The sequence below is a fragment of the Puntigrus tetrazona genome, chromosome 12 (assembly GCF_018831695.1).
Source record: "Puntigrus tetrazona isolate hp1 chromosome 12, ASM1883169v1, whole genome shotgun sequence".
NCBI lineage: Eukaryota > Metazoa > Chordata > Actinopteri > Cypriniformes > Cyprinidae > Puntigrus > Puntigrus tetrazona.
In genome coordinates this window covers 10,042,726-10,112,332 of record NC_056710.1, presented here as the reverse complement: position 1 = coordinate 10,112,332, position 69,607 = coordinate 10,042,726, and the positions used below count along the sequence as shown (strand labels likewise).

The 69,607-nt window shown below is 36.5% G+C and overlaps 1 long non-coding RNA gene across 1 annotated transcript; it reads right to left on the bottom strand.

Annotated features, from left to right (window-relative positions):
- Window positions 1–13,391: 13,391 nt before the first annotated feature.
- Window positions 13,392–33,675, bottom strand: LOC122355662. The gene is made up of 3 exons (XR_006252232.1): window positions 33,571–33,675; window positions 14,354–14,488; window positions 13,392–13,537 (listed from the first exon to the last, which is right to left on the bottom strand). It is a non-coding gene; the product is annotated as an uncharacterized LOC122355662 (long non-coding RNA).
- Window positions 33,676–69,607: the final 35,932 nt, after the last annotated feature.

Here is a 69,607-nt window from a genome sequence, read left to right as displayed (position 1 = left end):
CAATTTATGGTGATAGTAATTCATCACATCAAAGCAATTCCATCTGAAATGCATTTAGGCTAGAGTGGGGAAACTGACGCAATGGTTCATGGTGCTGAGAGAGCAGAAAACCAGGTCAAAAAATAAAAACAGCAGTGTCTTGAAATGACTGTGATTTACGATAAAATGTATAAAGACAAAGTCCTAAAATTCTACGTTAGGTACTGACCAAATTGCAATGAGAAGTTCACGCCACAGAGCACTAAAACATATGAGAGTAAAAATAAAATAAAATAAAAATAAAGAATTAAAAATAAAATTAAATAAAACCGAGCATCTCTGGTCCCATTGTAAATACCAAAATACTATGAACACTTACTTAATTGGTAGCACTGGTGCTTATCTCTTTTCTCTTGCCTGACTGATGCCCAGTCTTCAAAGGAGTCTTTTCTACCCTCAGTATGTGCACACGAAACCAATCTGGCCCTTGGGCAAAGGTTCAATCAAATACTTCTTAAACTTACGTGGAGAATTTACTTGAGGCCATAAAAGCCATGTGCAAAGCACAGACAATACATTTCCCTCAAGGGTATAGCACATATGTGGCCTCCCTTTCTGCCCGCTTGCTTGCATGCGGCTTGATCATTTAAAAGCAAGGCAGAAGAAATCTTTACTAACAATGGAAGACAATTACAAGCTAAGCTAACACTTTAGTTAGTTAGCGCCGCAGCTAATGAGTTATATGTTTTTCTAAACCATTCTCAGCAAGCTCGACCATTTCAAAACTAAACCAGCTAGTGAAAAGCTGTACAACTATGGGAGTTCTCCACTCTCAGACCGAAAAAGTAAAGGGTTACAGTCGCCTTACTTGGATTAAGGCGCATTGCCTTGATGGCCAGAAGATACGTCACATCGGTTTACTCTTTTAATATGAAGACGCAAAAAAACTGAATAAACAAAGCGATTCAATACATTCAAACCAAAATAGTCTGTGCCATTAGTCGAAAAGCCACACAAAGGCCAGCGCTGAAGGAGAGCAAGAGAAAAGATGAGAAAGAGGCAGATAATCAGATGGGAAAAGGTCGAGGAGAGGTAGAGGGATTAGAAGAGAAGAGGAGGCCACAGGGAAGAGGAGGAGAAGCTGGATCAGAAAAGCAGCCCTCCACACATGACATCTGTATAACAAATTTTTCCACTTGGGTTTGCCTTTTCTCCATCCAAAACTTCTGTGCTTGAAGGTAGAGTGACGGTAAGTGTGTGTGTTTGTGTCTGGATGTGGGAGGAAAGGACATATGAAGGCCAGAAGCGAGAGCTAACCCTGCACCTTGGGCTACCGCCAAATAACCACTGTCATATTCCTTTAATAAGATTTCTATATTATGCCCAGTTGAGAGGTGTGTGACTCGTGTGGAAGAACAATGAGAAAGAAAAATAGCACGAACATAAGTTGCTAATAAAAGACTACGACTACCACAGGAACCTGAGATTATCAGATTAACAGATTATCGACCAACTGTTGTAGTCCTTATTTAGCAACACTTGTTTAAAAACATTTATTTCAGACAGAAAAGTAGATTTCATTATATATGTACATTTATGTTGGATGCACAATATCTTAATATTTTTGCAGTTAAATACTGACTTTATATATTGTCTATAAACTGTATATTGTCACAGACTAGTACTTTACTTGCTCTGAAATACTATTTAATTCTGTTGCTTATGTGTTGTTTGGCTTGTAAAAAAGACAGAAATATATTATATAGGGGAAAGGTTAAACTGCACTTTTTGGAGAGCTCAGGACAGGTTGCCTAAAGAGTCAGCGGAGGCCGCTGATCCGCACTATCCCAGACGGGGTCTGAGTCCACATGTGGGGTGACGGCCTGAAAGCAGTGGGGCCCAGGGAGCAAAGACAAGCTGTGGTTGATTTAGGATTTTGAGCTCAAGCCAACATTCCTAAGGGGAAGAGAGTGAACGAGAGAGAAAAAAAAACCCAGACAGAGCAAAGAAATAAAAGAAAAAGAGGGAGGAAGAAGACAGAATATGAATGCATATGTGCACATATTTAGACAGTTATGTGTCAGCGAGTGAGAAAAGGTGAGTCTGGATTTAATGTGGAGCAACGCTGATTCTGGAAACCATTAAATTCCCCTTGGACTACATGTTACGTTTGTTTTATAGCAAAAAGCAGATAACTCCAAAAGGTCATTTTTTGGCAAAAGCAGATAACTCCATATTTCACATTTTAGATATAAAAAAAACCACTCTTTTTAATCTTGAAAAATGCAAATGTAGATGCCTGACAACGGTTTTTGTTGATGTGATCATTGACTGTATGGATGTGAAACACACAATACACTTTTCCCTCACCTTTGTAACAAGCTGCTTTTGTGAGGTTCATTTTAATTGCCTTTTAAACCCTGAAGGCGATATCACAGATTCATCAAGCTCATTGAAAATTATCCGTCCTCCATCACTTTTAGTCAGCTTTTACGAAATTTCTCACAGCTAGCACGACTTTTGAAAGTAAAAGTAGTCTTATCACCTGACCAGAATGCAGCATGCCGATTTGCTAAAATGGACTTCTCGGCTTCTGTTCAAAAACAACAAAGGCTTGTCGGCATCTGCAGTAAACGTGAAATCGCGATGCCATTAAAGTAGACAATAACGGCTTTTCGACAAAACATGTTTGAGTTCAAATTCATTTTAAAATGTTACATTTGTAAATTGTAAGCCAGTAACAGCACCATAGTTGCTAGTACAAATTCATTTTAGCCTTAACTGAATGACAGCTGGAACACCTCTATTTTACCTTCCACTGTTCTGTGCGGCTTTGTAAAAGGATCCTACCACAAGTGATCCATAAAGAGGTTCTCGAAGTTGCTCTCAGAGATCTCATTTAAAAAGAATCAAGGATAATACGCTACTGAGAACATTCTCAGAAAACCATTTACTTCTTTTTCTCTTTGCATGGGTAGGTCGTACTCATGGATCTGCTTCAGCAGCCCTGTATCAGGCTCTTACAAGAGCTTATGAGAAATTGAATACTGGTCTAACAAGAATGTAATAGTTCCCAGGCTCTGAGTAGCTCTCTTGGCTGACAGTTTGACATGAGTTTGCATATTCAGCATGGCGAGAACGCTCCACAATCCTAACATTGCAGAAATGTTCTGGGCCCATAAACCTGACATACCCGGGTAAAAGAAATAACCTACTTGGTGGAGTGAACAAGGCCTTCCATTGCCATCACTTTCAATAAAGAGAGCAAAACTGCATTAGCGACATGCACCGTAGGCTCCATGCAAGTCTGATCATCCACCCTTCAACACCAGGAGCTTATTAAAATGTATGTCTTAAATTTACACACGGACCACATATTTACATACATACATTTATATACACAGAGAGAGAGAGAGAGAGAGAGAGAGAGAGAGAGAGAGAGAGAGAGAGACAGAGAGAGAGAGAGAGAGAGAAGGCTTGAAGGATATACAATGGATCATATTTGTTTTAAAACACTTTAACACTTTGATTATGCGGTGGCGATTATCAGAGTTTGCATGCAGGGTATTTCAATGTTCTGCTCATTTCATTTTTTTGATAAAACATTTAAAAATCTTCTCATGAACTGCTGCAGTAATTTGCATGACATTTTGCATGCATGCCCTCTGGGCTTGTATCTCGAGTAAATGCACTGACAAATGCTCGAAAACAGCAGTTACTCTGTGATGCTTTTGTAAGACTGCATTTGATTTTCACATTTTATCCCTTTTGCTACTTCAGTAAGTATTTGTTTTCGGCTGAAATAACAAGATGCATTAGCAGACCAGTCAAATTTCAGTCAATACATTTTCTGTGTAGAAATTCGAACTGAACAATGCATTTCTTTATAAATTGAAGTTTTGTTTGTTGTAAAGTCTTATATGGCAATGAAATACAACAAACCTGCATAATTCTAAAATATATGAAAAATTGTAAAATAATACATTATTTAATATTAAATAAAAAATGTGTACTGGTGTAGAAACAATTTTTCAAAATATTATTTCTAATCAATTTCGTTACTTGATTAGAAAAAGCCTTGGCATACAACACTAGATTGAGTTGTTGAATTGAAGTATTTTCTGGTGAATTTTTCTACTTCAATTTTATTTAGCTTTTTTGAAAAAATCATTCACACTTTTTCAGGATACAATAAGTTTGATCTTAATTTATTTAGTGTTTAATGCAACGGCCTTTGTAAACCAATGATCCAGTGCTTCCTTGCCTTCCGCAGACCGGTGTACATATAATTCCAATTCATAAATTAAAACATGAATCATTAATGAAGAAAAAACACTTGAAGTAATATTTGGTAGAACTCCAGTGGGACGAGGCTTTGTGGTGTGTCTTGACATGCAAATGAATCTGAAGTCAGCAAAAAATGAATGTATTTATAGGAACCGGGATTCTTGTAAAGATGGTAAAGTGAGTAGAAGCGGATAGTATAGATAGTGGGGAGAGGATAAAAGTGAGAGATAAGAGAATATGAGATGAGACAACGAAGTGTCAGAGGCAAGGGGATGTGGTTGTGATGAAATACAGGAGTGACAGGAAAGGAAGTGTGACAGAGCCCTTAAAGGTTCCTGTTATGTATTTGCATGTTTGTGAGTGGCATACTTGGCATTATCCAGAAAGTGAATAAGCAATTCTTAGCTTCCCTCACATTCCATCGTAACACAAGAGGCATTATAGTAACATGAAAAGTGAAAGAAGCAGAACTGAAAATAACAACGCATGATGGAAAGGCGTTTATAAGACATCCTATACATTTGCATAGCAGTAGTAACGTTATTGAAACGCATGCTGCTCTATTGAGAAGCAAAATGTAACATTTTCTTTTAGCATAACGCCTAAAAGCAGAAAAAGAACAGCAATGAACAAGAAGATTTGGAGCAGGGCAGACAAGAATAAATAAGTAAGCTTATCGGCCTCTCTTCTTTCCTCTCAGCCCTCTTTTTCTAAACCGTTTCTTTCATAACAATGGAGAAAGTTGTTAATCGTTTCCTAATCGCTTAAAATCAACACTATAAGCACATGATGAATGGATGAGGTCTAAGACTTTACATCACTATATGTGGCTCCACCTAAAATATACATCAGCCCACAGACACTCACACACACATATGGTGGGAACGGTAAAATATTCCTGATTAAAGTCAGTGAAGTGCATTTAAGAAAAACAGACCATACGTTGTGACTGGCAGGAGTCTGTTAGGCTCATGACAAGAAAAGTAATTGTAAAGTTAATCTCTTTCTCGATTTTTAGCGAATGCATGAAACTGTCTTTAAATAAAGCTAAGCATGTATATTTCATGAAAGAGTTGAGGTCTTTGTTGCAACACAATGGCCATTTATATGGCTAGATGCACAGCTCAGATGTTTGGTCTGTAAATGAGAGAAAAACCGCAGTCTCTCTAATAAAACAATGAGTGCCATTTATTGTAAATGCGGCCATTCTTTGACTGCATAAACGTCACTTTTTATAAGATGCTTATATACATTAATACTATGTGGTAAAGCTAACTTGCTTATCGGAAATACTCTGAGGCAATGCCTACAACATGAGATCAGAGGAAAACAAAGAATTTGCATTTCAATACCAAATTGCCTAGTATAATAGAAATAATGAGTATTACACTATTAAGTGGCTACTAAAATAAATGGTCCAACTTTTGTGTACATTACATGTTTTTACACTGTACTTTTAAAAATGACACGTGCTTTTAGAATTACACTGTTGACCCATCCCTTTCACCTTAACCCACCAAACCTGCCCCCCCAACCTTACCCGTATCCAACCTTTAAAAAGCGGCATTAGTGTTTTGTATTAGAATAAGAGACATAACAAGAACACAGTACTTATGTTTTGATGCAAGTACCTTTACAGTAGTTAAGGCCACCTAATATAAAGTGTGACCAAATAAATAAATAGCTGTTATGTTTTGATCTGAACAAAAACAATATGCTGTTCAATGTTCAGTGGATCCTCTCCAAAGGGAGCCAGGAGATCTTGAGAAGAGGCTAATTGTTGAATAAAGTCATTATACAACTATTCTTGTAGCTTTGTAGCAAATACAGTAGAATCCCTGATGCTACATGGATTATTTTACAGATGTCCTTGCTACATTTCTGGACCCTAGACTGATCATGTTGATCTTGAAGCACGCTCAATCCACCGCTATCATTAAACACACACACACACACACACACACACACACATATACATACATACATATATATATATATACACACACACACACACACACTGTTAGAAGGTTGCAATAAATATCGCATGTACATAAACACAGGTTATTTTTAAGTAGTTTTACTGGTATACTAGGCTATTTAAATCCAAGCTATCAGTCAGGCAACCTTGAAATATTCCAACTGCTGACTGGTAGAGAGTAAACACCTGAAAAAGATCTGTTGAATAAGAACAGGTTGTTCGTGATCAATGTCTGGCAGAGCTCCAGTACGTGTAGATTTCACCGTCAGATCAAACTGCACAACAAACACACACCTCGATGCGACGCTCAGTCCACCGCTGTCATTACACGTTCAACGAGCGACAAAGATCCAGCCTATTTTGGACAACTGTCCAGAAGCAATTATTGCATGTTTCAAAAATAGACATTGATATTCATATAAAAGTAGTGATGGTACTTTTTGTTATAGAAACATAAAAAAGCATACTTTAATCAAATGTATTTAAAATCTAATAAAATATATGAAATATATTTTTAATAAGTAGCTTACATGATGGCATACTTTTTGTTAGTAGCTAGTACAGATAACTGCTTTTCCAAAAAGAATCGTTTGACGGCAGTTGAAATTAAACTCAATGAGTGCTTGATAAACAGCAGCTCGAAGCTGAACTTGATGCTTTTTTTTTTTTTTTTTAGCACAAAAGCCAGAAAGTGAGGAGAGCATAGAAAAAGCACTGACAGTCTCAATTAAATCTAATTTTGGTCAGCAGGTCTGCCTGCTGTTGTGTTTTATTGGATTCTATTGAATCAAAATCAAAGGGAGAAATCACGATGAGATGAATGCAGAGATACAGCTTATTGAATGTAAGCAATTTCATCAGGAAATTTATAACAGAAACAAGTTCCTATATGCCTCCACATGTCACTGGTGGGTAATGCACCAGTTGTGTACTGCTTCCGTTCTGTCCGTCTCCATTAGTCCAGAGTGCAACATACACAAGTGGCTTTTGGCTGCGGTCTTTATCATTGGCGTTGGTCATGATTTTCAAAATGTAACATTGTACTCATTATCGAAATTACCGGAAGATGAGAAATAACTCATTTAAATGGGTTATGGAGCTATGTTTATATTCCAATATGCTGTCTCAATTCAGCTGTTCATTCATGCTAATTCCCATCATTGGAGGTAATGCAGTCACACTGGAAGAACCGTGTAAGAGTTAAATGTAATTCATAGAGCATGCAAAGGCCATTTAACCTGCTCCAGAGAGCTAATGGATGCCCATCCTGTTCTGAAAGAAAAAGCATCAGAGCCTTTTAATCAATATTGCATCCTGCCTTTGTCCATTCAATGGTCTTCTCTGTCAAAACAGCTGAACTCGTTTTCTAAGACACTTTAAAGCATTCTGGACAAACCAACTAGACACTTCAGAATTGAAGAGACACAGTATATGCAATAATGATACACAAAAGACAGCCCACCAAAAAGCTGAAATTATAGTTTGAAACACTTATTGCTTGTCCAATGAGACATACATAAATACACACACACACACACAACACACACACACACACAGTAGTGTGCGAAGGTTTTAGGCAGGTATGAAAAAAAAATGCTGTAAACAAAGAATTCTTTCTGCAAAATTGGAAGTGGTAAGCATATACTTTCATAAATGAACAAAATGCAGTAAATGAACAAAAGAAAAAGCAAAATCAAATCAACATTTGGTGTTACCACCCTTTGCCTTCAAAAACAGCAGCAATTCTTCTAGGTACACCTGTCCACAGTTTTTGAAGGAACTTGGCTGGTAGGTTGTTCCAAACATCTTGGAGAACTAACCACAGATCTTCTGTGGATGTATGCTTTCTCACACTCTTTTTTCTCTTCATGTAATCCCAGACACACTAGATGATGTTGAGATCAGGGCTCAGGGTTGAGATGGGGGCCATTCCATCACTTCCTGTACTTCTTGTTCTTCTTTAAGCTGAAGATGGATTCTTAAAAATGACTTTGGCTGTATGTTTGGGGTCTTTGTTCTGCTGCAGAGATAAATTTGGGGCCAATCATACGCCTCCCTGATGGTACTGCATGATGGATAAGTATCTCCCTGCATTTCTCAGCATTAAGAACACCATTAATCCTGACCAAATCTCCAACTTCATTTTGCAGAAACGCAGCTCAAGACGTTCAAGGAACCTCCACCATTTTTTCACTGTTGTCTGCAAACACTCATTATTGTACCGTTCTGCAGCCCTTTGATGAACAAACTGCCTTCTGCTACAGTCACATATTTCAAATTTTGACTCATCAGTCCAGAGCACCTGCTGCTATTTTTCTGCACTCCAGTTCCTATGTTTTCGTGCATACTTGAGTCGTTTGGCCTTGTTCCCACGTCAGAGGTATAGCTTTTGGCTCCAACTCTTCCATGAAGACCACTTCTGGCCAGACTTCTCTGGACAGTAGATGGGTGTATCTGGGTCCCACTGGTTTCTGCCAGTTCTGAGGTGATGGCACTGCTGGACATCAGCATTTAGGAAAGAAATAAACTTGATGTGTCTTTCATCTGCTGCACTAAGTTTCCTTGGCCGACCGCTGCATCTACGATCCTCAATGTTGACGTTTCTTTTGTGCTTCTTCAAAAGAGCTTGAACAGCACATCTTGAAACCCCAGCCTGCTTTGAAATCTTTGTCTGGGAGAAACCTTGTTGATGCCGTATAACCTTGTGTCTTGTTGCTGTGCTCAGTCTTGCCATGACATGAAACTGTTTTTCACAAACTCACCTTGGTAGCAGAGTTTGGCATTCCTCACCAGTTTTAAGCCTCCTACACAGCTGTTTCTGTTTCAGTTCATGACTGGGTATCAACCTACGTGTGACATTGATGATCATTAGAACTTGTTTGGTATAACTGGTTGATCATACACCTACAAATATCTTACAAAATGCCTGACTTTGTGCAAGTGTACCTATAAAGAATTGATGCTGGTGTGAGGGGCAAAGGTAGTAACATCAAATATTGATTTGATTTAGATTTTTTTTTTACTCACTCACTTTGCATTTTTAATAAACTGACAAAAATATCCAATCACGTATTTAGGTGTTAGCATGGATCAACTAAGCACGGTGTCATTAAAACTTCAAATATATTTTTTTGCCTGCTATGAATAAATGAGATATGGGATGATCGTGTGTTCTAGAGAAATGATCAAAATCATTTTCATGTTAAAACAGAAAAACCCATTGAATGTCTAAATGTTAAATAGAAAATAAAGCAGTAAAGACATTACAATTCTAAAAGTAAATTTATGCCTCACATTACAACAAGCAATGAAAAATAGATATTATATACTGTATATAACAGCGCATTAAATTCTGCATGATTTGAAGGTCAGTCTAAATGTAAAAATATGAGCAATTTACAGTAAATGCATAATTAAATACTGTCAATATTGACAAATCTTTAATATCCATAAATCACCACAAAACTATCAGTGGCTGTAAATTATCAAACCAATATACCTTTCAAAATATTTTCAATGCATGGAAAACCTTGCATATTAGGGCCAAAAAGACAAATAAATAAATAATCCCCACTACCAAAGTCACCAAGATCATTATCCAGACAACTGAGAGAGCCAACTGGGAAAGGAGGATATATATACATATATATATATATATATACACACATATATATATATACATATATACATATACAAGTCAATTCGATTCAAGTCACTTTCTCTCACTAGTAATTGGCTGATGTCTTTTCCGTGCAGGATGCTTCCGGAGGTGTCACTATACTGTGAACCACTTCCTTCTGATATGAAATAAAACACACACATCCCAGGGGAAAAGGACAAAATGCCAGGAGGGCTCCACAGGAGATCTCTCCATGACAACATCATCACCCAGGAAGCTGTTCCGCCCACATCCAACACTTCCACAGCGAGAGACAGCAAAGAAGGAATGTTTACACAGAGGGAGTAAAAAAGTGTAGCTATCATAAACAGGGTGTTGGTGGCTAAATATTTTTCACTAGTACAATAACACACAAAACACAATGTTAGTGAATGATCTTTCAATTCATTAAATTCTTTTATTCAAAAATGTAATACTGTAAAATGTGTTTATACACTGTTATAAATGTGTTTATATATTAATGTAAATAATAATTTATTATAAAATATAATTATAAAATATGCTATGCTAAGAAAAAATTCTAAAAAATGCATTGATTATTTACAAAAATATTTTCCCTGGATAAATAGGATGTGAGATGAACATGGATAAAACATTAAAATGTAGATTGGAACTGAATCAAATAACATAATATATGTGTGTGTGTGTGTGTGTGTGTGTGTAACAACTATTAAATAAATTATAAACTAAATTCTAAATAAATTCTACAAAATATATTCTTATATAGACTATATTTTAAAAATATCTTTAATCTGAAAAAAAAAAAAATTGCATAGTCAGTGTGGGGAATCAAATAAGTCTGTGAATCAAGGTATTCCAATAAACAGAATAATTCAAATTAAACAGACTTTTTGTCTGTTTCAGCTGATTATTATCTCAGTAATACAAAAATAATACCAAAATGATAGATTTAAAATGTTTTGCTATGCAATGCTATTCACTAGCAAAAGCAGCTTGGTTCTGAAAAAGCGACGCGCTTTGAAAAGTTACTAGCATTGCTGTGATTAATTACTCACTAGTCTCAGCACAGAAGGCGCCAGCATTTGCTGAAAGTCTGATGCATATCATTGCGCTTATCTGGAAACACTTCAGGAGTTTCAAAGTCTTCATCGGATTGGTTAAATTCTACATGATTTCTGGCAGACGTGTCTGTCGCGGTCTTTAACGTTTCACCTGAATCAACTAAACACTGGATTTTCAAAAGTATGTGAAATATATAAAATTCATGGCATAGACTCACGCCGGTGTCTAATCGTGGCGCCATTTCCGCGTTAATGACGCTGAATGAAATGAACTTAACTGGCTGTTTGACATGTTTCATGGTCGGACATGCCAGCCAATGAGCGCTACCATGTATTCCAGACCTTCAGCCGTCAGTCTGAAGGTCTGGCTACGAGACTAACTACTCACTGACTCCCTCTAGCAAACAGAGTCAAGGATTTCTTTATGCTAAAGCCTACAATACCACGCCGTCAAAACTGCAGTGAAGTAAATCAAAACATCAAATATATTTTTTTACATTCGCTATGGTTAATCTGCAAGACCGCTTCAGCTACCTTTCAAACACAAAACGTCTAAAATACAGATATGAAAACTACAGAACCCAAAGCCAAACACAAAAGACATTCATCACACCTTCAGTATCTCACTTCCTCTCTCAGGAACCCAAACTGTGCTAATTCCTATGCTACCACAATGAAAAATAAACTGAGAGAAGGGACAATATTTTTTGTCCGCTCTCCAAAAGGAATTACTATTGCATTATAGCGGACTTCTCAACAGTTGCTTAATGTATTTTTTTAAGCCACAACAGGGAAATATTGCCAGGATAAATCACTGAATCACCTTAGCCTACAAATATATTATAATTAAACACAATCCAGCTCTCAGATTCTCACAGCTACAGGGAACGATCTAATATTTCCATCTGCTGCCATCTGCATTATACAGTGACATCAATTTAATTTGAATGTGACTATCATTTCCTAATCAAACTGAATGATGTCTTCCCGGTCCTAGCCCACCTCCTTTTGTCCCACAATGCTCATGTTCCTGCTCTGGGCCTCCTCTCGCATAGCTACTAATGAGCCCTCTAATCAGCAAATGGGTTCTTCAGAAGGAGCTCTCATTAAAATCTGAGAAAAAAATGAAATGACAGTGGCACAAAATGCTATGCTCATGTGAGGCTTTCAGCATTTAATAGAGGGCGTTTTAAATGTCAGAAAGTTCTACTCTTGGCCTTCACGATGAAATAAAAACAATTTCAAAGTGAGTACTTAAATACCCATTATGTTAAATTAAGTTCTCACATCATGTCGAAGGATCGTAGCGATGCTGAATGAATGGTGGAATTATGAAGGTGCTTCACAACGGACAGAAGCGCAGCCAGAGCCCACTGTTCCAGGACTGAGAAGTTGATCACAATCCATGGAAGTATTGTGTAGCGTTTGGCAACTTCACTGCTGACTTCAGCGATTCAAAAGAACACACGTTTCTGCTCAGATTCCCAAAGATCTGAAAAACCGCAAATGTAAAGAAATAAAACAGATGCTGAGATTAGGGCGGGCGACATAGCTGACAAACTTTTATCTCAATAATTTTTTCAGCCTATTGGCATCATTCTGCCATTCTACCATACTACCATTCAAAGTTATTTTTAAAGAAATTATTTAGATTCATTACAAAAAGTAACAGTATGACCTTATGTTAATGTTAACATATGTAATAAAATCTGCTCTTTTCCATTCATCAAGAATATTGAAAACGTTATTATTCATATATTTGCTCAGATGTTTCTTATTTTAATCAAGCTGTTGTAACCACATGTGATACTTTTTCTGTAATTCTTTGATCAAAGAAAAGAACGGCATTCATTCAAAATAAATGTATTGAAAGTCTTTACTATCACTTTTTATTAATTGCCTTGCTGAATAAAAGTATTACATTCTTTTTATTTTAAAAGGAAATAAAATAAATGACTGACTCCAATCTAATAAACACTGTTCTTTTTAACTTTAACTTTATTGTTTATTAGAACCTTAAAAAAAAGTATTATGGATCCCAAAAAATATTAGACTGAAGTAATAATGCTGAACAATTCAGATTTTCATCACAGGAATTACATTTTATTAAAATACAATACTGTTATGTTAAAATGCAATAACATTTTTTTAATTATTAATGTAATTATTATTTATTAATTTTGATTAGATACAGCATTGATGAGCATAAGAAATGTTTTTAAAAACAAATATTAAAAATCTTTCTGATCCCAAACTTTTACAAAAAGAGACTATTACAACTCCGACTTGAGTCTCTCATAATCATATCATTATACCAAAGGACAATTATTGCTAAAATTTGAAAAACTGTCCATCTCTTCTGTTTACACTCATATATTACCCTTTTCCTTACTTAAAAACCTCTTGGGAAAGTGTGCAAATTTCTTTCTGAGAGACTTCTTTAGCTCAATCCCAATGTTTGAGAGAGCACAGCCCACTTTCTTCAGCAAGCCCCAACTGAAGAGATGGCCAGAGGGAGCTTGTGCGAGCTCAAGCTGTAATATTTCTGCAGACAGCTGCAGGGCTTCTGTCTGATGTTGAACAGACACCGAACTGTATAAAAAGAAAGTGAATCCTCACCTGTAGCAGTACAAAAACTCAAATGTGATTTGATGCACTATAAAACCCCACTTCCTATGCGAAACTGAACTGACATGGACATTTGGATACTTTTAAGAAACACTGACAGCGGAAAAGGTGACTTGTAGCTACATGAAGGATATTTGTGTTCAAAAGTATGCATGCTGATATTATAGCTGTACTGTACATGCTAAATATTTATTTTTATTTATTTATTATATTGAATGCCAGCTATTATTAAAATGTAATTAATATAATTAAATTTTGTTGAATGATTAGTCTCAAATCTCCTATAAGATTAAAAAGAGCATTGATAGACTCAAAGGTTATGGAGTAACTTGATATGTGTGATTTGTTCCTTCAGGGCTTTGTGTAGCAATATTTTAATGCGTTGCATAATATTTCATTCAATCACCAAACACTCTTCAGCTTGTTTATATCATTACTAGCTATTTAAGATAATGTAGCTTTGAGTTAGCTTCTAGTTATGATCAAGCAAGATAGCGGCTTGTTCTTCCCGCTTCTTCCCTACTCTTCTGGTTGAACACCGTGAATTCGAAAAGCAGATATAAAGAAAAAAAAAATCATATAAAGTCAAATCAATCTGACATTTAAGCCTAACAAAAAAAAGCCCACAACAAACCAAAACAGAACATATCGAGCTGTTTTCATCTCAACACGTATAAACAGATAATCCCAGCAATGCTATCATTTTCTATGTAAGCTCCAGATGATAGGATCATGAGATCAAAAGACCCTGAATATAAGAAGAAGCGCTGTGTCTCTTACCTTTGCCTGAAAGTGCCTGTCTTCCAGTGATTCAATCTCTCCTATTTACACCTTAGAATGAAGAGGATGCATCTTGAAAGCAGAAGCCGGTCTAGAGGCAGAATGGACCGTACACATCCGATAGGAGAATTTGTTCTTGGGAGGAAAAAGACAGTGCAGATTAGCACTCAGTAACTATGTTCACAAGACATCGAGGCAAGTCATTGGGTCAAAGTTGACCAATTACAGGCTTCATGTGACCAGCTTATACCTCTAAAAGGCTTACGAACATAATCCTGTGGCTAAGTGAGGTTACACCTAAAGCCATGCCTAGCCAAAGGAGCTGAAGTAAATACAGAACTCTGTCATGAAAGTGCCATGTTCAAATAACATCTGCACCGATTTTAAGGTGCAGTCACATTTAGTGTTCTGTGAAATCCAGTCATTTTAAGGAATCTATGCAGCCATGCATTTCAAGCTAAAGATTTCCCCGTGCAGATATTACATTTGCCCGAAGGCCAGCAGAAAGCTACTTGGTTTGAAAATGAGTTCTTTGTGAGCTGTATGTTCATACATCCCTACACTGTTGACAATAGATAATGGACCTTTTTGCTTGAAAATTTTCATATTAAATGATGGCAGAGGTGACGTATATGTATATATATGTGTGTGTGTGTGTGTCTTGGCAGACATTCAAAAATTATTGGAGAGGCAATTTTACTATGCTTAAGAGGTTTTATTACCATTTTGACACCACTGTAAACCTCTTTCAGATCAGGAGTGACCAGAGGTGTGACATGTGTTTGAATTACATTTGCAGTTAATGGCTCATGCAGTGGGCCAGTAAAATATAAACGAGCTCAGGTTTGCTACATAAAATCTCTAAATACATCATCTATGTACTTAGATTCCATCTTTCATCTATAGTTGTTCTTAAAAAAAAAAAAAAAAAAAAAAAAAAAAAACACACAGACACATTTTACCACCAATTTTTGTTTTGTCCACATTTAAGTATGTGTTTTTTCATTAAGGATGTCTAAATCTATTGAATTCATAAAACATTACATCTATTAGCATGTTAAAAATACTAGTTAATATGTTTTTTATTTGAAATATATTTTCTTGAATTTTCTAGTACAAATATATTCTCCAAAAAGATAGTAATGAAAATGAATGCACGCAATTTAAAAACATTATTATGTTTTGTAATGAAATAAAAGAAATCCTTTATTTCTTGTCAAACACTGAAATATTAAAACACTGAAATCACTACGGTACTGTGTGATAAACTCTTTAAACAACAATAATACATTTGAACATGAAACATTTTATTAAGTTATTAGTACTTTAAGCAGCAGTAAACGTGGATTTAATAAAAACTCATATACAATTGCTTTTATTTGAATCATTTATTAAATCACTGTGTCTTCCACTGAGCCTGTGCCAAATTTATGTGAAAAGATTTGTCCCTTTGTACATTTCCAGCTGGATTTCATCAGTTTCCATTAAGAAAGGTTACAATTCAGGAGCCCAAATCTGATGGCATTTAAACCTGCTGATGTTCTCGTCTGGCGAGGAAGAAAAGGTCATCCCTGGCGACCGATTAAGACAGAAGCTGGATGACAGACGCCACATGCACGGATGAGAGACGAATAACATTAAGCTAGACCACCAGTGATGACAAAGAGCGACGCTGAAACTGAAGACCCGGGCCGAAACGATATCTTGTGAACTTTCACTTTTGATCTTGTCACTGAATATCAAGTGTTACTGTATATCTCTGAGAGCATACTGTGACGTGGGTGTCAATGTACAATGAATCAATAAAGGTGTATAGAAAATGACGGCAAAGATCTGCAGCTCGTTAAGCATGGCCATTTGCATCTCAATGGTCCTATATCAGACGGTCTGAAACAATGATGGAGTGCAGGGGACAAAAAGGCATCTTTGCATTTAGTTTTAGTTACCTACTGTATGTTGCAAGGTGAAGGGGGAGCTCTCAATTACTGTCAGTTGAGAAGGGACTGCTGTGTATCAAGTTAAACTATGTAGGTCACTTGAATGCGTGCTAGATCCCCATACTGACACAGGACACCTTTATTGGAACCCCATCTATGTGTTTTTCTTTACTGCAAAGTGCTACAGTGAAGTTTTCATTAAAAAGCAAAAAGGCTCTAACACATTAGTCAATTGACGCCTGGCACAAGTTCTCCTACACCCTATCCAATAACCTTTAGCATATGAATAATGAAGTTCCTCCTGTGTTGAAACCACATGTTTTATATGGATGAGAATTTTATTGAAGACAGCAGCGACAGTACAATCCAACAAACTGATTTGCCAAAGGGGTTCAAGTTGACTCTGAAGGAAACAAAGGAGTTTGAGAGATCCTAAAAACACATACAGTTTGATAATTAGGACCAGCAAGTTTAAACTAATACTAATTTATGACTCTGCTTCAGTCTCAAGTCTCATATCAGAGTTTTTCGCTGTTCATACCCAAACGATTCTTCACCGACAATGAGCCAATGGCGTTTAATGAAATACAGAAATACCCCCGGTACACAAGTGGCGCTGCGAAACTTTTATGCTTCTGACACTCGCTGTTAAGCACAGAAGATGAAAGGGTGCCAGAAGACTCGCTTTGTCACACAGAATTGTCCGTAAACCATTCACGACGCTTCCCTGTTAACCGGCAAAAAAACGTGGACATTTCGAGCAGAAGCTCCAGCTTCTTTATTTTCAGAAACCAACGAGACGAGCAGCTCTACATTCATCTTGCTTCTGTGCATCTTCTTCGCCTTCTTTACTTCCGCGGTTTCGACCGCTTTGTGCTTGAGCGCCACCAAGTCGCTTCGCAGCTCCAGACGATGAACAAAAATAAATCAAATTGCCGCAGCCATTTTTTAAAGTGGCACGTCAAACCAAAAAATAATTTTTTTTAAATCATGCTTTATGTTATATGTTTTACACTTTGGCGTATTACACTCATTTTTGAGCCCTTTGTTTAGTCACAAGGCGCTAAACTCAGCTTTCTGCTACCATGGGCCACAAATCATGACTCAAAGAAAGTCCTAAGATTAGGCTAGGGTATGAATTTGATTCTGATTGGCAAGCTGTCAATTTGATTCATTTTAAATGTACAAAAATATAATAACTGCTGCTATTCAGAATTATGATTCATACTTGAGTGGGGAGGTACATATACAAAGTGTAAATGAGAGCACTGAACAATTCTGACCATGTAGCATGTAGGCAGTGGCAGCTCCTGACCATAAATTTAGGTGGGGCAGATTATGGTTTGTTGCGCTGGTTTATAATAAACTCGAAAATATATAGTCTTTACATTCCAAATCACTGAACACATGCACACACACTATGATCTATGGAAGCATATGAACAGCAAAATTCATTTTGAAAAGTATTATGAAAAATAAAATTAATGGAATATGTAAATGGCATGTATTCTGTATTAAAAACTGACATTTTCCCATAAATGTGCAACATTTAATTTTACAATGAAAAATTCTGTTGTACGCTTATATTTGGCATTTTCTACGTCCGCTTTGATTTGTAGATTAAAAACATATTTTAAAGCTTTATAAGTGTTTGTATTACCCAAATTGATTAGATATGTTTAACATGTTCAAGCAAAACTGTAAAAAAAAATAATAATTTTGCTACCCATATGCTTCCAAAGAGATCTAATGTCCTTGCGCTACTCAGTATGTGGGCTAATGTTGATTGACAGCACAGGCTTAAAATACACACACACACGGAGTGCTTAATGTTGTCTCTGAATGTTGATTTAGTATGTTACAAGTTGGAAAAATGTATTTGAGGAAACGACTATCATGTCTCATCTCAAAACAAACACTTTCATTTATTTAAAATGCTACTCCACGTAGGAAAAACAGTTTCTCATCTAGTGCATCCATGCATTACACCAAAAGGAGTAGACTTAGAAAGGTTATGCGCTCAACTAAGTAATACAAACAAAGTATACTTGGGGTTTTAGTATCATTTTTACACGCCTGACTTGGCAAACTTGTGATTAGTTTTAATGTGCCCTGCCTACTTTATGACTTAAATTAAAAAAAAAAATTCAGAATGCTAAAAACATTTACAGTTTATTATTTATTCAGTTGAGGTAAAAACAAAATACCATTTAAATATGAATCCTGCATCGTTCTGCATTTCTGTCAATGTATGGAATAGACATATATTACATTTATACTAACACGCATGACACTTTCAGCCTCTGCCACCTCAATATATAAGTACATGAAGGTCTGAACGTGATCTCTAATACTGCTCTGAGAATCAGTTCATGAGCATTTTATTATTCCTTTTAGAGTAAAACTCAAACTCATCATATCATACAAATATCATCCATCATATCATAGAAACTGTATCACAGTCTAAATAAAAGTTAGGTTTAATTTAAAGAAAACCTTGATATAAATATTATTTAATGTAACGATAGTACTAATAACAATAAAATAATTTTTTAAAAGAAATATTTACTACAAAAATATAATTACTTTTGAAAAATGTACATTCACAATACATTATTTCTACAAAAGAAATATATACTTTTTTTTTCTAAAAACCTATTAATTAGAGATGCATTTAATTATTAATATTCAAACAATTATTAAAATAGATTCTACTTGAAATTAATTTGTAAAATTCTATTTTAAAAAACCTACTTTATAAGGCCTTAAAAATTTAGTTTCATAAGTTTCATGATTTCACTTAATTAGACACAATTTTGATGAATTAAATTTTCACTTAACTATTCAAATAGATTCTAGAAACACAAAAAAAAAAAAAGATCTGGAAAAATTTAAAAAGGAAAAATTGGGATTGGGAAGGGGGAATTGGGAAAAAATTAAATGAAATGTCATAGGGCCTTAAGCCTCACACAGAACATAGTATCTTGCTCACCCGCCCACTGGTGTATGGACGTTCATCCAATTCCCATGCTAATCCCAAGTAAGCCTTCTTCACTGTGTCCAGCAAGGGATAAATAAAATATCAGATATTGCCACCACCCAAAAAAAAAGAAAAAGAAAAACAAGCTCAACTGTGGAAATAAAGCCATCTGAGCCATTCCTCTAAGCTGAGCCCAGATTCACACAACAGCCTCCAGAGGAACGGCTTAAAGCCAATGCTGCATTATGCTAAGAGGCAACAGGAGAGGGTTCACATACAGCCTATTCCCAGGCTCCAGGTGATACTGTGTGGTCTTAAGTGTGAGAAATGGCCAGTGAAAGCAGAACACCCTGCCTCATGGAAAAACTGCTTTACTTGCTCATAGAAAAGAGATTTTCTGCCTTTTATTGACAGTGAAGGGTCAGTAAAAAGTTAAAGCTCATATGCTCCTTCTACCAGAACAAAGTCGAGAAGAAAAAAATAACAGAACAGATATTTGGAGGCCTGTGAATGAAAGACTAGCACCACATCATGTGTAAAGGGATCAGGCAATAAAAATAGTTTTCCATGTAAATTGCAAACAAACAACATTACACTGTGAGGTTTACTACTGGCTTACAGCTCATGTGGGAATCACATTAGCCCCACCCACCTCGGAAATCCTATTGGTTTAGAATTCTGCTTTACATAACTGAACTTTTAAAAGAAATTCATCACATGCGCATTAAATGGATTCTCTGCAGTATAGGAGTACAGTCAGAACGAGAGCTGATAAAAGCATAGAAATTATTTTAATAATCAAACGATAGCCCGGCCCATTATTCATTATTAAAGTGAAAAGCAATAAACAAATTAATCATTAAGATGTTTTTAACGCTAAACTCATGTCTCTTTTCCATAACATTGAAATAACTAGTCTCGCCTGAATCAGAAGTGAAGTATGCACGCATCAAACACTGTTTATAAGCAGAAAGTCCATAACAGTTCTAAATAAATATGTTGTTGGGTTTTGATGTGAGAGCGCATGAATTATGCCACGGATTTCAGACTGGTATTTTGTCACAAAGTCGTGGATTATGGTTAAAGCCACCTTAATAATGGGATTGTTTCGCTTTTGCGGATTACTTGTGGATTAGCGTGATGATTTTAACGGGGCGTTTGGAGTACGATATCTGACGGCACCCATCCACTGTAAAGGATTCACTGGTGAGCGAATGGGACGTGAATACAACATTTGTTCAAATCTGTACTGGTTGCCATCTATATCTTGGACGGACTGAGGGCGTAGTACACATTCGACAAATGCTCATCACAAGTTGTAAAAATTGTATATACTGATGTTGAATAGAAGCTGAAATAAAACTATTTTAATACCAGTTAAACAGCTTCTAAACCACCCCGTGATATAAACTCTCTTTCACACAAACTGTCAATAACACTCGGATTCACTAGCTGCACACAAATGTGCATAAATATGTGTTCTATTTGGAAGCTGACACAGATGGTCAGCCCAGAATGTATTGATTGACAAATGAGCAAATAAACTGGCAGCCGCTTTATGGCTGTTAGGAAAATGTGTCTGCTGGATTGGAGCTCCACATGTAAAATCTCACAAGCAATTCATATCAGAACTGGTGGGTCACGACTCAAAAATAGGTCAGACGACACAGAAAAAAAAAAACTAAAACAACAATATTAAACTGCAACTAGCCACACAACTGCATAGTTAGGACAGAAAAATGAATAGACTGTCAACGCTTTAAATGAGAAGTTTCATATCTTTTGTTGTTGAAGCCAAGGTTGCAGGCCAGTCAATTAATAACATTCATAGAACTCAAATTAATTAGGCTATTTGATGAGGCAAAAGGATTAGCCAGACGACAACGACAAAATGTAAGGTACAAGAAAATATGACCTTAAATTACATGAAATAACATTAGCATTGATTAATGTGGTTTGTGTCCGACTACAATTTAAAATACTGGCTGCTTTTGGTGATACTGAACACATAACTCTGGTTAGCTGTGGAAAATGACTTTAGTTAACATTTTTGTGTGGTGATCGAATAAAGAATCAATTCAAAACAGATTTTACCTCAACTCTATCCTAGTGAAAATAAATATACTAAAAAAAGCATTAACATATCTAAATGCTTAATAAAATACCCTGCAATGAATTATGATTCATTGTTCAATGGTGCAGAATTCCCAACCAGAGATGGACTGAATTATATTTGGTTGTGAAGTGGAACAACAAGTATAATTAAAAGTATATTTTAAAGACGTAAAGCAAATAAGTCATCATCGATAGTGACATTAAAGCACACTTTTAGGTTTAATATTATGAAATGTGTGTACAGCAGTGAAGTAGTACACCAAATAATTTGTAATTATAATTTTCATACTATTAATACTTAGTCTGAAATATAATGTATATATATATACATATACATATATATATATACATATATATATATATACATATATATATATACATATACATATACATATATATACATATATATACATATATATACATATACATATATATATATATATATATATATATATATATATATAACTTTTTTTTACTAGAGTGGTACCAAATCATTTTGGTAATACTAAAACTTGGACAAAATCAATCAATCAATCAATCAATCAGCTTTTGCCAAAATTGCTTTGGATAGCCAAAACCACTGAAAAAAAGTCCCAATTAAACATTTTGACCACGCCAGCATCTATTTCTCCACATGCTAAATTTGTTCCACTAAAAGAACTTTACTTTAATAAATTTAATGAAAGACCACGCTAACATTAATTCATTTAGTTTTTTGGTGTTAAAAATTCAGTGCATCACTATTTAACACGCCCCAAGCTATGATACAGGGTGATCGCATAACCATTTTATGACAGAAACTTTCAAATAATGTCACCTCAAAATACACAACGCCACCAATCTTGAAGTTAATACGCCCACAAAATCACCAAAAATATCTTGCAACTACCTGATAAATCAACAAGCTCTTGTATTACTACACAACTGCTTTTCTCTTTAGTAATGCTCCTTTTTTTGTCAAAGTTATATTCTGTTTATTTCTGATTGATCGAATAGCCTCAAGACAAAATAAAAACCAATAGAGTAAGCTTTCACACACAGAGGGAGAAAGAGAGAAAAAACACAATCTCACCGATGTGGAGATTGATCTGCTGGGGTGAAAGCCAAAATGGGGCCCAGTCCGCATGCTGTCAAATAGCTCTCCTGTCTCAACTCTGTACAGCAGCCAGAGAGCGAGGCAGCTAGCGTTTGACACCTTTTTCATTTTCAGATAAAGCATTGCTTCTCAAAGGCATGACCTATTTTTTCCCCTTTACTTTTACCACTTGTTAAAGTCAGATGAGCAAGCCTCTGGCTTTCAGGCAGACATACCAAGCTGCCTGCTGCAGATGTTTGCTCCAGAAACGCAGCAAGGAACTTATGACGGCTATAAATGGATGACTCTCACCACCGTGCCATCAAGTCATTATGAGATTTCTATATGCTTCTCTTTACATTTTCTGTGGCCTGATTTTCTTGATGTGATACCTGGGAAGCCACAATTTGCCACACAGTGTCTTTTGATGTCAAACTCTGAAATTATTCTGCTCTGATGACCACAAGAAGGCAATAACCTAAAGCTCCGGCCATTATTACAGACGAGTCTTACATCAGTAACATTCATGACACAGTCCAAGGCTCCTCTTATCTTATTAAACACAGGTTTGAGTTTAAACTGGTCATGGATGGCTGATCTGCATGTGATGGGCCACCACATACCTCAGCCAGGTGGGGCGTGGGCAGGGGCATTCTGAAAGCCCATGACTTCATTTAGAACCAAACTGAGATATAAATGAAGACATTAACCTCCCAGCTGATGATGGCAAGTTAGAAACCAAAATATTAGGGCCCTAGGATTTCTGCAATACTGAAATGCATCTGGAATCACGGAATCCAATCATAAAAGCAGCATTTAGTGTTTAACGTGGTTTGTAAGTGAATGTGTGCTAATTTTTAGATGGACAAATGTGTAAAGTAGGTCAGCGCATTGAAATCAAAATGTGATACAGAAAGTGTCTGTGAATATTAAGCTACAAATTTAAACATGAATCATGCAAACCTACAGGGTCTTCACACCAACCTGTCAAGTAAAGTTTATTATAATCAAATTCAAATTCAAACTTTATTTGTCACATACACATACATGGTAAATTTACATGCAGGAAATGTTTTTTACCACCGGGCCCAGCATCAAAATCAAAATAGAAAACAGAATTTAAATATATAAATATAAAATATAAAAACAAATATGTATAAAATATGTATAAAAAGAAGTGCAAAGTAAAGTATAAAAATAAAGTAAAGTGTAGAATATAAAATGTAAAGTGTAAAATGTAAAGTGGTTAAAGGGAATGTAACTAACAACTTGAAGAAACATTAATAGAAATATTACTTAATGATAGTAGCTACTGCTACTATTACTAAAAATATGACCAAAACATTTTTTAAAAATGAATAGGCCTATTTACTAGAAAAATATTTTATTTTAGCATAAAATAAAACATGTTCCACATGTGGGTCGCGAAACATAATTTTTTCCTTAATAAATCACTGTTTAATAGTAAATTGTTTATTATATAAATTAAAACTAAATATGCTTTTTAATAATAAAATTTAATGTAATGGAAAAATGGAATCTAGAAATATTAAATGAAAAAATGGAATTTGAAAAAAAAAAATAATAATAATAATACAGATTGGGGAAACATTCCCACATTCAATGCAAACTGAACCACTCCGACACTGAAAACATCATATCATGAAATGTTTACCTGTAATGTAACAGTGCTGTGTTTCATCTCTGAAACACACAGAGAGTATAATTTAATTAAATCCATAATCACATCTGCAAGTCATCTTGGTTTCATTTCTCGATAAATCACGCTGCTCGAGAATAGTGCTTGCGATTCACAAACTAGTATGAAACCAATCCATCTTGAATGATCAATGAAGCATAATTTAGATTACATGCTCCCGGTCACACTTACTTTGCTCCATTTCTCCACTCTGCTTGTCACAAAATAAGTCACCTACGTGAGGAAGCTCGCATTCTTCACGTGTCTTGCCGTTTAAAGTTTTGGTGATAAATCCAGAGGGATAAATGCTTCAGTAACACAGTGGAACTGGCGCCTCGTCGTTACCCTAGTTACGGTAGTAAACAGCTGCCACTAGTACTCACAGAGGAACTCACGGAGATGACGCAAACGCATTGCCGCTCAGACTGAAAATGCAATGAAAGAGAACTGTGGGGAAGGGAAGAAGCACGGAATCGAACTTGAGTTCGGAACAAGCAACTGAATCGAGTGTGAAAAGAACCTAAAAACAAAGTGTTTATGTGGTGTCTTATGGGGGGGGGTGGATACAGCTGCTTCAGGTTTCACTGGTTCAGGGTCATTCGGCGAGGGGTCTCCACGCCAGGCCCTCTCCCTCCTCACTTGCTCATGAATCACAGCCCACTACAACACAACTGTTGGCCTTGTCCAAATCCATTCCATGCCACTTTGTGGTCAAGCTTCTTTAACTCAGAAATGCACTCTCCAGTCAATTTCAAGTATAATTTTCCTATAGAAAGTAGATAATAATCATGGCTCGAGCATATTAAAATAAGTATTATTTTCCATGCTCAGAAATGACTATGAATCAGTGCCGTCAAAAAATGAATCACATTTAATCGTATCCAAAATAAAACTTTTTAACAAATATATACATTATACACAGATATGTAAAGTATATATAAATACAAACACATGCATGTATATATTTAATAGAAATATATTGTTTTTACACGTATATATGATTTTTTTTAATATTCAGTTTGATTATTGCTGATGCCTCTAGTAATAAGGTGTCAGATTTTAATTTATAACCTATTTAGGGTAGTTAAATAAAACTATCCAGAAGGTTCAGATACACATTTAACCCAACCCAACTTTTGCAGTTTAAAAGTAATAGTAAAGACGTTCTAATTAGTTAATTCTATTTTTATTCATGAAATATTCTGAATTAAAAAAATAAAACAAAATTATGGTACCACAGTTTTCACAGAAATACTAAGAATCAGAATTAAAAAGGCAGTTTAACCTACACATAAATAAACTGCAATTTGAATACATTAAAATAGAGAACAGTCATTTTAAATTGGAATAATATTTCACAACATTACTGTTTTAATGTATTTTGTTGTTGTTGTTGTTGTTTGTAAATAAATTAAGCCTTGGTGAAAAAGAGAGAGTCTAACCAACATTCGAACACTAGTGCAATTGTTTTTTTGTAGTATAGCACAGGCAGTTACTAATATATTTGGTTACTTGGATGTACAGTAAGAGAGGAAATTATACTAGTTACTCTGAACTAGTCAGTCAAGTTTAGTACTAAAGTTAGAAATAAAGAGTACATGACATAATCTTCACACACAAGAGTGGTGATGACAGCACACTTAGTCCCACAGAACTTACTTTAACAAGACCCTGCTCCAGAACACCTCTTGTTCCCTACAGTATCTGTTGAAGTTAATGTGGCTTGACCATCGGCAGTGTTCCAGAGATAAAACATGCTGAACGTTGCAAAGTGAGGCCGTAACCTACAGCATCATTACATCCTCTGATATCCCAGTGCAGCTTTCGGCTGAATTCATACCGAAAGCCAGAACAAGAAGGACACAAACATTTCTCTATATATAACAACTACAAAAAAAAATAAAATCAAAATAAAACTTGCCTGAAAGTTTGTTAAAAACCCTTAAATAGACAGACAGGTTATTCCAAAAGACAGACCGACAGACTAGTCAAAACAGACAGAAAGACAGTCAGAAATGACAGACAGATTAGTCAGAACAGGCACAGAACACACCGACAGACAAAGTGTTGCTAAGCAGTTGCTAGGTTGTTGTAGGCGTTGCCATTCTGTCTCACAAACACACCACACAGGAGGAGTACATTAATGTCAAAATTGTGAATTGTCATCCTCCATGGTTGAAACAACATACCTTCCAAATCAGCAATATGAACTTAAAATAAATAAATAAATAAAAGTATTCAGACTGTTTGAGTTTTATTAAAATTATGATACTCTTCCATTTGAATTTTGACCTGAGCAGATAAATGGTCGTGTTGTGCCATGGTTCAAAACCCATGTCAAGTTATTCAGGAAAATAATATCACAATAAACCTTTTTTTTTTTTTTTTTTTTTTTAAATCAAGCCCTACTTCCATTTTACATTCACGTTTATTTTAAGCTAGATATTTTAAAGTGCACAAATCAGCATTTATTATTTGAATTTTTATTTGAACAAAATACCTACAAAAGCAACTTGCTCTGCGACGTATTTATTTTTCCACTTTGTGAAGGCTCAACTCCAATCACGTCGTCTCAAAACTACTACGATTACGCAACATGTGAGTCTTGTAATGCTTAGGCTTAAACAGTCTTTCAAAATGTTTGCTACTTTGTTTGCAGTAAGCCACAGCAGGCAAGCAATGGGGGCAAAAAAAAACAGGTGTTCAGGATGAGATAAAGATCTGGACAAAGCTGATGATAGTAAACTCAAGGCAGTATAGAAGTATTAGCGGCAGCATCAACAAAACAGACCAGTTGTGAAGTTGAGTTTCGTTCCCCTCTATCCCGGGCCCCCAATGCTCTATCTCCATGTGTAATCTGATGATGTGATCTCAAACCTTCTTCATTATGGAATCTCACGTCAGTTTCAACCCCTTTCCTTTTCTCACAACATATCACACAATTTCTGCAGGTGCGGTAAACTGCAAAGATCAGTCCTCAGCTCTCTGCTGGAAGCTGCATGCAGTTTGTTACTTTGAGACTCCATGAGTCAATAACTCCAGAGCATAGCAAAAAAATGCTGCATTGTTCAAATTAAAATTAAATCAAGTTATTTGCCCACGCTTGTTTGCACTGTAATGAGCCAAATGAGTTCCTAACTAATGTTTAAAGGGATAGTTCCAGCTTCCTTTTTTCTGTGAAATCTCAATGGACAATGGGAGTCAACGCTTTTCCAAATATTTATTTTTTATGCTGTGCAAAAGCAAATGGCACAATTGTCATTTGTGGTGAACTATTTATTTGAAGAAACAGCGATTCTGACGGGTCAAAGCTTCTTTTCAACAGCAATTCCACCGAAACCACCACTTTCCTTTTCATTGCATGACACAACACAGATACATCAATCTTTGAAAACTCATTCACAAACCTCCTGTGAGATAAAGAACTTTTTCTTTGAGAGAAGCCAGAAATGTGACCATAAACAGGAGTTGCATCCAACTGTGACAATGCGCTGTAAATTAATGGAAGACATATTGGCTTGTGGCGGAGAGCTGTCGGTTTCCTACAGCTGTACAGCACAAAAAAAAACTCTATTCACTGTGTTTTCAGCATTATTTCTTCCTGTAAACTGTTGAACACAATAAACTATACAAGCAGCAAACAGCACGGGCTGACATACAAGTTCAGAATAGCCCAAAGTATGATTCTGCTGAAAATCAAGCTGCTCTTTTAGGATTAAAATAAATGACGACAGCTTCTTTCTGGGTTTGTATACGCGGGTATTTAGTGGTAAAAATAGGCATCTGGTGTAACTAATGGTCTAACTATCAAAGACGTAATAAAAAAAAAAATGATCAAGAGGTGTGGCACAACAGCGTTGCCAAACCTTCAGCTCCTGGAAACTGTCCAAGTGTGAATGTTTATATAAAAAGACCTCTTAAAAGTAGGATTTCTTCCTCGCGGTAACAGTTTCATAGTGAAATCGGATCAAGATTATTTCAATGACACAGACCTCACAGGATTATGTCCACACAACCAACAATATAATATATAATTGATATATAAAACATAAAAGATGAATATCTGAAACACATGCAGTGCAAATAATGTTTTTTAATATTAATAACCACAAAATAATATGTTTTTAGTATTGAACATCATTGTTAACCCTTAACTATAAGTGCTTTTGATTTTTTTGCCAACTGACCTGTCATCCATTTTAGTGTACACTATCTATAGAAGTTATACATTACCCAAGATGACTCAAAATGGAGGTGATGACGAATGCATTTTTCTGCTGTTAAATCATCAATACATCTGACTTGCAGTTTTCAGAAACGGTGTATTCCTTTTTTACACACACACACACACACACACACACACACACTCAAAACTCAAAACAAACATCGCTAAAGCAACCGAAACTGAAAACAAGCTTTGTGCAATCCCCATTCATAAACTCCATGCAACACATACTGTTGCGAGACTGGATTTTTCAGATCTGTGATAATCTCTTAACTGTGATCAAGGTTGGTTTAAACAGCGTGCTCAGAAACAAGGTAGCACTTTTGATTCGACACAAAGTCAGAGCGTGAGTTTTTAAACAGGTTTGGGATATATTCATCTTTTACGCTCACATGAAATGCATTAGTTATATCACTCATGATCTTTTTATGCCTTCAAGTCTCGAAACGGTGGATGCTAACAAGTGGATACAAAAACTACGAAATCTGACCAAACGCATTAACTTTACTTTTACAGCGACTTTTAACAAACATTTAAATAAACACAAAAAGTGGTGATGATGTTACAATCATGTGACCTTGTAGTACACTGGTTCAGTATCTTGATAAACACAACGCGTCAAAAAACTGATTATTTTCTATAGTCCAAAACCCAACGGAAATATCCCTTAGGCTTTTGTCAGGGGAACCATGTTGACCTGCAAAATTACTTCAACCCTCTAAGGATCTGTAAGACATAAAAGTGATACAACAATTCTCATTTTTCATCCTAAAGAAGTTGGAAATGTTTGTTGTCCCTGTGACTATCATCAGCTACAGCTACTATAAAAACCATGCTATCTCGTACACACAATGAGAGGAATTGGGCTAGAGGTAAACATTTTTATCTATACTGCGGCGGTACTATCTATTAACACATTCAGCTCTCGACAGCTACAAATAGTCTGGCACACACTACACTTCATCATATGCTGCTTTCAAACATAAAAGATTTACAGATAAATCGTATCTCCAATTCCCAACTTTCGACGATAAACCCTGTATGTACCTATATAGTCGATAAAAATGGTTCCTTGCACCATTTCCATCGAAAAAATGTAAAAAGTAAAGCACATTCCAAGCTAAAAGAGCAACAGGGAGGAAGCCACTGAGACCAGATTAAAAGGCTGTCTGAGATTTAGGGTTGTTAATTAGCGTGAAGTGTGGCTTAAAAAAAAACCGCCTCTCAAGCCTCTGTTCTCATAAAGGCCAGTATATACTTTAGTCTCGCACGCCTGCCGCCCATTGCGGTTGTGTTTGTGTGGGGTGAAGGGGATGGGTTTTGCGTGGAGCTGTTTAAAAAGTCCAGATCTGAACCGAAGTCCCTGGTCCTCACTGACACGGAAACCACATGAACAGACCAATAACAGAAACCGAAGACAAAAAAGATCAAATACAGTCGGGAGTTGGCCAGCAAGAAGAAGACAATGAAAGCCAGAGAGAGAGCGTTTTTGTGTATAACAAACCGACGGAAGATATCAAACAGACCTATGCGAGTCAGCGTGTGTGTATCTGTGTGCGCACAGGTCCGTTTGCTTGTGTGGGCCGCGTTATCTCAAAGGGGCCAGGGCAGCGGTGGGTGACGTTCGCGGGGCGATCATACTGAGCTGTGATAAATTCGTGTTCCACGGGACAGCGGTTGTGCTTATCAGAACTGAAGCCGTGTTGCCCTCCGCAAACGTTTTAGACCAAAGTCGAAGTTCAGTTTCGGCATCTGCCACTACGCATCTGCTGTGAACGCAGCCAAAGAAAGAGGTTAACACACGTTACGTGTAGCACAGCTATGAATTATGTAACAGATGACACGCAGGAAAAAACAAGCCTATGTTATGGCTAAAAACAGTGATTATCTCTAAAAAGAAATGCAGGAATTGTACAGGACCGCTTTTAATGCTACGGTGCATAAAATTAAATGCTGTGCTAAACATAATTGAGCTCATCCGACACATTTTCGTGTTTTTTCAAAGGCATTTGAGCCTCATTCTGAAATTCTAAGGATACATACCAGCACCTGGACTACTAGTTTGCACCCAGAGGCCTCAGCAGAATTACAAGGTGGCCTCAAGATGACATAAAACGTATTAAAATACGACAAAATATGCTTTAAAAGTAAGCCAATGCTTTTAAGGAGTTTTTAGGAACTCTATAATTATTTTAGCTACTTGTTTAAATTTATGGACACTGAATTCTTTGTCGATTAGGAGGAGGAAGGGAGCTATGACTATTGCTGTGGACAATGGGAAGGCTTGGGGTCAAAACGCTGAGATCCATTGTCCTCGACTAATAGTGGTGTACAATTTATCTCTCAATGACTGCATCCAAAGATTGCATGTTTCCTTACACGACAGATGAAAGTAGTGTGTGAAAAGTGTATTCAAAAAACAGTAGGTAAAGAGTACCCGAATAAACTTATGAACACTTTACTATCCCATGAGGCCCCAAGAATTGTCAATGAATGATAAATGATTATAAACATTATTAAAATGAATAGCCTATGCAGGCCTATGGATGACAGTCAATTATAATATTTCAGTTTATTTACATCATTTTATATATATATATATATATATATATATATATATATTATTTATTTTTTTTTTTTTTTTATTTATTTTTTTTTTTATTAACTTGGTTTTATTATCCTTGATGTAGTATTATTCTTAAGTAAAAACCATGGTGAACTAATTTTTCACCATGTTTCCAAATTCTCTACCCCAGGTCCAAAAGAAATGTAAAGAATATATAAACTGAAAACATTAAACACTTTTCTGATTTGTTATTTTTTTAAAAAAAGTGAGATACTGTCATGGATGTTTACAGAAGTCACTTTTTAAATGCATAATAATCGTCAAACTGTAATTATTGCTCAGACAATAATTGTACAACCAAAATCTATAATCATTGCATGCCTACTTTTATGGCAAATTTAAATCAGTTTAAATGTCTTTAAACAACGAATGTTCTTTTTTGGGTAAACTGCTCCTTTAAAGCGATAACCGAGCATCTGATGATACACTTTCCTAAAACATATACGATACTACAGCGAAAAGGCAAGGTATTGTCTTGTAGGGCAAATGTTATTTAGTACAGTAAATTGCTGCAATCTAAGGTAAAACATTTCACAGCATTTTCACAAAAATAATAAAATCCCGTGCGATAACGTTGGTTGATGTTTTACAAAATGTACTTATCAGCTTTCTAGTATGTGTGCTTTAGATAAAACCGCATGACACATACAGTACAGGGTGAGAGACAGCACGCCGTGATAAACTACAGGTCACAGCCTCAACACGTGCACTCTGCTACTTACACTACAAATTATTTTACACCAGAATGCACAAACACAAATGACAAGGCTAAGGCTCGAGCTTTGTGTTTTTCAATGTGCAAAAGCTTCACCATCTTACATAATGATATAGTGAAAATCAGCCGACTGAGGTATAAAACCCGATGACTAATCTAGGCTTGGCGTGTTGTTGCAACAATATACAAATCAAAATAATCAGGACAACTGATACGTGATGCAAAGGATTAAAACCCCTTTAAGTGCCTGACGAGTTTATAGAAGTGGCCGCAAGCTAACCCGTGCTCATATTGCAAAACCCATCATTGTTAGACTGACAAACCTCAAGACCATTTCAATTACCCAGCATGCTTTTTGAGCGTCTGCTCTAGCACCATATTGACTGGGATAACAACTTCTGCTGCAAAGCCTTAACTTAAGGTCACTGCTCATTTTCACTGGGCGTTTGGCAATGTTGACCTATATAGCAAGAGGCCACGGTATAGCGGGCTGCTAGGAGAGGGGCCAGGGAAGGTCACTTCCTCCCCATTAAAAACTCATCAGAGCCTGACACAACAAGCCAAGCTGCTGTTGGACAATGACTGCAAATCATCCCTGCGTAGCTTTATTACTCAAATCTACCTAGATACGATCACTAAGCACAAGTGACTAATTGACAACAGCCTAACAACATCCACATAAAGAAATCTTGTGTGTGTGTGTGTGTGTGTGTGTGTGTGTGATACTGTATATCAAAAGACGTAATTGTAATGCATCAACAGTGGTTTGCTTTGACTCCCTAAAATCTTCCATTGTGCATGTATTAAAATATCAGACGTCCACCCACATGCTGAAAAATGAAAGCGATCAGTTAATGCTTAAATAGCTGTATAATGAATATGCCTTTACGCCGTTAAAAGCAACTGACACAGTTCAAAAAGTAATTACTAGATTAGTTACTGAAAACAAGCCGCATTGATATGAATCACTTTGAACGCAATTAAATTTCACTTTGAATTATGTGCTTAAATTACGGAAATTGCATTAATTTACAAAAATAAAAAAAATCTTTATATTAAATTGCAGTTCAGCATATGGAAAATGGGAAACTGTCTATATAATTAAATTAAGCTCTCATGTTAGCAGTCTTGGAAAAAGTTAAAAAAGAATTTAAAATGTTAAATAGGTCAAAGTTCACACTGCAAAACTGCACTGTTTACACCTGACATTTTCACTTTTGAAATGCTTATCCACGGTCAAACTATTTAAAATATAAATTAAATTAAATTAACTAAAGTAGCCTACTGTAGATGTCCCATAACCGGTTTACTGTTCACACAAACTCTTTCCACAGGGAACACAACAAAGCACAAACTTATATTTTTATCAGGACAGATCCTTCACTTTCTTAACTTACCTGTTGGTACCGTCTCTTCTGTGCACGTGTTTTCAGGTGAAAAAAGAGCACCTGAAGTGAACCCATCAACACAAAACGCATGCCAGGTTCGGTACAGTAGTGTGTGTGTGTGTGTGTACAGCAAGCTCATACTGTACCAATAGAATGGGGATACAATGTGTCTATCTGTACAGTATGTGCCTGCTACAAACTAGGCCCTACATACAGCAAGACACTCTCCGCGCCGGCAACCTGTGCAATGTCAGCCGCACTAACACGCTAAAGCCCGCGTGTACTAAAGTCCGTAGTGCCTTGCAGCGAAGAGCGATGGGAATGAATCGTTTTAGCTTTAGGACCGCTGACCTGTCAAAGCACGCAGCTAGCGTACGCTGGAATTAGCTTCGTACGGCAGAAGAACACGAGCGAACGTTGCATAAGCGCGAGAGCGGCACGTAAACGCGCGACTCACCGTGCGGACGTTTGGCGGGTTTCAGGGAGACCGCGGGGATCCTGCGAGTCGCGGATAAGTGAAAACGTCCTGCTTCGCGTATCCAAGTGCAAGCGTGGAGACACTGAGTGCACACAGCGAGCCGATACCACCGCGGCGTGCCTTCAAACTACTGTTTCCTCCTCCGAAAGTCCTCCGGTCGCTCTTTGGGACGTGCACTGGGCTCTCGGTGGTGGGTTTTCCCCTTAGTTTGAAGGGGAGAAAAGTCCTCTGCCTTGCCCGTGCTGCCACGACAGGGATTTGAAATGAAGAGAAATACTACGATCGCTCCTCCCTCCCCGGTCCCACTCATGTACAGTACCACAGGGAGCGTATAAAACAATTTAATAAAACGATCTACCGCTCTCTACAGGACTAACACTGTAAAATACTTACATGACTTCACTCTCTCTCTCTCTATCTTCAGGCTGCTGTCATGTGAGGCGAATGACAGCGCGGGAAGCGTCTATCGGTGCCCGTGATCGTTTACGGTTCAGCGCCACGTTTCTGAATTAGAGGAGCACGCAGCGTTTTTGCTAATTAAAAAGTGCGCATACGGTATCGTTTAAATAATGTAAACTCACACGAGACTTACTCAGCTTATAGAAAAAAGCTATTTATTGATACGCGGAGCGGGTCGCCTCCTGAGGAGATCACATGACCAGACATGTCGTACAATTTTTTTATACTAATAATTAGAGCAAAAATAATTTGTTTACTTTAGCTCTTCCGGACCACGCTTAATGAACCTTACTTAAACCAATACAGCAACATGATAGGCTACCCTATAATCTAGAATTTAGTTACAGAGCAGGTGTGCACTTCAAACACTTTATGCATTTTAGGTGTTCGTATGTAAAATGGCATTTTGCGGATCTGAAAAGGCAAACGTACAACAGCGGTTTTCAGTTGGGTTTTTGAAAAGAGTAGCTAACATTATCGTCTCGGGCCAAAAAACAATGTTGTTATCTGTACGCAAAACTTTCCAAAAACAACGAAAAAGCATTTCCATTTTTAGTAGAGCACTGTCATGTGAACGTACCCCTTGAGTGAATGGTTACTTTTATACACCTGATGAAGCGTTAAAATGAAACATCCAAAGTAGCAGTCCCTGTTGGAGTAATGCAACAACAGAACCACAGCGGCGCACCTGTCTTTTGACACGCAGGTTTTTTGAGACGCAAAGTGGTGAGCACGAAAATACCCTCAAAGACACTGCAGAGGACTGAACATATTAAAAGGAACATGAACGCTTTTGACGAAAAGTTCAGCATAATGCAGAAGTAGATTACCTTCATTCATCCAAGATGATAGGTGTCAGAGTAGAGCGAAGAACAACTTGCGCTAATGGGAGAAACTGACGTAAAGAAAAACGTGCACTTGCTGTGGAGTAAAATCTTCTCGATCTTGCTAAGTAATACTCAGGAGGCAAAGTTCCACAAGTCATAATTACAAGAAGATAAGAAGGTCGAGATGCCTGCTGAATATCCGCCCATCTCACTCATGCGGCTCACATTTTCGCGCTCTTATGATCTTAAACTCTCTAACTTCTTTCACTAACATCGTTATACCTTATAAGAGCGGTAGACTGTCATTTAACCCTGCATCAAACCATGTAGCCTAACAAAAGTGATTATCGCCTCATTACTTTGCGTCACATGACCATGTTTGTAGGCTATGCAGAAGAGCAATTTAGCATTAATACAAATGCCAACCGTGAGCAACTTTAGCTAAAATCTTGTTCATTCCTGTCTTCCACAGTCATGTAGGTCACGAGGCCTTCAAAACACATCTGGCTTTTATAATCAAACTACTGCCACATTTTCTTTTCTATAGGATAAACAAAATATTTCATCAAACCTTGAAACGCCCTAAAAATGAATGAATTATTATTTTGTCATTTACTCACCTACATGTTTTTCTGAAACTGTATGACTTTCTTTATTTTGAAGCACTGCTTTTTTCCCCCATACAATAAAATCACATTGGACACCATTGACATTTGACTATTGAGGGTATATGGACAAAAAACCAAGACTTATTTTGTATTTCAGAAGAAAGAAACTGATACATACACAGGTCACTTTTTACTGGCAGCAATGTATTAATTGTCCCAACATTGTAAAAGCTTTATTAATTATAGTAATGTCAAATGAAACATCCGACATGTCAATATTTCAAACATGATTTTTAGCGTGTGTGTATATATATATAGTATATTGCAGAGATTTTCTTGGAAATGTATAATCAGCTTTTCGATAAGAATGTGATATTGATTTGAATCTCACTAAAAAGACCCAAGACCCACTATTTTGCACCACGGGAAATATTTTTACATTACACTGTTCCATTAAAAGTTGTTCTGCTAAATCTTAGAATGGGTTATAAAGATGATACATATTTGAACTTTCTCATATATGGATAAATAAACCTAGATAAATGTTCTCAACTCCTTAAACGTAGAATTTAGTTGCATTCTAATTAGGTCTGCTCAAATTTAAAACAGAATGAGACGTTTAAGCAAATAAGCGAAGGACAAATGGACTAATTAGAGGCATGAATATTCATGAGTAGGAAAAACACCATAAGCAAACAAACCCTGAGCAAACAATACGTCTTCAGGACCGCAACAGACATCAAGCTCGAAAAATGCTGAAAAAAAGCAACGGCTCAGGCACTGAGAAAAAAAAAAGCTCACTCTCGTACTGAATCCAAATTAAAGACTCATCTTTAACCATCTTTAGGCTGTGCATGTCTCTGCATAAATAACAAAAGAATTTTCAATTTGGACACTGATATTTGAACTGTTGCTTATTTTACTTTTTGGCCTAAAAAAAGCTAGAAGGAGATCAATTGCAGATAACAATCTTCTGCTCAGAATGTCTAGAGTCCAATTTCCAATACACATTTGCTCTATTACCTTTAGCTATCAAACGCCTAAGTGACTTTGGTTGGCCAAAACGCCACATAATATAACATTAATATGAAAATAGTCTTTACTTTACACATATATCAAAGCTAATAAAGCTAACAAGTTCTGCTATATTTCCTACAAATCCATTATTTTGACCATTCGCTTTCCGTGAAAATAAACTGGTAAATCGGTTTGAAATAAGACTTAAATATAAAAAGTAGTAAGTGATAACATTAGAATTTAATTAGCTCACAATTAAAGTTCATGATGATTTTCTAAAAAAACAAGTTCTCTTATTTGAAAGTGCTTAGAAATATATATATACGCTTGTGCTTGAGACGCTGTTGAAATTGAGCCCACATATAATGATTCAAGAAACGTCTCATCCCGAATTCAGTTCTTCCACACACCAGCAAGCATAACGTACAAAATCCCTCTGATCTCAGTGGGGTGCTAAACCATAGATAACATATAAAGTTGGCGATGATAGGAAGTTGAGTGCCAACATATGATGAAGGATTGTCAATGCAAATTTTGTGCAGTGTTCTTTAAGACCTACCGCAAACACGTGTCATGTACAGTGTTATGTTTCTGTCATCAAATCATTATCATAACTGATGTTCAAAATATTTTGAACACACTGCAGTAACAGTGTCCCAAACAGATCTTTAATGAGTGCTCGGTTTTCTTTTCTTTTTTTTGTGATGTAATGATTCTTGAGGCTGAATCCTTTTAAAGTCAAGCTCTCTAGACAAAGTACAATTTTGCCTTGAGCAAGTATGCAATATTTGATCATTTTGTCATTTAGATTTTAAATCAGTTGAAAAATAAAGAAAAGTAATCACGGTAGACCAAATGGCTAGGGTCGGGCGGTGAAAGGAATGCAATAATTTTACTGTAATTTACAATCATTTAGGAGAAAGCATGTTGGTCTAAATAGTTTTTTTCAGGGTACAGGCAACTTGAATCTGCCTCAGAGGGTCAAATAAAGGTATGATGGGATCAACGTTTCAAAGAACTCCTTCTTCCTCATCAAATCCTGGTCTCCCACAGTATGATTCTGCGTAAAACTCTTTAATGGTGCATGTTAATACTTAACACAAATACCAACATCTTGTGAAATACAATTCAATCACTGCCTTAAAACCAATTCTAAGACTAGTAAAACTGCTTTCAGATGGATTAGAATGCAGAAAAAATTAAACATCAGGGTTAGGGGAAAAGTTAAGATTCTGATATGGCTTCTTGTGGGATTTAAAGCCAATTATGATATGTTAACATACATTTTTTAGTTAATTTGACTCATTTGACCAAACTGTTGTAGGGTTAATTTCTTTTTCAGGGATTCTTTAAAGAAATTTAAAGTTAAATCAATGTTAAATTATGTAATGTTATCAACATTTCAAACCCATAAGACTTTTTGATTAATCTTTGGAACGCAAATTAAAATATTTTTGATGAATTCCAAGAGCTTTCATATACCCTGCACAGATGTAGTATCCCTGAAAAGAAGTTTATAAAAATTAATAAAGAAAAGGGAGAATAGAGATTGCACACTACAGTGATACAGATATTCCAATCAAAAATAATTAATTCAATAAATGCACATAACATCTTTTAAGCACAAATAGGAAATTAAAAGCTATTTTAGAAAAAAAAATAGAATAGATTCAAAGACATACCACATAAACATAACTGGTATTCAAGAATGGATTTAAAGAAAATGTACCACATAAACTCTCCCCTGTAGTAAAAAATGTCGTCTAATATTTTCAGCTAAACTTTTTTTTTTTTACACACACACTCTTTTTTAGTTTTTTTACATTTTATACTTAGTCACCTTTTCCTCTATAATGACACTTCCCACTGATTATAGTCTTTTTTCGACTAAAATGCAAGAGGGTATGGCCCATCTTTAAAATATTCAAGTTCACTTGGGTTTCATATAGTGTCCAAGAGAAAAAAAAACAGAAAGTCCATTTGAACGCACAAAAACACTTAACTCCCAGGGCAATGCCTAGAAACTAGTCTCTTCAAAAAAATATAGATTTTCTTCAAAAACATTTTTATAAAGTGTTCAGTCATTTTTTTACACACATATGTATACACATAAACACACACACACACACACACACACTAACACATATACACTCACCGGCCACTTTATTAGGTACACCCGTCCAACTGCTCGTTAACACACAACACGTGGAGCCTTGGATCCATCTTGCCTTGTATCAATGGTTCAGGCTGGTGGTGGTGTACTGATGTGGGGGATATTTTCCTGGCACGCTTTGAGCCCAATAGTACCAATTGAGCATCGTGTCAACACCAGAGCCTACCTGAGTATTGTGTCCAGTATCTTGTTAAATCTATGCCACAAAGGATTAAGGCAGTTCTGAAGGCAAAAGGGGGTCCAACCCAGTACTAGCAAGGTGTACTTAATAAAGTGGCCGGTGAGTGTGACTCTTTCACAGTCAGTCAGGATAATTACTTTGTATGTGTACATGTTTGTGCAACAGTTCATTCTCTTTCACAGACTATATGATAATTAGTGTGTATATTAAAGCTCTTTCTATTTCAGTTTGAGCTTAATAAGCAAAAGATAGTCGTGAGTAAGGAAATTTGGGCCATAAATGTAGGTGTCCACATGTTTGAAGGCTGTGGATCATACCCAGGGCCAGTTACTTCCAGTTAAGTGATGAATAATGAACTGTATGTCCTTGTCTTCCCTTTGAGCTCTCATGATGCCTTCCTTTGCAGGGTCTTGCTGATGTTGTTCTGGTCTCTGTACATACTGGTGCATTCTGACAAGCTGCAGCGAAGGACCACGGCAAACCTGACACAAGCTGAACTTCTACAATCTGTAGAAGAAAATTTCCCCTATAGAATCCGATGAAAGTTCCACTGTATACTGTACTGTACTGTATACTGTACACGGTATGTTTTTTTCTGAGAGTGTTGACAGTCTGGATAATGCATCGGCATCAGTGTTTTCCTTTCCAGGCTGATGCAGAATAGTAAAGTGGAAATTAGCAAGTTCTACAACCCATTGGCATCCCATTGCATTCAGCTTGGCGAGTGTAAAAATGTAGGTAAGGGGATTAATATCACTATGAATTGTAAAAATTGATGAATAGAAAAATAATCCTTGAACTTCTCTGTCATAACCAAATAGAGAGCCAGAAACTCAGTTTTTCCACTGTGCAAATAATAATTCTGTTCTGCTATTGTCAATGTTCTTGATCCATCAGCAATCACTCTCAATTTTCCCTTTTGATGTTAATACAGGACAGCTCCCAGCTTCAGATTTAAAGCGTCAGTGTGCAGTACAAAAGCCTTTTTAAAAGGTTCAATTGGCAAGCCTGGCACAGGTGGCTTGACAAGGCAATCAGCCAGTTATTCTACTTTCAAGTGTCTCTTGATGTTGCACCATCCACTCAATCAACTGACTTGATGATGCCACATGACTCAATCAATCAATCAATCATTTTTATTTATATAGCGCTTTTAACAACACAGGTTGCATCAAAGCACTGTACAGTATAATGACAGGGATATATAGTGACGAGTGACCAATTTCTTATTAAATGCAGAGACGGTCTCTGTAGTCAATTCAACGATAGTCACTAGAAGTTAAGTGTCCCCAACCAAGCAAGCCAGAGGCGACAGCGGCAAGTCAGCGACTCTTGAGGCAAGTCCTCTTTTCCCTTTTAGCCTTTGTTTGTACCTTGATGTTGTTTTTCACCAGGCCATACAAGGGGCAAGCAATCCTTGAGAAGTCCTTAATGTAATGGCAGTAGTAACAAACCTAAGATTTTCTCAACTCCTCTACTGTGGTTGGTGTCTTGTCCTTCAGTGCTCTCATTGCTACAGTGTCTGTTAGATCCTTCCTGCTCCCTTCTTTCAACACTATTCTTCCCAGGTAGCGGACCTCTTCCTTGCACAGTTCACATTTCCTGAGCTTTAATTTCACCCCATGTGACAGAAACCACTTTAAGACCTTTCTTACTGCCTCAATATGCTCATCAAAGGATGTCATCCAGGTAAGGAACACAAATGTCATCTCGTAGCCCTTCCAAGCATCCTTCCATGAATTGCTGGAATGTAGCTGGTGCATTCATGAGCCCAAAGGGAATAGAAATCCATTCATATAACCCACTTGGAGTACTGAAGGCTGTCAATGACATGCTTTCTGGTGTTACAAAACTCTGATGGTATGTATTAGTTTGGTCTAACAGAGAACCCCCATCGATTTCCCCACAAGTCATCCAGTATATCTTGCAACCTTAGAATCGGTCGGCGGACAGGCACTGTGTTCCGATTGAGGTCCCTGTAATTAATACACAATCTCAGACTTCCATCTTTTTTTCTGATGCACACAATTGGGGATTGGGCAACTGCTGGCCTTTTAAAATCAGTACAGGAATGGCTAGTTCTTTCATTGTGTTTGCAGGAGGGGCCATATTGAATGTGATTTCAACACATCTTTCATAGAGCATGTTGGAACCATTGTCTGCGAAAAGATTCAAGTTATCTATGGCCTCTGTCACTAAGGAAACATCTCGTATCTGTACTACAGGTATGTACTGATCTTTCCATCATCGATCCACAGTGCACACTTGTGTCCTATAATGCCTCTGTTTTATTCCTTTCAAATAACATGCTACTAAGCATTTACTAATCAGAGACGTCACAGGCGAATGTTTGTTGACTTGACACTCAGAAGTTACAACCACACACAAAGGGGGTGATCTCTAGCAATAATTTAACACTATCAATATGCTGCTCTGGATGTGGAAAGGACAGTTTCATTTAGTGGGTTACTCCCAGTCCCAAGGTGGCAACCTGTCCCCATTGAACTGAACTTGAATCTATGACCGTGGACCACTCTCTTTGCAACCCACCAGGAAATTGTTCATTACTGCCACAGCAATAACAATGGGTGCACAGTCCATCCTGCTTGATAACAGTGAATGATAACAGTGACTTGGTCTTGAGGGGCGTGGCTGTTGGTGTGGCTGGAATAATTGTGGCTATGGCATTGTTAGGTATGGCTGTTTGCTTAAACTTTTTAACTGTGATCAATTTTGCTTGCTTTTGCTTGCTTTTTGACTGCAGAGTTGTTTCACTTCACTGATTAACATTCACACTGGCACTTCGTTCACTGTTTCTTTTACTCTGTCCCTCATGGGAACAGACTGGGATGTCTGTCAGGTACGGTTGAAGATCACTCTGGATACGGTCATTTTTTAGACTTGTTAACAGTGTGAGGAAACATGTTCTGTACCAGTGCTTTTCCTTCAAAGTAGCTTGGTAGCTTGTTCTTCGTAACTCTTATTTAGTCTGCTTTCAATTTGACCCGCCGGACTCAAAAAGGTTAATCTATCTTTTTGGCCTGGCTCTCCAAAAAAAACTTAAATCTTAAACTCTTTTACACTGTCTGCTAATGCTGGTGCGGACTTGTGCGAAACAGGTACAGAGGGGAGCAAATCGCTTGCATGCTTAATTTCCCCTATTTGTCTCTGGGCTGGGTTTTTTCATTCAAATAGGAAATTATAAAGCTATTTATTTAAAAAATATGTAGAATGGATTAAACATACCACATAAACATAACTGATATTCAATATTCAATATATCATCAAAGAAAATGTACCACATAAACATAACTGGTATTCAACAATGGATTCAAAGAAAATGTTCAACATAAACATAACTGGTATTCAATATTCAGTATATCACATAGATAGCAAAACAACTGCATACTCTTGTGACTGTGTGTCAAAGACTGACCCAAACGAAAATAATAGTCAAAGCTTTATAAATAAAAATGTTGTAGTTGCATAAATATTTTAATCTGTGTTCAAAATCAATTAAAGTCTTACGGCTTTGGAAAGACATAAATAATAAATAATACATTTATTAATGTTTGCATGCACTATCCCTATAAAACTGTTGTGAAAAGTGATTGTTAATTGAAAGGAATGTCAGTTTGATCTGCATGGCTACAGTTCTTGTGTATCTGAGAGCTTGTCATGGTTGTAGTTCGAATCCTGGGTGGAGTGAAAAAGGAAGTTTATTCAGTACAAGAGGGCAGAAGTTTCTTATGTTCCTGTTGTTCTTCAAGGCAACAAGCCAGAAACAAGCCGTGTGCTTGTACAATGTTTCAGTGTTTACAGCACACAGGCTTATTTGTGAGCAACATATTCCCAAAGCTTTTCTCTTTATTAGTTAAAAGATGGTCCCATGGACCAACAAAGGCGCCGTTGTCATGGTGCTGGCACAAATAAAATGTTTACGGAGCAGCTGAAGATGGCATCAAAGAAGGTAAATTAATCCTTTGATAGGCTGTTTATGTCACTACAGTACACCTCTGGATAAACACAAAGCATATAAAAAGTAGCTAGCCTTCTGTGTTTGTGGTGCCACAGCTAATTAGGCCTTGTGTTCGAGTAACCTTTCCGCTTTGAATTAATTCAAAAGTGCGTAAATAAATAAGGGTTAATCTAGTAAATGGAGAAAGGAAAGCCCAGGAAGTGCGCATTAGAGCAGAAATCTGATAAAAACACGAAGGCTTTGGCTAGCTGCTCTTGAATAATTGCAAGACTTTGCTGATGCTGGGATCCATATGGTGTTTTTTCAGCTTTTAAGAGAAAATAATTTGTAAATAAACAAAGACGTGTCCATAACTGCTGAAATCATTATTTGTATTACTGACCCTCACCAATATCTCTCTTAAGTCAAAAGATCATTTTGAGTGAAGAGAAATGTCTCATTGACTGTAAGTGGTGGAAGTAAATAATCTAGTCCAGACTGAACAGTATTTGCAGGAATAGCCATCATGGAACAACTTTTGTTATGGTCAATTACAATGAAGGCTACTTAACCACAAAGGCACAATGATTACAGAGTAAGGTTTTAAAGGAGTAGTTCACCCAAAAATGTCAATTCTATCATTATTACTCACCCTCATGTCGTTTCAAACATGTAAGACCTTTGTTCATCCTCGGAACACAAATTAGGATATTTTTGGATGAATTCTGAGAGCTCTCTGACCCTCCCATAGACAGCAAAGATTCTTACAAAATGAATGCACAGAAACATAGCAAGGAGATTGGTGAAATAGTCCATGTGACATTAGAGGTTCAACTGTAATATTACAAAGCTATGAGAGTACTTTTTTGTGTGCAAAGAAAACAAAAAATAACAACTTCATTTAACAATATGGTGCTGCTAACACAGAACAGCACCTGATGTTTACAGGATATGTGATAGGGTGATATAGTGTGACGGGGGAGAGATGAATTGTTGAAAACATTTGTTATTTTTGTTTCCTCTGTGTACAAAAAAAGGTCTTCTTGCAGCATTGTAAAATTACTCTTGATGTCACATGGATTATTTTAACAAATTTCTTGCTAAGTTTCTGAGCGTTGATTGTGTAAGGATCTTTTCTGTCTAAAGGAGGGTCAGAGAGCTCTCGGAATGCATTAGAAATACACAAATGTTCTTTTGACCCTGATCACAGTTTGCACAAAGTATATTTTAGTATATAATTAATACGAAATTACACCTTTCTTACACCTTGCACCAAATGAGCATATTATAATGATTTCTGAAGGATCATGTGACACAGACGTAACAGAAATAAACGACATTTTAAAATATATTATATTAAAATAAAAAACAGTTATTGTAAACTGTAACATTTTTCGCATTACTTATTGTATTGATCAAATACAGTATATGCAGCATTACAGTATATGAGACTTTTTGTTCAAAAACATAAAAAAAACAAATTTAACCCAAATTCTGAACCCACTTTGTCTAAGAGCCTCTAACACAACCCTGAATATCAAAGAATGGATGCCACTAACCTTGAAAAAAAATGGTCAATCTATTGATCGTTTGCATCAACTCAGCATCTTAAACACGACTTTTCATTTCATTCTGGTGGACTGCTCTATTACAGTCGTGTAATGCTAGCCACTCAGATTGAAATCGGCAAATTTTATCCAGCTTCTGCTATTACTGACAGACCTCTGACCTTAGTGTTCTTGTTACCACAGAAACAGACAAACCGCATGAGAGCAAATGCTCTTTGAACATCAATTATAATGGTTTAAACCACAAACACTATGCTAACCTCTTAGCCCTCACTTCCCCTATGTAGAGAGAAACAAGGGACTAAGTGTGTATACAATAAAGAAATGGCGTGTGAAGATTAAAATTGAGTCATTCCCAGAAAAACAATGTTCATCCTATTATACACTGGATTTGGATCTTACATTAATGTTATCAATACATTTTACATCACATATCCATTACTGTCCCAGTACTTTAGTGTTTCCCTATTTATATTCTTATAGTTTTTCTTAATAGCTGACAATTGAAATAAATTGCTGCAAGGTCAAAAAGATACAGCAGCGTTTTTACCAGATAACGAAAAGCATATATGTCAAATGTTTTAATAAAATGTGAAAACATACATCTGAATTCTGGACCCTTGCACCGTTTATTGTCTTTGATTTTATCACATCTCAGTGTTTGATACGGGATGTTTATGTTCCTTGGATGATTACCACAATAGTTTTTTTGCAATCATATTATTGGTGGGGCAATTCTTGGACGTTCTCTCACCCCGCTGATCTTATCACTTAAAATAAGCAAAACAATTCAGACTGACTTAGATACACATTCGGTAATACTGCATAAGATTTGTATGTTGGAAAGACTAAACATTTCTCAGTTTTTTTGTATCAGGAGCATTTGTATTGTTCCACTGATTTAATGAAACCCATCACACTTTAGCATCCTCTAAACAAACAAAGCGACTTGTTTTCAAAATCTAATCTCCGCTAGACATCAGATGTTATTGAAATGAAGTGTTTGTGTGAGTACAGAACCACAATCACCTCAGGCTTCTCTGAACATGGTCTTTGAAAAACTCCACTTTGGCAAATGGTGCCAAATAAATGCATATATTTTGTTTCAGTGTTCTATGACGACTGTACTATTGAGGGTAAGCTACAGAAAATAGAGGATATAGAGGAGATAGGAGATAGAGAAGTTCTCTCAGAGAGGACAAACATGTTTATTAAATGTTGTCAAGAAAAAATGTCCCAATCATTTTCATCATTTACTCACCTTTATGTTGTTCTGAATCATTATGACTTTCTTTCTTTCTTTCTTTCTTTACTTTTTGTGTTTTCAGGTTTAATTTTTTGTTACATTTTTAGTAGTTTCATTTCTAGTTTTCAAGTTTTAGTTAGAGTTTACTTTATATTTATTTCAGTTTCAACTTCAACTTATTCATACCAAGGTATCATTTAATTTAGTCTATCTAATATTATATTTTATTTTAGCTTTATTTCAATTAACACAATGATTTAATAGTTTTAGGTAATGGTAATACTAAATTATCACATTTTTGATCATCAAGCATAAGCACAAACCATCTCGAGAGTGCTCTGCGTGTTCTGTGCACTATATTCAAAGTTTCCTCTGTCCTTTGCATTCTTTAAAATAAATGTTTCATAAAGAACCTATAACATCTGAAGAATCTTTCTGTTTCGCAAAACGTTCTCTGGGGTGAAAGAAGGTTCTTCTGATTATATATATAGAGATGGTTCTCAAAAGAACCTTTGACCGAATTTAGAAACCAAAAACTGTTCTTCTTTTGCATCGCTGTGAAGAACCTTTTAAGCACCTTCATTTTTAAGAGCATGATTTATGAACGAATCATTTTTTTAATAAATACATTTTAGAAACGGACTGAAAGAATTGTTCATTAATCTGAACGATTTCTTCAACTCAATGACTAAATAATCTGTTTGCAGCTGGAAGATTATCAGGGAATCACAAAAGACACACAGGTCATCCAAAACAACTTTTATAATTCTTTTATTAAAAACAATCTTTTTTCAGCGTTCAGTGAAAGACAGCAGATTATATAAAAACATCCTCAATAAATGAAGACAGAGTTCATTTTTTAGTGAACAAATCTTTTAAGGCTTGTGCCATGCAGTGTCTGTGCAAGCTGGTGACACTGTCAAGATACATTATGGATAACAAGTTTTAAATTTATAGCGCTGACTCCCTTCACTAAATCTAAGCGCCGATTTCAATCTCTTTTCAGGTGCATTGTTAGCGATCCTGCATTCCTGAACACTGTCCCAAATACACATCTCATTCAACTCCTCATTTCCACTAATGGGATAACAGCCGGCGAACGTCAAATTCATTTTTAACTATGCTAATTTTATGACTCTTGAAGACCATAAAAGTGCCACAGGTTTGGCCCGAAACATGTGATTCACAGTCCGGAGGCTGATTTTATTGCATCTATGAACTCATCAGACGAGATGAACCTTAATTAAGTCTAATATTGTTCGGATTCAATAACAGTGGGTCACCTGATACCGCCAGAGGGTGTTTTATGAGAAGATTCAAATTTGCCATGCAGTCATAAGACCCCACAAAATTATGAGCGTGACATTCCAGCAGAGCTTGATGCCCTCTTCTGGAGCTTGTGGCATAAAATTCACACAGCCTGAATAATTCTCTGGCAGGAGAATACTCTCAAGCTGTTATATATTAAAAGGACTTACGAATATCGATGCTATAGACTGTGCTCAGACTGTCCTAGGGTGTGTTTCAGGACATTTCTAATGAATCACTTGGGCCAGATTCATACAAAACAATGAGGACAATGAAATGCATCATATACTTTTTGATCTGAGTGAACGATTTGAGCCCTTTACTATGCTGACTGGTCCATTGGGCAGTTGCATGGTTTCCTCCTGCAAGCAAACTTGCTTTGATTAGTCATGCAGCATCTTTGAATGCTTCAGTAGTTTAGCAGACATCAGCTTGCCTAAATGGAATCTGCATGTGCAGAACTGCAACATCCATCATTCAAAAAACTGTACTCATCACCTGCCCCTTTTCAGCTCCATTTAGCACATACCATGTTTAATGGCAATCCCCAGTACTTCAATCATATTTTTGAGCAGGCAAAATGAGAGAGAACAGGATATTCTTCAGCATAAATAGTGCAATGGTTTCTGATTCGCAACGTCAGTGTGATAGCTGGCGTTACGGAGCATGTTCTAGTTTAGACGATCGTTTAAAGCCTTTTCTCACAGCAGCGGGAATAATTAACATTATTATTTTGATAGTGGATTAAATTATATTAAATGAGCATCTGATGAAATGTGGTTGGTGACAAATAAAAAAAGTAGCATCAACCAAGCTCCTACTCCATTCTGGGTGTTTCTTCAAAAGCACCCCTTCATTCTTCTGTGCAGCTAAAAATACACATTTTGTCCCTGAGGCCAACATCTCATTCCAGATTTGTGGTTGCTCTCAGTCTATCTATTCTCAGTGCCAGTTTATGGGCATCAATATGTCACGTCAGTAGGTCCCAGAGTAATTACGTGGCCGGTCTAGGTCGTGAATGCTGGGTCTCTGAGGTCGGATTGGGGTTCGAATTTTCACTGTTTATCTTTGTATGTGAGTGCATGTGAAAAAACATGTGCCCTGAACAAAAGCAAGGTCATCTAACTTCATCTTTTTGAACTACCAAAAAAGAATTACTGTTTAGAGGCTGATAAGTACAAAGGCATCTATCTTAAGGCCCGTTCCGCTGTTGATTCATACGGTTTACAGCCGCTGGTTTTGTAACCAGCATTATTTTCGCATGTTATCAGCATGTTCATGTTCTCCTTCTTATCTGAGCATGACCGTGCGCACATTTATCTGGGTGCACACGTTTGCACATGCGTGCGAGGGGAAAAATGCAAGCCTTAAAGTGCAGATGTGTACTATAGCTCTACCTGCTGCTCTCAGATATTGCACAGTCCTCAGACACCCTCGCTAATTTACTTGCATTCCTTCCTAGAATAATTTACTCTGTGTGCACAAACTGTCACATAACATTGGCTAGACATGAGCTAAGATCGGTGCTCCTGGAGTCGCAGCTAGAAAACCTTATTAAAATGTAACAAGCTAGTGCACCCCGAAGAGGATTTGGACTGTTGCGAAGGGTACTAAATATACCTCTATGGGATATAAGGTCTATAAATACTCCCGAGGCATAGTTATAGCCCTGGAAAAGACTGAAAAAGGTCCATGAGAGGACATGTTGCTGTTAGCTTCTACATGGCCTTGTAAAACATTTAAATGTCCTTACTGGGCAGCCCTCCAAATTTTATAAAGGCCCGGATTGATTTACTTTTAGTCATTCCAAGCTGATCCGTCAATTAAACAAGTGAGTTAACAGAGCAGAGGACAATGGGAGAGAGAAAGAAAAAATAGGGTATCCCTGCAGAAAAAAACACTAAAATAAAAAGGGAGATATGACGTACTGTATAAATTTTTGTATTTAAGCACAAGCCAATGTGACTGTAGAATCACTGCGAATGTCAAATTGCTTTTGAAACTTCAATTTCACATCAAGTTTTGTGGGTTTTTTTAGTTTGAAGACTAATTCACACTATTAACTAACTACTAACTATGAATATATGTTTTAATAATGGCCTAAGTAAAGTTTAGGTATGGATTAAGGGATCCAAAATATGGTCACGTCATGCATAATACGTAAACATTTCCTTTTAAACAGTCAATATGCTAGTAATAAGCAACTAGTTAATTGTGAGAACTGGTCCTTAAAATAAAGTGCTATTAGAAACCCATACAAGTTATAACAACCTAAAGCAGAATAAATAATGACAGAATTTTTTTTAGGAGAGCTATCCCTTTGAAGCTACAAATAGTAATGATAATAATAATAACATGGTTATTTATTTATTTGTTTGTTTGTATGTGCTGTGTTAGTTGTTTTAATCCTATAAATGTGAAATAATTGTCATTTTTTGTAATGAACAGTTAATTAAACTTTCAGACAATATGTATATTTCATATCAGATTATATTTGCTACATCAGGCTTGTATGGCTGCTATAGCTAGAATGATACAGAGCTCATACTCAAGGAAAAACACTACAGTTTTGTATTTGTTTTGTTTTTTAGGCCCAAAAATACAACTTGGTACAGTTGCTGGTTTTGACCATCTTGAAATATTACTTTAAAAAAGTCTTATTTATTCTTACATTTACTTTATAAAATTCAGCAAAGGTTTTACAGCAAAACACATGTATACCTGAAGGTGGACTTTTTTTATTTTAATTACACACACAAAAAACGAAGAACAAAAAACAAAAAAACAGATCAGCTGACAAAAGAAGGCATCTTACCGATTGTGTAAAACACATTTAGTGACCTTTTTTTGTGATGCAGCACAGTAGACTTTATAGGGTCACAATTTAAATTCTATGATGAATCATTATTTCTTTGTAAAAATGTTTGCATAAGGTTTTACTCACCAATGCATGTACACCGTTAGTAAATGAGATCCATTATTTATCCTCTATAAGGAACTTCCTGTACTGTAAGTGCTGTGAGGTCTTGGCAGAAAGGCCAGACGCCTACAGATGTCCTTAATATGCACTAAGAAACTGGAGCCAGAACTGTGTTTGGAGATGCTCTTTCTAGGAGGTAATGGCTTTAAGTAAGACTATACTTTAGGATAACAAAGCTCCTAAAACACATTTCCTGAAATCCATAGCACATTATAGAACAACTATTAATGCAATATCAAACATTCAAATGTAATTGTACAAACCTATATATTTGAAAACCTAACCACTCTGCTCCAAACTAGGTTACTTGGATTGTTATTCAAACATTCAACTGATGTTCATTCTAGTTCTGGCATCTTTTTGACTATTAATAATTATTAAAAATGGCACAAAACTACTTATGATACAATAGTATGTAAACTTTACCAGACAGAAGTCTGTATTCAATATCATTGATCTTCTTTCCCTTATTTTATTCCTAAAATGTTTTGATTGAAAAAGTGTTTGTGCTGTTTTTCTTTCATATAAATTGCACACATATGGTATCTAAAGCAAAGATATCCATTAAGTGTTCAAAAATGTTCGGGGGGGTCACTGTGCATGTAAAGCGATGTCTCAGGTTTTTTTTTTCTTTGCGTGGCTCCTTTTCCCCATTAAATCTGCAAAGACTAGCACCGTCCTTCACTGCAAGGGTCTCTGAACTTGTCTTTAAAAACAAATTGTGAAGACCAGAAGAAAAATGCATTACCATAATGCATCAATAGCACTTTCCTCAAAGGCTCATTTAGAGCTCGTCTCATTATATTCTCTGGAAATTGAAACAGAGCCATGCTTTTCTCACAGTTGGCTGTCATTTGGAGGTTATCCCAGTTATCCCTCCGACATACATTGAGTCCCGGGATTGAATCGGCTGTGTGATGGCAGGCGGTCGAGGGGTAACAGCCCTGCAGTGACACCTGAGACGTCAGTCCTCAGCAGTACATACTGGCTCTTCTCCAGCTGGATGTCTCTCTATTCTCCTAAAACAAATCAATCCACGGGCCCACTGCAGATAACGGAGTGCTCCATTACACACACTTTCCAGCTCATAGATCAGGGTATGAATTACTGGTCTAAATACATCACATATTTTTACAGTTCTTACATTTTCTGATATGTGCGACACTGAACTCTATTGGTTCTATGTGCCTCAATGCTTTAAGTGAAATACTCGTTTACTTTTGTTGTGAAATAAGTGAAATATAAAAATTTTAATTTCATTACACAGCCCTCTGAAGTACTTATTTTTGTTTAATGATATTTTCCAGGCAACAAAACTTTTTCTTCTCACGTAATTATAAAAAAATATTGATTAAATGAGACTTCTTTGAATGCATCTGATGTCACAAGCTCTATTTTAAATATGTCCTTACTACAAATACTAACCCACAGCTTCATAATACTTAACAATAAAAAAAAAAAAATTCTTTAACAATGTAAATATGACAATTATCAAAATGTAAATCGTCACACACATATAGATGACCAAAGGCTATCAGGGAAAACATCTTCATTCATTCATTATTTGTTTGTTTGTAGGCCAACCTGTTAGCATACTATCACACCACTAGCCAATTAGCCTACTACCTTAGCAGAGCGTTATCTGCTACTCATTATTGGCTAGAATATCTGTAGGCTGCAAAGTGTAATAACAACAGTGAAGTTATGTCAGCTATGGTTTTATTATTTTTCAGAATAAATATGACTTTTTTTATTCCAGCTAGGACATATTGTTGATATAAAATGCTTAATTGGTTTAAAATTATATTAAAGACTTTCAAAACAGTTGGTATGTTTTTGAACTTTCTAATTATCAATGAATCATGTATATCACAGCTTCCACCATTCCGTTCTGTTTTCAACATTGACATGATAAGAAAAGTTTCTTGAGCATCAAACCAGAATTTTAAATGTTTTCTTAAGGATCAAGTGACCGTGAAGTGTGGCCATCAAATTCAGCTTTGCCATCACAGAAATGAAATACATTTTAATAAATATTTGTTAAAATTATAATTGTAATGGTATATGTTTTTCAACAGGCATTACAAATAGCCACTTCTTGGTACATCATTTGCAGACATGACTGGTTCACTGTATATATTGATTCAGCCACGGACGCAGAAATAATTATAAATTAAATAAATGGTACCTAATGTGTTTACGTTCCAAAATAGCTCTGGATCAAAAAAAAATGTGAGGTTCTATACTGTTTTCTACCTGACAGGCATTCTGATGCCATTCACGCCATCATAACTATAAATAAATCGTTCTGGCTTTTTAATCATGTTCCGTCCTCAGTTTCTAATCTTATCATCATTCACACAGCTGCCGTATCCATATGGAAACACATAAAGACGTTGCTTTGATCTTAAAAACACATGTAAACGTGGAGGGTGCTACATGTGTGTATATGTTTCAGAACGAGGCCAGCGATTGGTTTCTCTGGCGCAGTGACTCAATCTTTCATTTTCTTCGAGCGATATTTCACAGCTTTGCTTCTGACCCATTTTTCTCCCCATTTCACAACAACTCTGTTCGCTACTCATCTCTCTCTCTCTCTCTCTCTCTCTCTCTATCTCTCTCTCTCTCTCTCTCTCCTCCCCCTCTCTCTGTCTCTATATCAGAATTCAATGTGCAAACTGATGTTCTTAAAGGCTCATTCACAAAATATGCTACTTACGAGCTTCTCGCTGTCTGTCTCACTCACCGCTTTCATATTGTGCTCTCGAGGTAGAAAACTCATGGTCATCTTCGTCAAGTATTTGCATTTCAGTCCTATTTTTCTGATCTATTTTCCTCCCTCAAAGGCACGGTACTTTGATGTACCTCAAATCTCATTACTACGGGATCACTCAAATGCAGACGGCGATTTCCAGTGCTCTATGGCGCGTTAGACGAGGTGATAAAGTGTGAAATCCCCGGCGAGCTTGCACCGAATGAATAGAGAAGAGAAGACAAGAAGAGGGAGAGATACAGGGAAGCGAAGGGTTTAGGCTTAGTGCCATGCTGTGACGAGTCCTCTGTCCAGGGTGTTGGGTTTACCGTGTTTAGCAGTAATTAGCATGCAGCAGCATGGCATGGCATTACCTCCTGCCATCCGCTAGCTAGATAAGCCCCGAACAAACAGAACCTTGTACAATAAACAAAGTATTTTGTCTAGCCATGTGTGAAGATGGCAACACGCAAGCACTGACAAGCATCTTTAGGTAAGAGCTGGACTGAGACGTCACTGTGGGAACGCTTCAGGGAGAAAGCTAATGTAATTAGGGAACACTGGAGGCCATTTGAAGCATGTCATTGGAGCTTCTATAAACGGATAAACCATGGCTTCCTTACCAGAAAAAGTGCATGGTGTAATAGAGGCCTTCGGCAAATGACTCCTAACCGGAGTGGTGACATAACAGAAATGTCGCTGTAATTAATTTTGAAACGTTGATTTGGTGACATTCTCGACACAGTTTACAGGTTTCCATCAAAGCCTCGGGACTTTTTAGATATTATCATGTATTTTATAAATCTAGTATTCGTCCATGTTGGTTGAATGTATTGTAATGTAAGTAAATTACATTTAAATTTATTCATTCGTCTCTTTATCTGTCTGTGTGCCTGTCAGGCTTATTAAAAAGTTTAAACAGATACTCATTTAAAGGTTTCCTCCAACCCAAAATTAATTTTCTTTTCATTACTCAAATACTCCCATGTCGTTCCAAACCAGTAAAAGCTTTGTTCGTCTTCAGAACACAAATGAAGATATTCTGGATGAAAAATAGGCGGCTTGTGACTGTCTTATTGACTGACAAATAATTATGTCTGTCAAGGTGCAGAAGGGTATGAAAGACATTGTCAGAAAAGTCCACTTTTCTGGGCCTTGACAGTGTTCATTATTTGCCAGTCAATAGTAATCACAGAGAAGTATTAATACGTTTATATGTGTATATACGTTTTGTGTTAAAAGCAGCTCAAGACATCCACAAAATACCTTTTGAAGTTGACTTGCAAACCTGGAAAAAAAAAAAAGCTTGTATAGTCCTTCAAGTGAAGATGACAATATCTGAAGCATGGAGGATGTCTGTGCAATGTTCATATGTGTTTGCGTTAAAGCATGGAAATGACAGAGTGCTTTGTAAATGCATCACTTCAAGTAAAAGCCTCTTTCTCCATCCTAATGTTTATGTCTGTGTGTGCGATAAGAGACGTGTGTGCTTATATACGAATGTGTAGTGCTGATCTCAGAAGCTCCTCATGGACTGTACAAAATGGAGAAAGGTCTCACCTCTCATTTCAGGCTTTCTCTAACACATTTATCCTGTTCTCTAACCCAATACTTAAAGAAAACAAACATTTACTCTTCTGCAGTCCCTAACCAAGAGTGCTGTGCTTTTAACAGCCTTCATCCAGAGCTAAAACAAGGTGAGGGTCACCTGCTTGTTCGTGTTTTTCCAGATGACCGTGTAAACATCTTCACTTGGGGATGTACGGTGCTGTAGAAACAGGTGGAAATATCCTTTCATATAATTCTTTGCCTCAAGCAGACGTCAGCATCTTGCTCAAATCTATTTCTACCATCAGAACTTTGCAGAACAAACAATTGTGTTGTGATGAAAAAGTAAGTGTGACTGGTGTTTTGAATAGTTTTTAATATTGAAATCTTTCATTCTTCAAAAGAATGGATCATAGAATCCTGAAGAATGATGCCCCTAAGCACTCTGAAAGAGCTTTACTGCGCCAGAGCCTCTCAGTGAGCAACAAATACTGCTTCCAAGCTTGGGACAAATGCCACAAAGCCAGGTGTCTGTGAAAGACCACGGGACATGTATAGTGAGAGGAGATGCAAGTGGAAATGGACCCCAAAAATCAGCTGACTGCAAGACAAAGAAGCAGAACTTTTCTCTTTGTTCTGCTATAACTGGAGTGTCAGGCAATGCTGAAGTAAAAAGGAATCATAAAGTGAATAAACATCCTGCATTCAAAAACCATGGACACACAGTGGGGGATTCTCATCTTGAGGGTCCTTCCAGGAAGAAGTTTAAGGGAGATGCTCTACATCTCCATGTCTTTGGCTGATGGACGTTGAGCCTCAGCACTGTGGTGGACACCAAAGCCCAATGAATTCTCAGGTCATATCCCTATTTTACAATCCTTAGTTATGTTTACTGTTTCCTGTATTCGTAATTGATTAAAACATTTCTTTGAATACATAGGTTCAGTAACTTTTGAGGAACACTTCTGAGAAAAGTTCAATAAAGATACACAGGTGTCGATGGGCAAGATAAACTTGGAACTTCACTTGATGGCATATTCTGGACTAATCCTTTCTGTGGAAGATTCCAGTTTTGAATGTCCACCCAAAGAGTTCAGAAGAGATTACATTGATAAAGTGTCAATGCACGCCTCCTCTGGCAACAGCAAACCATAGAAGACATAAAGAGAAGAGCCCAGAGGGAATAACAAGAGGGAATATGGAAATGGACGGCAATGTGCCTATCATACAGATTAGACAGCCAAGTGCTGCAAGTTTACAAACAGGACAGAATGTGCTACTTCTAGCTCATCTAGCAAATAGAAAACTGAAAGATCAAGATGTGTCAAAATGTCAATGTGCAAAAACAATAAATAAATAAATATATTTGTGCAAGAAAAAGTGAGATGTATATTTTCTTTCCTATTTTTTATTTTTTATATTTTTATGACTAAATAAATACAAATGTATCGCAACTGCCATTGGTTCAAGTTAGATTTTTAAAATGTACGATGTTGCATTAAAAATGGCCTTCAAATTATTACATAAATATTGTTACACATAAATTTCAAAGTAATATATACTGTATATATATATACAATATAACTTCATTGGAAAATGTTTTGCAATATTACATTTTAAAATAGAAAAACTTGCATAATATTGACATGGTAGCATAGTAGCACTTTACTGTAAGTTTCCATTTAGTTAACATTATTAAAAAAATTAAATGTTAAATCCATTAATATTATTTAATAGACATTAAAGCTGAAACTGTAAGTTCTATCTCTTTGTCGCCATATATGTTTGAAAACCAGGAATTATATTTCTATGGGTTGTACGCAGCACAGATGAATCTAATGTTTTGAGGAGTATGTGTGGCAGCTTTTTCTAGCGCTCATGTTTACCTGCCTGGTCAATGTGCCATTAGTTCATCGCTTAGTCATCTGTCTTGTTTGATTGATTCATGTCTTATGACCTCACTGTTTTGTATAAGTTCCATTATCGCTTTGGTCATGTATTTTGCAATGGGATCCACTGAAGGCGAGCATAGTCAAGAACCCAAGTGCATAGTAATCACAGATACTAAGCTATGTATTGACTACGATCTGAAAAAGTAATATGTCTGTCCCGTTTTTCTGACTAACTAAGGAAAAAAGCATTACAATAAATTGTGCTAACAATGCTGATTTAATTTACAGATCTATTAGCTCGTATCACATCAAACAGTGCAAATTATTATTATTAAACTTAAATTATTTTTCTGGTTTACAATCTGCCATTAAAAAAGATACATTTAACTATTTTAGCTGCTGTGAAAAAAGGCTATAAATGATCCGCCTGCAGAAACCTCACATAGAATGCGATCACTAAGCCTTGTAGCGGGGACTCAATGTTTATTTTTACAGACGTGACGAATGACGCAATAACATGCTCCAATTTCCCGTAAAGCCTACCTGTACAAGTCAAATTAGAAAGCATTATTATAAGCTAACCATTGTAAATTTGGGCTAAAGTAAGGTGATAGTTTGGAACACTTGCTGGTTATTTACTTGCTCAAATATTGACTATGGATCATTTTTAACCAAAAAACTAAGTTACAGGCTGCAGATTCAATTAATGCAACCTCATAGAAACGTACATTTTTTTCTTTTCAAATTTTTACACTGCATTCATTTTCACTCAACAAATAGCAAGAAGTAAAAAGAGTAAAAGAATAGGGAATAAGAGAAATGAAAGAATGTGGAAAGAAATAGAAAAAGAAGAAAAAGGACAGCAGAGAAAGGGAATGGAAATGAAGTTCGAAATGAGGACTAGGGAATTAGAGAGGGAATAAAGAAAACTAGAGATGAAAAAAAGTTTCGATCTAGAAGAAGAAGAAGGAAAAAGAGAATCAGAAATTAAGAAACAGAAAGTGGGTACAGGGGGGAAAAAAACGAAAGAAAAAGTCAAACTTAAGAAGAAGAAACAGAAACTGAGGAAGGAACGGAGGAAAAGGAAGAGGGCACGTGCCGATGTTGCTCATGTCTGCAGATGAGCACAGACACCCGAGGGAGGCTAGAGATTCAAGGAAATGTCACACATAAAAAAGAGAGATGTAGCGTGGGAGATTAATCCTGCCTCCTGTCGTGCCAATGTCAAAATAACCACTGTATTCACAAAACACCAATTACTGTAATAATAATAATGCGCCAAAGTGCATCAGCTACAGTGATATGCTGATAGCACACTGCCTGACAGCTGCATTCAAAAGAAATGGATGGAAATGTTCACATAGTGCTGTAAGAAAAGAACATCAGCAATATTGACATTCTTGACGGGACACCATAACAAAATGCCTGGCATGATGAGGTGTTTGTGGAGAGGCTAAAGATCATAATCTGTTTTAGTGCTATTCATCAAAAGAACATGAAAGAGGCCGTGATCCTGTGTGAAGAATGAAACATTATTTACTAATATATATTTCAGTCCAGCCATGCATCTGAGACACATGTAGGCAGTGAAAAATGATGTGCAAATTTCTCAATCCAAAGAATATTTTCAGGCAATATAATTATAGATGAAATGCATTGGCATGGTATTTTAATTAAATGTGTACACACATACACACAGCAAAGACCTGAGGGTACGTGCAGGAACAAGAAGGAAGATCAATAGGAAGGAGTGATAATGAGGTCTTAGTCAGAGTACTGCAGGCGATGGTCTTAATCAAGTATTTCAATGGAGCCTTTGTAATGTGAATTCAAGAAAATCTTCTTTAGGCAGTGTGGTAAAGAGGGGGAAAAAAGAAAGGAAATTCGCAAACACACTCTGTGCTATAGTTTCAGTTACATTTACACATTTAGCCACATTTCAAGGTAAAGAGCCTTCAATGTACACAAGCATTCCCTGTAATGCAAAATAATGGTAACAGAACTCTCAATCTCTCAGCTCAGTGTTGTATGCAGAAAATAATTAAGAAAATACCTAAAATCTTACAGTAAATCTAAAATGTACAGTATATGAATCAGTTATTCTTTGTTATACTAAATTGATTCTTTTTCTATTGTTTCAATTCCAACCTAGTCTCATAAAAATATGTACCATTTTTCGTACCTTACTGCACTTTTCGCTGCAGTTTCAAACAGAAATGTTAACTGAGTGGTGCTAAAACATATTGCGACGGTTGAGAATTAAAATATCCATGGACTGTTGCTAAAAGTTAATCCTCTATCATACCTAGTGTTAACAAATGCAAAAATGATGTAAAAACACATTTGTTGATGCAAACGTGCCATTTCAACTTCCTTTTACAAAGATTTGAACTGTTTTGTCAAACAGGGAATGGAAACCTAAACTCTATCACTGCACCAGAGGAGGGGCTATCATCTTCTTTGACTGACGAGGATACTGAACAGCCCCCCAGCTGCTTAGTCGGAGTCAGAGGCTGAGTTGACCACCATGTGCCTTCTCGGCCACCGAGAGCATAGCTTTTTCATAGCACTGAAGCTGGATGATTGGTATCTGGGCTCTGATCATGACTCTTAGCCAAACTCTGCTCCAGTGCCTTCTTCTCAGAGACACATTAAGAGCTTGTAAAAACTTGGAAGGCCCCTTATGCCTCAGCCTTCACTACCCTCAATGGCCAGGGGGTACGTTGACGGTGCATTTATACCTCGCAAAACAGAGCCACCATCCGCATTCTCCGTCAACAATTCATGCCTTGAATTTGGCTCAAGCTGACTCTCACATTACCTTGAGACCCTGACCTGGTTACGTGCTAAGTTTCTCACCGCTCCCTTTGGGATCAGGTGGTGGACTTTATAAGCACTGCCCCCGGAGGAGGCAGACCCGGCCCTTGCGTTGATGTGTTCCATTCGCGCCTTGTGCCTTTATATGGAACACACCCAGAGTTTTAGAAACTCAGAGCAGCCCTTTGCAGATGAGGAATGCTGTCTCCAAAAAGAGGTTGGCTCATTGGGTGGTTGATGGCATTACTTTGGCATAGCAGTCCCAAGGTAAACAGTGACCCCTAGGAAATTGGCGCACAGTGCATCTCTAGCAGATATATGTAGAGCTGTGGGCCGGGCGACACTCAATACCTTTGTGAGATTTTACAAATGGTTTAATGCAGCCAACTTATATACACATATGTATGGGGGTGTGGCATGGCATGCACATTCCACTTACCAATTTTCACTGGCCTTTTCTTCTAAGATCAGACTCCATGACATCAGTTCCTTACTGGGGAACAAGGGTTACACAAGTAACTGAAATATTGCAGTGAATAGACAGCAACATGCATTTAAAGTGGCAAATACTGGAGGAACATTTCAGTCATTTATATAAAGCAAATCTTTAGAAGTTTGTATAAATACAACACCTGAAAATGCAATTCATTTTGGAGAAGAAGAAGAAACTGAGAAATTCCAATAAGGCAGTGTCCTCTAGCCTATTCCTTGGGACCCACTGCTTGAACATTTTGCATGTCTCCTAATCTGACACACAATTATTGAGTTCATGGAGCTTTTTCCTTATGAGCTGATGATCTGAATCAGGTGTCTAAATTAGGGAGGCATGCAAAATGTGCTGAGCTGTGGGTCTCCTAAAAAAAAGTTTGAAAACCACTGCAACAGGGTCCTCAAACCACCAGTGCTCAGACCCTAATTAAAATTATATACATACACCTGTATACACAATAAAAATGATATTCTTATGCAGTTTAAGTGTTATGGACTAGCACTAATACGCTATTAGGATTTAGTTCCAGTATTAATATAGTAAACTGTGGTTCATGTTGTTTATGGTTGCCAAACAATGTAACTTTAGCTGTAAAACATGGCTCATCCAGTAGAAAATGAATGTGGCAAGATGTATCTACTTTCATTTAATCAAAAATATCTTAATTTGTGTTTTGAAGATGAATGAAGGTCTACAGGTTTGGAATGACATGAGGGTTTTGGATGAACTGAACATTTAAATATTACACCACATATTCAATTCATCAGGGAAATGCATCAAATAAGTCTAGTGATTGTTTTGTTTGAGATGATGTAGTCATCCTGTAACAAGGCCTCTCACAAACCGGTCTTTTTATTACGGTAAGACATGAAAGTGTCACATGAAAACCAAGATGAAAGTCAAGAAAAACATGAAAGTTTCTCACAATATCACAAGAGTTCTCACGATTTGTACTTTGATATAAATATCAAAGGGCTTAAAAACTTCATGTGCCTCTTCAAACCAGCACATTAGATACTGGGTGCTCTTGCATCATTCTCTTGCATAGCTGTGTCCCTACAACCATCAATAACCACAATGTGATAAGATGTGCTATAGTGGTGTCTCTCAGAGAGAGTTTATGGCGGATACCTGTAAGAGAATGCTTGATGTTTCCTGGAACTGTTGTTGTGTGGTGGAAAAAATGATTAAATCATGCTATATGACAGTTTAGCAATGTTGCTTTAGATAACAGGCACCACCTCCTTCCCTCTCAGGCTTTGATTCCTCGCCTCAAACAAAGAATCAATTTGTGTTGTGAGAGCTGTGATCGCTTTTGGAATAAACAGATGTGAACAAAATCAATACCAACACTGGGATCTATGAGAGTCTATTTCTTTTTAAATGAACAATCTAGCCTCTGCACGAACTTGTGAAACGAGTATGTGCAGACATAGAAACAACAATCTTTTCCAAACTATTTCTACAAAGACTATTGTGCACACACAGAATAATAGCGGGTGAACCACATAGTGTGTGTTTGTGTGTGCAAAGCGTGTGTGTGTGTGTGGTGAGCTTTCATTACATGACAATCACATGAGATATTAGATGTGACATGCATTTCTCTTTAATCTACAGCATGTCGCTTCTACGCCTCTATCCTGCCAAAACTGCTTCAACTAAAACACATGTAACAGTTCAACGTGCCAGAACCCAGAGCAGCATGCATGTTCATGTTAGCATATGTACACTAAAAAGACACCTTTGATATAGTGGCCAAGAATGGCCAAACAGAAGAGAAGAGAAGAGAAGAGAAGAGAAATGATATAGATGAAATAAGATGAAAGGACACATAAATCAGAAGAAGGGACAGGGACAAGGCAAGAACAAACAGCAAAAAAAAAACAATATGACAATATGAGTCAAGATGAGACACAAAGACAGGAGAGAGAAGGACAAAAGGCAGAGCAGAGAACTTGAGACAAGAGGAGAAAAGACATGATATGAGATGAGACGAGAGAAGAGGAAAGTCTTACATAAACAGAGATCCAGGAAGAGGATCAGTGATTGAGGATTGCTATACATTCCTCCAGGCGTATGTATATGTATGCTGCAGATTTATATTAGACCCGCACTGTGATGTGAATGTTGTTTTAGATGAAACGTGCTCCAATGCAAACATATAAGGGAGAATTGTCAAATTTGTGGAGAAAAGCCCACCGAGTGTCCACACACATATAGAAAGAGAGAGGAGTGAGAGGAGTGAGTGTGTGTGTGTGTGTGTGTGTGTGTGTGTGTGTCTATATTCCCAAGAGCCTTGCAAAAGGCCAGTATCACCCACACAAGCATTTCCTTTGAGAACAAGAATAAACACACCGCACATTCGTGAAACGAGGTCATCCACGTGGCATCTCTTCTGCTCGTCAGATCAAAGACCTTCTGCTTTGTCTTTGTAATTTTTCTTTTTTTCCACCCTTCGATTCTCACCTGCAATCCACAGGTTCAAGATATTTTTAATGGATACAGAATGTCAAAAAGCAGAGGAATTCACTGGTCCCCTTGTGGGCAAACGCGCTTGTCTGAAATAACTGTGCAAACTAAATTTCATTATCTGCCTACTGCCGTTTCCACCTCGCTGATTTCTATCTTCAGTGACTCAAAAGTTTACAGACATAAACACACAGGCACAGTCAATAAACGCCACGGCTTATTGAGAATCTCACTGAAGTACGGGAAGAAATTACACAAAAGCTCGGTGTAAATATTCTCTTAGTAGTGCGAGTTCAATCGTTGCAGCAGTTTGCATCACTCCTGTCCTCAGATTTTGAGAGATAGGTCTTCACTGTTATACAGAAAAGAAATGTTAAGCGACGAACAGGATATTGCTCTGCTAATACTTAAATGTTAATCAGATGCAGCTGGACTTAAATGGACTAAATTTGATGTGCCAGTTAAAGAAAACTAAACAAACAGAATATCAATATTTTATTCTGTGAGTAATGAGTAACGGTTGCTTAAAATGGCTTTGCCATCACAAGAATCAATAATATTTTCAAAGCCGCTATTTACACTATTATAGATATTGCATAGCAAGCATTTGACAGGAAGGATGAAAGAATGAATATGAAAAACAGAAAACATTTCGACTGAGTATGCAAGGACATTAAGAGAAATTGGCATAATTTTCTTAGCTTATAGATGCCATTTACACTAAGGTCATTGCACACAAAGTCTGAAATTTTCAGACACTAAATGCAAATACCTATAAATTCTATTTACACTATGTTAAAATAGCATTATTCTCTGCTATTTATAGCAACAACTTGTGGTAGTGTAAATAAGAAATATTAAAATATGTTAAAAACATGTTATTTTTTAGGGATTTTGGGAAACCCAGCCTATAAGTTCTTCAAAAACACCAGAAGAAATTGAATCTGTGCATCTAATTTAATAACATTAACAATCAACACAGAAGCAGAACAATAAAATAGTGAACCGACATGGTTAACCGGACCCTCATCGACTGCCTTTATTATATCCCTGCGCCAAGACAAAGCCCCAGCCTCACAGCTCCGCCTCTGGCTTCAGCCGCCCTAACTAAATGTATGTTATTATATGCCGCCTGAAAAAAACAGAGCAGCAGAGGAAAGGAGGAAAACACTGCTATCAGAGGTATGTGAAGCAGACGTGAGAGCTAATTTCTCATGTACAGTGCCAAACAAAATGTCTTTGTGTTTGAAAACCTTTCTCTTCGCTCCTGCCGCAGTCTGCTCCTTTTAGTTTACACTGACTAAGGCCTAATCCCTGCAACACCTTCATGCAGACATGGCAGATCTTTTAAAGAGGATACCATTGCTGTCCTGTAAATCACTGCTGGAGTTTTGCCTGTATGGTGTTCTTGGAGTTTTAAATTATTGATAACAAAATGGCATTAAATGATGTAGGTGTGTTTGTGTTCTGGCACAATGGCGGATGCCATCAGGAGTTGAGAGAGAGGGCAGGTGGATGTCTGTGCCAGGGATGTGCTGGTTATCACGTTGGGCAGAGAGCTGGATTTCTGTCCTTAATAAATAAATGATCTGATGTAGCAAGTGTTTGAATCTGAAGAGGGGATTTAAGAAGTATAGAGGTTTTCTTAAAGCATTTCACAGACACTGCAAGGTATGTAGATTGCCATTTTTGCTTTCTGGTTGCTTTTAAGTTCAATCTCTCTTAGACTTAAATGTATAAAATGGTAAGGTATGTGAGATAAGAATTTAAATAAAATCATATTATGTGAATATAAAAAGGCAAACATGATAATGAGAAATAAAGACCCAAATGCACATTTAAGAGTTTGGGTTAAGCACAATTTAAAAAATAAATAGTTTATAAAAAGTACAGAAAATAAATTTTTAACGTTATAAAAGATTTCTACTTCAAATATTGTATGTTCCTATTAACTTTCTATTCGATTCCTAAAAATAAATGTTTTATAGTTTACATAAAATAAAATGTACGTGAGAACAACTGCATTTAATATAAAAAAATAAAATATTATCCTACCCTAACAAACCATTCAACTTAACAAGCCTGTTCAACTTACAGATGGTGTATAATTCTCAATTTCTCAAATAAAGTTTATTTTATCTTAAAGATCAAAAAACTTTTTGTGCATCTTAAAGATATCCTCATAATGCTTAATGACCACGAGCTCTGACTCTATATCACTCCCAGCGTAATGTTGAACTCAAAAGCAGCTCGAGAAGAGGAAGTGATTATTACGGGATCGCAGCAAATCCTTATGCCATTTTCTGCATCATTTCCTGCTACTCTTCACTAAGCCTCTTTTTCACTGTTTGTCAAAGCCATCCTCGATCATTTAGGTCCTCAAACATCGGTTCAGATCCTTTCAATAAAGTCATCCAACGCAGCAATCTCTCTGACATTTCACATCATCATAGTTTCTCAAAGATTTCAAAACGCCACCGTATCTTTACCATGCGCTTAGCTTCAATATGCACTTCCAGCGCACAGTGCGACATTATTTCCAAGAATTAGATGATAAACCCAGGAGCACTGTCCAAACAACAGGTTTAGATCTTTAATAAAAATGTAATGATGTTGTATACCGTGCTTTTTGGAGAGCGAACGAGGTAAGGCTTGTTTAGGACTGGCAGCAGTAAGAAAATTACAGGACGCCACCAAGAGAGAGAAAAGAACGTCTCATGAGCTTGTGTATGTGAAGTGAGCATATTAAATATTCATTCAGTTTAATACGACAGAGACAGCTACAGAAAGAGACGTGACAAGAAATAAAGACACAACAAATCAATGTCAGACATGTCTCCAAATAGAAGAAGCGCAAGTCAAATGCTTGTGATGGTAACTAACTGCTACAAAAGATGACAAGTGAGACGACCATATTTATTATTTAGAATCAAAATTCATTTAGAAAGCATAAAAGCAATAATCGGCAATTCCAAGATGATTATACATGTATAATTAACGTAACACTCAAAAACATTGGAGGGAAATAAAACAAACAAACAAACAGCCCTTGTGAAAACGCGTATCATTTATCATACTCTTAAAAAGCACTTATTTTGGAAATAATATACTTATAATAACTTAAGAATGTACTTACACTGCAAGAAACGCTTTTTTTAGCCTAGATTTGTTTGTATTGTTTCCAGCTAAAATATCTAAAGAAAATTTAGACAAGTAAAAATGATTGTATTGTTTTGAGAGTCAAAAATAGCTTTTACTTGAAACAAGCTAAATATTCTTGTTTTCTATTTGAAATAGGATTATTTGGCAGATTATTTAGCTTGTTCTAAGCAAAAAGTGCCTTCATTTTGACTTTTGATTTTAAATAATAATTTTTATTTGTCTAGAAAATATTTCTTGATTTAAGAAGTTTTAGATATTTGGGGGAAAAGTCACTTAATACTGCCTTTTTTTTTACTCGTCTAGAATTTGTAGATATTTGGGCTGGAAACGGGACAAAAAAATCTAGGCTAGAAAAGCATTTTTTGCAGTTTAAGTGTCTTTGTATTGAGACACTTAATAAAAAAATAATGCATTGTACACAGCATTACAGAGCTATGTTCTCTTGCTCTGTGCGAATGATTCACAGATGCAAGTTACCTCATCAAACACTTCCAATTGCCTGTTAAATGGCATGTTTGAGTAGCCAACAGCTAATCCTTCACTCCTCCACCTAACTGACACCTGCGCTGCCTCCACCCAGAAACATGTGTGCAAAAAAATATGGCAACCAGACATGAAGCAAATGCTACTAAGGTTTCTTCACTCCCAGGGACCATTTCTTACCACCTTTCAGCATGGCTCCAACTGCAAGACTCTATTGCTAAATTCCTCGTTCTATGATGTTTTGCTCTAGACAGAACAAAGAACTGAGTAAAAATAACTATTTTGAGTCCACCATCTATCTTTATTTCATCTCAATTGCGCTGAACCAACCAGCGTAAACTGACAAGTGTGTGCTGGTTGTATTTTTCAACGTGGTAAATTTTGTGCAAGTGCATGATCGTGCCGCACAAAAATGAACATTTTGCGTGTCTAAATCCAATTAAGGCCGAACCTTGCTCATTTTCCTGCAATTGATTATGTTTGTGGAAAAGATCCATGCCTGCCAGATCATGACATACACAGACAGAGGTGTGTGAACAACTTACTATATGGAGAAAAAGACCCACGCAATACACACAGTCCAAACTATCACAAAACACTTCATTCAAAAAAAGAGTCATTTCAACACTTTTTATAATTTTTTTTCCGGACTGGCTCTGCACAAGTGGCTGCCTACAACAAAAGATCTTTTTATGTCCTTTTGGTTTTTATCAAACTAATCTGCACGAAAGCTTTCTGTAAATGAGCACTAGAGTTTTTATTAACTACCTTTTGTGAAAAGCACACTTTGTCCTTATTATGAAATTTATATGCTCATACCTTTGGAGTGTTTTTTAAGTTGTGATTTCTCCTCCTGTTTCCTACAGCTATGACCCAGTTTTTCCCTGTGTTTGATTATGTTAGCTGTCTACCTGTGTCTTCATTAGTTTATCCTCCTCACCTATCTGTCCTCATTTGCCTCCCCTTTTAGTTCTAGGCCCTGGGTCCACAAGAACGCAGTTATTTTCTCAAACTGCAGCTTTGTCTATACGGGTTTGTCCATTTTTCCACACGCAAACGCTGCAACCAGGTTGAACATTTTTGAAAACTCCTGCAAGTAGGTAAAGATTTAAACCTTCTTGTCCTGTGCTGCCCTGTCCACTCTACAACATCCCCTGCATCCGTCTGCTGCCTGCCTGTCTGTCTAATCCTTGTGTGGATTATATTTAATGCTAATTTGACTTCTTCTTGTTCTTTGTGTGCTCATTATCACTGTAGTGTACCAAATATATTTTTATGTCAAGTGAATGTAATGTTGCAGCTTATATTAATAAGTATACTCAAATATATGCTTAAGTATAATTGATAGAGGTATTTACCTGAATTAAGCTTTTGAAAATAGAATGTTATCATCTGTTTTCAAAAATGAAACGGTGACATATGACACATTAGTCGCTTTTTGGAGAACTATGTGAACATGGATCATTTAGATTTAGGGTACCCAATCTCGCTCTTCTGACGGTCGACTGTCCTGCAAAAAGTCAGCTCCAGCTCTAATCAAATACACCTGCCTTTGAAATTTCAATCGATCCTGAAGACCTTAATTATTTGCTTCAGGTGTGTTTGATTAGAGTTGGACCTGAACTTTGTACGACACAGATCGCCAAGAGCAGGATTAAGGCACCCTGAATGCTCTTACTGTCAAAGAACAAGGGCGTTAAGTATGTTTTCTTTCCATCATGTACATGAAACAAATTACATGAAGTAATAATATCATGTATACTACACTGCAAAATGTACTTTAGTCAGCACAGAAAAGATTAGGTAATTTATAAAACATCTGCAAGCAGTTAATACAATTTTTTTTTTTTTTATTATTATCGACATGAAGGATACTTCAAATGTGCATTCAATACAATTACATGCAGTGATTTTTTTGTTTTTTTGTTTTTTTGGTAGTTCTTTGTCGCTGACGTGTGTGACCACAGCGAAAATACAGACTGTGTGTCATCCAACTTTATTTTACGCCAGCCTGCCTGATATACATCTTAAGACTTCGCGGTCATGATTAACATCGTAGTCATAATACGCCACGCCAGAGATTCTACACTGACACGTGAGAAATTGAAATTGTGATTGCATAAACCCACAGACTGACAGTCAGCTTGAGATTCACTGTAAAATGCAAAACAGCATAGTGAACTCCTATCTACTGTACTCCATTCTGGTCCACTAGAGAGGAGATAAACAATAGGACGCTCGCGTTCCTCGTAGAAGAGTTCAGAACGCTGCCTTATCGAGTGACAGCAGGTAACCCAATTATGCGGTGCATGCTGTGTGTAACTCGACACATGCTTTGACCGGCACAGAGCCCAAAGTCACAGAGAATAATCTCATTACAGAAGCGCACGAGTGACAACTATATTGTCAGTCACGGCCAATATAAACAGATGATCATTGGAATGTTTCGCAAACATTGTTAATACAGAGGTTAATACTAAATTTCAACAAGACAAAGAGGGGAGAAGACTGTATTTTGATGTGTTTTGAGTTAATCGAAAGTGATTAATAGCTGTTCTTTTGACTCATTGTTTATTTTGTGCTTTAGTCTTTCTGAGTTTAGTGTTTAACGGCGCAGATGTTAATAACATTGAGTCGAGTATTCCATAAGAAAATTTAGCATTTCCAGTTATAAGTAATCAAGAAAAGAAAACTGCTCCCAGCCGATTGCAGAAAGGAGTTATTTGAGTAAACGGAGTAATTTGAAAAAGGAGAAACAAATCCCATTTTGACATGGGTGAGATTATAGAGAAAATATGATTATAGCTTGAATATTTTCTATTATACTATGTCAACAGAGCAATGTGAACAAATGTGCATTTAAACACAATCAATAAAGAAATAGAGAAAATAATAACAGGAAGATTCACAAGATTAAGTCGATGACGTGTTAACATGCTTGTGTGACAGCCCTGGAATTATGCGATGTTTCAAAACTCTCAGTAATCTGCATTCATATTCAACGTGAGTCTAGCACACGTGACATTGCAGCTAATGTATTGATAGCACATAAAGCATAAGCATTTTAAGAGTAAACCGACTTGAGACTCGATAAATGTTTGTAAGCACCAGGTTCATATGAAACTGGTACTTGAAATATTATATATAAATATGAAATATTAATTTAATATGACCAACTGTTTACATTTATTTTAATACACATAACTATTTTGACATTATATCATATCATTCTGTTAACTGTGATTATTATCTGTGCACATATTATTCATATATTGTTTTAAAAGGTAGATGCCTTTTGTACATCAAAAATACAATAAAAAATAACTGTGAAATATTACTATAATTTACAAGCTATTAGTCCAGTCTTCAGTGTCACATGATCCTTCAGAAATCATTTGAATATGCTGATTTAGTGACTGAATGCATTTGGGGAATCTGCAGACCAGACTTTTTCCGAGTCTGTCATTTGCAGTGCGTTTGCTAAGTCTAATCGAATGGCGTTTTGCTACAAGTTTAAGCTGATAAAATTAAATTTGTGTGTTTTCCTGGAAGGAGCCGCATGTCGGAGGCAGGAGGTCAGCATGGGGTTGCATTAATGGATGTGCTTGTGTGTTCAGTACCATCTCCACTTTCATCAGCACTGCAGCACTTTACATAAAACAATTGGATTCTAGAGTCACATTATCTTCATCAGTAGAATGAATGTTTACTATACTGTATATTACTGTATATTTGGAGTTACACATTGCAGTGCTGTCAATGATTAATCGCATCCAAAATAAAAAGTTTTTGTTTACATACTATATGTGTGTAAAGTGTATATTTATGTATGTATAAATAAATACAAACATGCATGTAAATGTTAAGCGTATATATTGAAAAATATATTTATATATAATATAAGAATATAAACATATAAATGATATATATATATATATATATATATATATATATATATATATGATTTATTTTCTCTTCTATCTGCGCTTTATGGAATTGCGCTCTAATACTAATTGGCCCTTAAAATGTAATGACATGACAAATGATTAAATACACATTCAGCATTTAATTATAATTA